Source organism: Dendropsophus ebraccatus, chromosome 6, assembly GCF_027789765.1.
Source record: "Dendropsophus ebraccatus isolate aDenEbr1 chromosome 6, aDenEbr1.pat, whole genome shotgun sequence".
NCBI classification, from domain to species: Eukaryota; Metazoa; Chordata; class Amphibia; order Anura; family Hylidae; genus Dendropsophus; species Dendropsophus ebraccatus.
Window position 1 is genome coordinate 8,583,058 of NC_091459.1, and position 72,089 is coordinate 8,655,146.

Genomic DNA, 72,089 nt, shown 5'->3' on the forward strand with positions numbered 1-72,089 from the left:
CCGGTTCCAGCACCGGGTCCTGGATCGTGCCGCCCCGTTCTTCCATCTGCCTGCCGCTTCCTGGTCTGAGCTGCCTTGAGATGTCGTCTCATGCCACTGCTCAGACCAGGAAGCGGCGGGAGGACGGGGCGGCACAATAGAGGACCCGGTGCTGGAACCAGGGAGGTAAGTGACTGGCAGTTTGTATCGCACTAGAAGTAACGTCCCGATTCTTCAGAGCCTCTTCTTTCTACAATCCTTTTTAATTCCAGAAGTCCGAGTCTCCAATGCATCTCTGAGAGCGCTATTATAGAGATGCATTGAACACCCTGACTTCCAGCCTCCTTTGCTGTCTTTTGCTTGTGTCCTAATGCAGGAAGCGCCCTCTACTGGCAATAGCTCCCACATTACACTGTGCAAAGATACTATATTTGTATCTAAAAATTAGAGGCTGCATCTAGAAGGGATTGGTAGGTTTCAAGTCTCAGATATACTATGACCAAAAGACTAGACCCTTTACTATTGGGGTATATGGGGTAGCTGTTGAGAATTCTGGGTGTAATAAAGTAGTCGTATCTTTGGTCACAAACCAAGAACACATAAGCACAAAATGTTTCAGTATAAAAGAGAGTGTCACCAGTTCTATCAGCCTCGCCCAGACCTTAGTTTCCTATTGCTGGCCTGGCAGTCTCACTATAGAACGCAGGTCCTCCAGCTGTTACAAAACTACAATTCCCATCATGCTAAAGCTTTGGCTGTCCAGGCATGATGGGAATTGTAGTCTTGTAACAGCTGGAAGCCCGAGTAATAGCATATAAGCTGTCTGGGGCCCGTGCGCTTACCAACCCTGTATCACTTACTATAAATAATGTGCAGCATATCCCATACATTCCGTCCCTAATTTGATTCTCTATGATCTTACGTCTCACGTTACAATAAAAACTGCAACTATATAAAGAATTAATCTTGATGTGTCTGACAAGTGACTGGATCAGAAGCCTCCACCCTTGACCCTGTCTGCCGTAGGACACAATGGTGCTCAGCCCGCCCCCTGGGCTAAGCCTTGTCCCCTCAGACGATCCCCAGCCAAAAATGGAACGGATCAGCAGGAGATTAACCATTGTGTTCTTTGCGAGATTTCTACCAGTGTTTAAGCAACAGCCCTAATCACACTGAAATACGCCACTCTTTTTGCTTTAACTAACGAGAGATTCCACGCGGGATCCATTGGGAGAAACGTTTTTCCTGAAAAATAGTACAAACTAAGCTCAAAGCTTCATGTGCCCAAGTGTCCTGACACGACTATTAGGGTCATTATTGCTCTATGCGTTGTTAGGGCCGCACATACTGTATCTAGCCAGCTCTATAAAAAAAAAAATTAAAAAAAAAAAAATTAAAAACAAATTGGAGATGGGAATAGGGCCGCATTTGGTAAAATCACCATCACTGACAAATTAGCACCAAAAATTAGATGTGATGTTTAACTTAACTTATCACATGACCTAGCTGCTCCACCACAAAAGGTGGCAAAAACGCCAAACGCACAGCAATGATGTTTTTGACACATCCAGAACAATTCCATTAAAATCTATGGGAGAAAAAAAACACCACCCCCTCAGCATGCTGCGGTTTGGAAAAACTGCCAAAGAACCTCAAAAACGCCAGACAGGAGAGAAGAACACTACCCCAAAAAAAACACCATGGAAGAGATTTATCAAACTGGTGTAAAGTGAGACTGGCTCAGTTGCCCCTAGCAACCAATCAGATTCCACCTTTCATTCCTCACAGACTCTGGAAAATGAAAGGTGGAATCTGATTGGTTGCTAGGGGCGACTGAGCCAGTCTCACTTTACACCATGTTTGATAAATCTCCCCCCATGTGTGTAAGGCCGATCATAAACTTCCATCGACCTCCAGCTAAAGGGTAAAGAGGGGTAGGGTGTGTGGGGGGATGGGGGCAGTAGGGGTAGTGTGTGTGGGTGAGGTCAGGTGGAGTAGTGTGTGTGGGGGGGGGGTCAGGTGGGGTAATGTATGTGCAGGGGTCAGGTTGGGGTGTGTGTGTGGGATTGGAGGTCAGGTAGGGTAATGTGTGGGGTGTCAGGTGGGGTAGTGTGTGTGTGGAGGGGTCAGGTGGAGTAGTGTGTGTGTGGGGGGGGGTCAGGTGGTTCAGTGTGTTATATTCAGATTGTACGGCTCTCACGGAATTAATTTTAAAAAATTTGACGTTCATGGCTCTCTCAGCCAAAAAGGTTTCCTACCTCTGATATAGAGGCTCGTAACTTTGTACCCCAAGACCTCAGTGCCATGCTTTAGTAAACAATAAGCCGCCTTGTGAACAGCAGGGTATGTCGTTGTCAAGCTGTAACTGGTGCTCAAGGGCACAAGTTATTAAAGGGGAACTCCAGGTAGAGGTTTAAAAAAAATAAACTTCTGCAAAAGCATAACGCATTACTTACCTGTCTATCCCAGTTTTGAAACTACCACAAATCCATTTGTTTGGGGGGGGGTTGTTCTGTATTGTGTTTCTATACTTCCTGGTTAAGCAGTTCCCAGAATGCGGTACTGGTTCCAGAATGCACTGCTTTCCCTCAGCTGTTCATCACAGTCCTAGAGAAGTTGCTGCTCCTGCTTCTGGCCAATCAGAGATGGTGGATCACTCAGGGTATTGGGGGATCCAGCCACACCTCCTGTGACATCACACCCTGCCCCCTGTCTGCATCATCAGCCTGTGCTCAGCAAACACACGCAATGTTAGACAGAGGCATGGAATATTTGGGAATAAGGTGGAGAGGAGAAGGAGCAGGAGACAATGTGGATTGACACTGAAGCCAGTTTTCTTCACTTCCTGTTTTTTTATCAGCTACCAGTGTGACAGAACCGTACAGATACAGTAATTCATTGTATAGACACATCTATATAACTTTTAATGTACTTTAAATAGAAAACACATTTTTCTTATGTGGAGTTCCCCTTTAAGACCTTGACATTATTTGTTGGGGTGTACCAACCACTGATGTTGGCTTATGTTTCTGCGATGCCCTGGCCCCTAGGGGCCACTCCGCAGTGTAGATGGTGCTAACAGGCAGGAATCGGTGCAGCTGCAGAGTATAGCATTGTCACGGTGTAGGCACGAGGGTGATACAGCTGGAAGCCGGGCTCCTGACCATGCGGGAATACTGGGCATGCAATTCTTCATTGTCCTTAGTCAGGGCACCAATTATCACACCAATGCCAAGGTTCAGAAACAACGGTAGTTGTATATTTATTGTAACGGTGGTAACTAGTAGCAACAGTCTCTCCGGATGCAACCGGGAATAAGGCAATCTTGAATAAAGCAGAGTAATGGGTGATGCTGCAATAGGCTGTGAGAGTAGCATGCTGAATGATGGGAGTAGTAGTGAAACTGAAGTTGAGATGCTGGGTGAAATGAGACTTGAATGAAATACTTGCTGTTGATGATTAGAGAAGATGATGATGAGAGGAACGACTGAAGAATCGACACCCATATGAGAATCTTGAGACTTGAGACAGGAACACAGCCAGAGGACTGGAGCAGCAGAGCACATGCAGGCCTCTCTCTTAGCAGGGAGAGAGGTCTAACACACTCTATCCCCTATGTGGTAGGGAATAGACTCCGACAGAACAGGAAGTCACATGGCAACCCCAGCCAAAGCTCGATGACCATTGGAGTTACCATGGAAGCAGGGCACAGTCATGTGACATCCAGCCATTGCATCATCACACCATTAGGCACATACAGAGAAATATACATGAGAAGTACCACACTTGAACACTGGGGGGCGACACAACACCACTAGGCACTGACACCCGAATATATATATACAAGAAATGAATGGAACAACAGACCCGAACACTGAGAAGGGCAACACAACACACGCAGTTTGCAGTGGGCCACAGCTCTCCAGAACAGAACTGGTTATAATACAAGTGCGAGCATGAGAAGGGCTGTTCTGGGACACTGCATTTCAATAAAATTCCATTAATTTCAAGCCAAATATCCCTAACTTTTTGTGAGCAGTATATATGCAAAGTTCATTGAAACGGCAGTGACCATTTAAGCTGATGACAGGCTGCAAAACAACTAGGACTCAAAGGAATCAGTGACTTTATACAGAGAGATTTAGCTGACAGATTTTTGAAGCCAAAGCTAGGAACAGACTATAAACAGAGAACAGGTCATAAAGGAAAGACTGAGATTTCTCCTCTTTTCAAATTATTCCTGGCTTTGGCTTCAAATCTCTCAGTGTAAACTCACCATAACCCGACAGCAAGTGTCTAATTCTCCTGCAGCACAAAATGCAGTGTAAAATAGCAGCCATAAAAATCAGTGAGCCGCGTAACGTGCAGACTTCTGTAGCTTGTCTGGCTAATTGATAAGGAATCTTCCCTAGGAACCTAGGAACTCATAATTCTCCAATAGAGTGTGGAAAAATTACTTACTTTAAGCACTAAACAGGTTACCCTTTATGTTCTCTAGGATTCGGGAAGAGTCTTAAGGGGTACTCCAGTGAAAATCTTTTTCCTTCAAGTTAACTGGTTTCAGAAAATTATATAGATTTGTAATTTACTTCTATTTAAAGATCTCAAGTCTTTCCATACTTATCAGCTGCTGTTTGTCCTGCAGGAAGTGGTATACTCTCTCCAGTCTGACACAGTGCTCTCTGCTTCCACCTCTGTCCATGTCAGGAACTGTCCAGAGCAGCAGCAAATCCCCATAAAAAACCTCTCCTGCTCTGGACAGTTCCTGACACGGACAGAGGTGGCAGCAGAGAGCAATGTGTCAGACTGGAAAGAATACACCACTTCCTGCAGGACATACAGCAGCTTATAAGTACAGGAAGATTGGAAATTTTGACATAGAACTCATTTACAAATCTGTATAACTTTCTGACACCAGTTGAGTACCCCTTTAATCATTCCTCCTTAAAATTTCAAAATGGTACATTATAGATCACGGGAGGAATTAATAAAACTTTACTTCTAGCGCAGAGCATCAAAAAATCCAAAACTTGTCCGCAAGCCTTGGGTTTACAAAAAATGTTTTACTACTTTTTGGTGCTCTGTGTCTATGGTTCCTATTAGACGAGCCGATGGCGGCCTGATCGATAATGTAACTGAGTGCCAATCTGCTAGATCGGGGCTCGTTTACTGAGCCTATTACAGGGATCAATAATCATTTAGCAAGGGCTGTATATATATATATATATATATATATATATGTATAATTAGTGATGTAGTCTTTGCCCTAAACTGTTATACATCACCTCTCCGCACTCCTTCCCTTTGCTTTCACTCCCGGTCTTCTCCTGCCCTCTTTATGCTTCCCTTCACCGCAGCTGCAGCTTTAGAGCGGTCTCTGGGCTGGCAGGTCGCTCAGCCAATCACTGACCGGGACCACCATGTCCAGTGATTGGCTGAGCAGCCTGTCAGTTCAGAGAAGCCGCAGTGCCAGGAAGCAATCAGAGGGCAGGAGAAGACCTGGAGTGTGGAGAGGTGATGTATAACAGTTTATTCAATGTAGTCGTGCGCAGTCAGCAGCCGATGATTTTAGGTCCGGATCTAAAGACATGATCAGCCGATGATCGTTGTCTCTATTACACGGAGCGATCATCGGCTGCATTGCTCTGATTCGTCTCTAGGGCCCTAACTTACAGCTAAGTGCAGGGGGACTGCAGTTTTGCCTGATGGGGCATGGCCTCCCCTTCTGAATGAATTTATTACTATTCTCCCCAAAGTGAACTCCAAAATCACGCCACTGAAAAATACAACTAGTCCTGCAAAAAAAAAAAAAAAAAAAAAACCCCTAATGCAAAAACAAAAAGTTATGGCTTTTGTAATGTGATGAATAAACAAGTGAAAGGAAATTGCCTAATTATTAATGCCGGGACTAGGCCGCTCCCACAATGGATACTGTCAGGTCGTCCCATATTGTACATTTATCATTTTTGGCTAGGTTCCCACTACATTTTTGAAAAGTCCAATAAATTTAATAGTAAAAACAGTGAATGGACGGTGAAAAAAGAAAAACTGTGCGTGAACAATTAAAAAATAACGTCCAGTGTTTGCAAAAGACGTCCGAAAATAGTTGTCATGATCATTATTCTGACGTCCGCGCAGACAACGTCCGTTATTTTATACACTGCGTGCATTGGACGTCCGTCATTCCGTTGACTTTAATGCATCACAGTCAGTTAAATCGCAGCAATAACGGACGTCTTTTTAAATAGAAAAAAGCGGATGCCTTTTCTCTTTTTTTTTTTTTAACGTTGTGGGAACATAGCCGTTCTCTGAAAAAATTGATAAATGTCTGCTGTGTGACCGCCCCTTTGTGTCTTATAGAACAGTGATTTTCAACCTTTTTTGAGCCGCGGCACACTTTTTATACTTAAAAAATCCCGGGGCACACCACCAATCCGCCACTGATCGCTGCACACCCGACCATGTGTTTCGGCACACTAGTGTGCCGTGGCACACTGGTTGAAAATCACTGTTATAGACAGACAATGTCATGTGATGGAAACTTAGTGGAAACGATTGTAAAACAGCTGATATCTTAGAACTCAAATTTTTGCTGCATCTTCTCAAATTATTCAACAAGTTCGGCCAAGCTGGTTTCATTTTCAAAAGGTAATAAGTAAGCCCAGTGGTACATCGGTTTAAGATTAACTTTAAGAGCGGTCGGTTTAAGAGCGTTTTGCAAGAAGAGCTCACAGTTTTTCAAAATTGTGACTTGGTGTAAGAGCATTGCTTTGGTTTAAGAGCTCCGTGTACTAGGTGGGAGGGGGAGTGGGGGAGGGGCTTGGTCTGCATAGCGGGGTCTACAGCCCTGTACTCTGACCCAGGAAGTCTCCCTCACCTTCCAAATCATAGCAGATCCACTTCTTTCCTACTTCATGCTCCCTGTGGTCTATATCAGCCCTTGTGTTCCCCATCCTCTCCATTCCTGCTATAATGTGCCTGCACTTACACTCAGCTATACACACTGCTGCAATAATGTGCCTGCACTTACACTCAGCTATACACACTGCTGCAATAATGTGCCTGCACTTACACTCAGCTATACACACTGCTGCTATAATGTGTCTGCACTCACACTCAGCTATACTGTACAGTTATAATAATATAAAATATTCAGCTGTTTCATCTGTTCTACATGTAATTCAGAATAAAAAAAATCATTATTTTTGGGGTGCGGAACCAATTGTCGGCATATCAGTGATTTCTTATGGGAAAATTTGCTTTGGTTAAAGATCATGATTTTGGTTAATTTAACTTATTTTACTTTTTTACATTGAGGGGTCATGTTTAGATAAGAACCAGTTGATGGGTTTATCTTTGTTTTTTTAATATATACTGTATGTAACCGTGATCGGTCAGTCCGCGACAGCTGCCATTACTGCGACAATTCATCTCATGCAGTTTTAGGGTCCTATTAGATAAAGCGATTTCTAACGGTTAACGATCACAATCAAGATTTGAACCTGAAATTGTTCACCACGTTACGCAGAACGATAGTCGTTACCGTTAGTTACAATTGTTACTATGATCGTTTACTCCATCTGATCCCAGTAAAAGAAGGAACGATGTGCAAAAATGCTGCGTTTACACGGAACGATTATCGTGCGAATTTGCACGATAACGATCGAATTCGAACGATAATTGGACGTGTAAACACAGCGAACGATCAAACGACGAGAGAGAAATCATTCATTTTGATCTTTCAACAAGTTCTTAAATCGTCGTTGATCGTTCGCAAAAAATTCGCAGATCGTTCCGTGAGAACAGTCGATATATCGTACCGTCTAAACGCTGACTGTTATGAAAAAAAAATCGTTACTCCGACATCGTTAATCGTACGATCGGGCCAATTATCGTTTCGTGTAAATGTAGCATTACACTGACCAATTAGCGATGATTTTTAGTGTCGGCACCAAACCAATGATGAACAATTTTTCAATGGTCGTTTGATCGTTGATGAAACGATTATTGTTTGGTTGTTGATGAAACGATTATTGTTTGGTTGTTGATGAAACGATTATTGTTTAAATTTGAACGCTATAACGATAATTCGCACAATAATCTTCGGTTTAATAGGGCCCTTAAAACTATAATGATCGATCGCTAGAGAAAACTAAAAATTTAGTAGCGAACGATTCTGATGTTATTACATTTACCGATTGCTGTTATTAACGATATAAACGATTATTTTTATGGTCGTTAATGGTTCCTCAGGACAACCCACACGAACTACCGACGATAATTTTTTGAGAACGTTTAACAATTTTTCATCGTTTGATCGTTGGGTGTTATTACACGGAGAGATAATCGTTACTTTTTGGTTTTTATGCCGAATTTTTAAACGATAATCGCTCTGTGTAATAGGGCCTTTAGTCTTCCTTTAAGTGTTATTCAGCTGCACCAGTGACAAAGGGGCAGGAAAGTTGTCGCCAAGGTCAGAACCATACGAACAGTATTGATAATTTATAATTACCATCATACGTTATGGGAGATCTTATAGAACGTTTCATACACGTGGATATGGATCTTAGAGAAGGCCGCGCTGGAAGAAACCTTTCCCATTGTCAAATTATTTTTCAAGAATGTGAAGCATGTGGGGCAGGTACATGACAAAGCTTGTCTCCCCTCAGTCCCTGATAGTCAGCGCAGTTATGGCGGGATAAGAGAGCGGAGGGACACTGATACTTACACTCTGCTCCTTGGAATCAGGGGACGTCTGTCATTAGGACAGGGACTTCATTAATAATAATAATAATAATAATAATAATATTAAAACTTTTGTGAATGTAAAAACTTAATTGGCCCAAATAGTAAAGAAAAAACGATCTGTAATGTTTTAAATATCCGAATGACGCAAATGACACGCTATAAATGCCCCCTCAGTGTAAGGCCGTGTTCACACTGCAATCTGTTTTTTTCATCTGGCTTATGCAGAAAACAGATGCAAATTTGTGTGCATCTGTTTTTCTATTGAATTCTATTATAAAAAAAAGTACCCAAACGCATCCGGTTATTTCTATCATACACATAAATGTGGTCGGCCACGTTTTTGCATATACTAAAAAAATGGATGTATTTTGATCCGTTTTTTTTTTTTTTTTTATACCGGAAGTCAATGGAAAAACAGATGCACACAAATGCATCATTTTTTTTGCATAAAACTGAGGGGGGAAAAAAAACATTGCAAAAACGCAGTTTGAACCCAGCCTTAAAAAAATTAGTGTGAAGCACATTGGCTTTCTTCCCGTTGACTTAAAAATGTCAATGGAAGGGAGGAGGGTAAAAACTTAAATAGGTCACAATAGGTGAGCTGGAAGAACGAACACCGAGGGTCTACACCTGGCAGAGAGAGCAGGGGTCCGCACACTGCACTCTGAACATTACATTTTGGGTTCCCTATGAATCCAGCTTATCAATCTAATGTGGACTGGTCAGAGCTAGTTAAAGGGCCGGATGCCATACAATGGCCGGGTCTGTTCCATGTGATATGTATCACAATTGAAAGGGGCACTCCCGCAAAAATCTTTTTCTTTCAAATAAACTGGTTTCAAAAAATTATATAGACGTGTAATTTACTTCTATTTAAAAATCTCCAGTCTTCTTATACTTATCAGCTGCTGTATGTCCTGCAGGAAGTGGTGTTTATTTTCCAGTTTAATACAGTGCTCTCTGCTGCCACCTTTGTCCATGTCAGGAAGTGTCCAGAGCAGCAGCAAATTCCCATAGAAAACCTCTCCTGCTCCCTAGATGGAAAGAATACCACTTCCTGTAGGACATACAGCAGTTGATAAGTACTGGAAGACTGGAGATTTTTTTTTAATAGAAGTAAATTACAAATATCTGCCACTTTCTGGCACCAGTTGATTTGAAAGAAGAAAATATTTGCTGAATAATCCCATTAAACAGAGTGGGAAGAGGCCCTACTCATTCTCCTGATCATTACAGGTGTGAACACTCCGACCTGGACTGATCAAAACTTACGACATGTCAAATATATTTTTTAAAACTTTCAAAACTGCAATAGCCAACAATAACGCTATACAAAGCATCTTCTTTTGTCATGTCTTATTCATATATTGTTGTACATCGCCACCTGGTGGACAACAGTCTGATATTCACTTCCATCACCCATAACAATTTGCGCAGTATGTACTATTAACCTAAATCCTACTTCTGTATGAAAATATAAAGCAAATACAAATGTGGAATATGGAGAATTATTTTTTACCTTTTGTTCCACCCTTGCTTCTTTGACTTCTATGGGATAAAACTTGGACCACTATGGGATCTATTGGAACATGCTACATATTGAAATACTGTGTGTACACAACTTGCATGTATAAAAAGTGCAAATGTGAATAAAAGGATGGAAATGTATTGGCAGAATTTGTTCAGTGAATTAAAAAAAAACATTCAAAGTTTAGATGTGTGAATGAGCTCTAATTCTGGTTTCCTGCAAACAAATGGCCATAGGTTGTGCCGACTCCTGCTCCGTGACATAGATTTGCAATGGAGTTAATGGCCACGTGGCTTTTATGAGTGAAACGCGTTTATTTGGCATGTTTTATTTGATCTACTGTGTGATCTATAACCCCATTACAAAACTCTGTCAGTTCCCTGTAACCCGCCTGCAGTGCCATCACATGGATTCTGTCTGTGTACGCTATCAGATAGGTGGCCTGTAGCTGTAGGACAATCCCATCATACTGTAGGGAGGAGGGCCCAAACATTTTAAAGTTCTTAAGCCGCCCTTAAATATTTAAAAGGGTATTCCACTCAAACATAACTTTTGATATGTTGCTGCCGATGGCGAGACTATCAATTCCTTCAATGCTTGTTATTATCTATGCAGTCTCCTTCCCCCAGTTCTGAGCTGCTGCTTTCTGCTGAAGAAACAAAAATCTGTGTGTGAGCCTTTCTCTCTGTCTCCCCCTCCTCCCTTCTGAGACGGCTGATGTAAACAAGTCCCTAGCAGGCTTTATCTGCAACATTGTAGCTTCTTTGTAATGCTGGGAGGGTTATTCGGAGCAGGGCTGGCTCCACGCTTTTGTGGGTCCTTGGGCAACAGAGCCTCAGCAGGCCCCTTTGTATAGCAAATCATGTGGCATCATTGTTAGCAGGCCCCTACTACTAAAAAAGATGCTAGGAAAGCTGGGTGACCTACATTATACAAGATGCTGGGAAAGCTGGGTGACCTCCATTATACAAGATGCTGGGAAAGCTGGGTGACCTCCATTATACAAGATGCTGGGAAAGCTGGGTGACCTCCATTATACAAGATGCCAGGGAAAGCTGAGTGACCTCCAACTGGCAGTAATAGAGTTTCCATCCTCCCTGCTATACAGTCCCTCTCTCCTCCTCTGGCCCTGGGTGCTCAAGCTAATCCTCCACCCGCGGTTGGCGTCCGGGGGCAGGGCTTACGGGACATAACTAGGGCATGAATTTGCCAGTGCAAATTGACTGCGGCATCATTCCATGGGTGTCTGGTGGCCCTGCATTCCGGGGGAAGCAAGTGTCAGGGTGGGGGCCCTCTGAGGTGTTGTGGGCCTTGGCAAGCCGGATGCTGACATTGGCCCTGATTCTGAGGTCAAGTTGCTAATGAACTCACTGTTATTAAAGCCGTCAGCTGGCAGGTGCAGGGGGGAAATTGATTACAAGTAACAACTTACCTCACCCTGTGCCCGCAGTGAGTGTCAGTTGTGGCCGTGAGACCCCCACCAGGCTCTGCGATCTCCTGGGTCTTCACGTCATGATCCCTCTGATGGACTGGCCGCTCAGCCAGTCAGTGAATGGGGCGAGATGCCGCTGTAGTCACTGTAACATAATCACAAATCGGGGGAAAATTACTTCTGGTGGGGGTCCCGGGGCTGCTTCAGACGCTTACCAGGGGTACAGGGAGAGATAAGTTTCTTCTTGTAATCAATTCCCCCCGCCAGCTTTTCAAAATCCCTGGACTTTTCTTTTACTCCTCCCAGCATTAGAAAGGAGCTACAAAGTTTATGCATATGCAACTCTTTACAAACCTACCTATGACTATTTGATAAATTAGCACCTAGGAACCACCTGCAGGGCTCAGTCCCTTGTTACATAAGAGGCAGCTAGTAAATTGTTCCCAACGTGTTTTATTAGCAGGATAAGTCAGTGGGTAGTTCTTCTCTCTTACATATCATGGGGTTTAGCTGAGATTGCTACCTCTGCCCCTGTATAAGTATTCTACTATCAATTATAATATTGTTTCACTTATGTATTCTTTTGTTTCGAATGAATCTTTACAAAATCTTTAAAAAAAAAAAGTAAAACAACATGTAACATCACGTTTTTTACAATGTTAGTTTTTATCTATACAGCACTTACCTACTATCGCCACCTAGTGCCTATCAGAGGAAATACAGCTTATCTTTAGCCTAGCAGTCTGCATCTTCCCTCATTGTTACTGAGTATAACATCCTAATACCACACTAACAGCATGCTGCCATTTATAAAAAAAAACTGTCAAAAGTTTATTTAATATTGCAACTTGTAAAACAGAAATGACAAAAGTCTGGGCCACGGCTATGTGCTAAAAGACAAAATACATTCATCCATTTTATATAGCTGTCACCTAAACAAGTGTCTGGCCACTGGAGGAACATCTCCCTAATTTTCACGGCCACTTGGCCCACTGTATGGAGCTTTAGTGAGAGCACATCTGCAATACTGTGTCCAGTTCTGGAGACCTCACCTCCAAAAAGATATGAATAAAATAGAAAGAATCCAAAGACGGCTCATTAGGAAAGATTTAAAGTGTCACTTTGGACATAGAGACATCACAGAGACATCATAGAGACATGTCAAAAGTTTTGATCGGTCCGGGTCTGAGTGTCCCTACCTGTACCGATCGGGTGAAGGAGCAGCTGCAGCACGTCCTCTCACGATCCTTAAAGTGTCACTGTGATTACAAAAAGTCAGACATATGAAGGAGATCTTTGGAGCCTGACTCTTTTTTCTAACTCAGGGTATGTGCACACTACAGAATTCTCATGGCTAACTTTCCACCAGTTGCGCCGCTTGCCCCCGCATGCTCCCGTTTGACTCTCCACCTGTCCCATAGACTCCATTCTATGCTCAGGTGGATTCTTCAATCTGCCAAATCTGCTGTGGATCCGCAAAAGAAAATCAGCTGCGATGCGGTACGTGTGAAGCTACCCTATAAAAGATTTATTTGTAACAACAGTGACACTTTAAGGATCTAAATCTGTGTAGTCTGGAGCAGGGGTAGGGAGCCTTGGCTCTTCAGCTCTAGCAAAACTACAACTCCCATCATACCAAGACATATTTTGCTCTTTCCATTGCTCCATGGGAACGAATTGAGCTGCAGGTCACGTGCTGTACCTGCGGCTCTATTTGTAAGCCAGGGATCGGCTTTATCAGGACCCCCCTTGACCTCCTACTTTTCCCCTACCTTGTGGATAGGGGAAAAGTTAATTTTTCCTGGACAACCTCTTTAACCCTTTGAGGACCAAAAATGCCCCAGTGGACTGCGCAAATTTTCATTTTTGTGTTTTCCTTTTTCCCTCCTCCCCTTCTAAGAGCTCTAGCACTCTCAGTTTTCTATCTACAGGCCATGTAAGGGCTTATTTGTTACAGGAATAGTTGTACTGTGTAATGGCGTCATTCATTTTACCATAACATGTATGATGGAATTCCAAATATATTATTTATGAAGATATAAATAGGTGAAATCGTAAAAAAGAATGCAATATGGTAACATTTGGGGGGTTCCTGTGTTAGTAATGCACTATATGGTAACAGCGACATGACACTATTATTCTATAGGTCGATCCGAACACAACCATATGCAGGTTTACACAGATTCTCTAATGTTATATATATTTTTTTAATGAAATCCTTTTTTTTGCAGTTAATTATTAATAAAACGGGCCTATTGTGACGCTTATAACGGTTTTATTTTTCCACCTACGGAGCTGTATGTGGTGTCATTTTTTCTGCCAAGATCGGACGTTTTGATCACTTTTTTATAAAAATTTTTTTATATATAATGTAACAAATATCGGTAATCCTGGTACTTTTTCCCTCTTTTCGTCTACGCCGTTTGCTGTTAGTGATGACGCTTGTTAAATTTTAATAGATCGGACACTTACGCACGTTACAGTATATTATGTTTATTTATTTTTATGTTTTATTGATATAATGGGAAAGGGGGGTGATTTAAACTTTTATTGGGGGAGGGGCTTTGGGGTATTTATAAAAGACAATTTTACTTTTTTTTTAACACATTTTAAGTCCCTTTGGGGGACTTTTACATACATTTATTAGATTTTTCACACTGATCATTGCTATGCCATAGGCATAGCGTTGACCAGTGTGATAGGCACTCTGCTGATAAAGCCTGCCTGTGGCACCGGATAATTTGGGACACTTAGCTACACTTAGGTAACCAAGACTGGGGCTTGTGTCACCATGGTAGGACGGGTACCCTGACACTGCAGGGCAGAAGGTGGTCTAGCGACAATGAGGTTAAAACAAGTATCTCTCTCAAGTATTCTTCTCTTCAAAGTTCCGGCAGAGCACATTACTACCCTGGGTCGGGACCCTCACAACAAACTCCTCTTCTCTTCACTGCTCAACACTAAGCTACACAAGCACCACTTATATCTACTGCTATCCTATATCAGCATTTTCAACTATCTCCCAGCACATATGAAGTGAAACTCAGTCTGTACCAAAAGAAGTTATTCACTACCAGAGTGTTTTGTATTGCAAAAGACTGTTTAGTAAAGCCATTATATTTATTCCACTGGGTCATGTCAATCCCGCTGCATGTATTCTCATTGAAAATTACAGGCAAGGGATCTGAAGCGGATTTCACTGCAAATTCGCAGCGTGAGATCCACTGCTGATCCGGTGTGTGTTTTTCTACCCTTACAAGTGGAATAGAAACTTAGTGGCACATCTGTACTGGGACACTACATAATAATGTTCTCTATGTAAACCGAGTAGCAGTTCTACTGAGAAAATATGAAATGCTGCCCCCTCGGTACATCTATTGGGCTTCTCCCCTCTTCATAGCCCGACTGAGTTTCCCATACACAACCCCCTGACCGGCCGCGGTGACCCACCAGGAGTGAGGGAGCACTGCACAGGAGAAACGTCAGCTGGGTGAGTTGTGGCCCTGCCGTCCGTGCTGACTACTACTCCCTGCGGTGGCACTCATAGCTGGAGGTCTGCCTACCCTAAAACTCTGAGCATCGGACTGTCCAGATGGTTATACTGCCATTCTTCCCCCCGTGTCACTGGCAGTGCCCACTGAGCACCAATTACCTAGCTAACGCCCATACTATCCTACCCCCACTGCCCATGTGGCGGGTGGTGGCAGCCATTACAACTGACAAGACAGGACTGCACCCTCCCTGCTCCTCCTGCCTGAATCCCTACCCACGTTGGTCTGTTGCTGTCCGGCTGGTGTCTGCCCTCTGACCCCCCTAGTCTGTGCAGGACACGCCGGCCTGCCCGCTTAGGACTACTTGTGGCACTCTCCATAGGGTGCTGCATATAACATGCAATGACATGCCGCTAGGAAGAAGTTAATCAACTTCACCCCTTCACCCCTCCCCTTTTTCCCTGTAATGCAGTTTAAGCCAATTAGTGTGTTACCCGGGTTTTGGTGGCCAATGGCTGCATAGGTCACGTGCTAGCAGGAGGTTATAGATTACCTGATGTTCCCGGGCTTTTCCTCAGTCCACTTTGCTCTGCATAGCGAGTTTTCCCGCCCTCCCTCCCCCTTTTTGTTGTATTTAAAAAAATAATAAAATGAAGAAAAGAACCTGTTATAACTACAATTAGACAAAGTTTTTCTTGCTTGACACTCGTTGGTCGTGTCATAAGTGATTTTTCTTAAAGTGACACTGTCACCCCCATTATTCACTTTTCAATCTTTAAAGATGTGTGTAACCCGCAAATAGCTCTCTGCATACTTTTTTGTAGTTTTTTTTTTCATGAGGCGGGTTGCTGAGAAATTATAACTTTGCTGAGTGTCTTCTAGCGCCACTGGGCGGGGCTTAGTCCCTGAAGCGCCACATAGCCCCGCCCAGTACATCGCCGTTGACCCCGCCCACTTTGGTACGTCATATCTCCCGGCCGACGCTCACAGTCTTGAGTACTCCAGGACGTCGGTGACGTGCGCGTCCACATCACCCTGCGTCCGTCAAGTGCCGCGCAGGCGCAGAAAGTGACCACCGGGTCACCCACATCCTGCGGATTATACCAGCCGCACAGTCCCTCGCCGTTCCGAACGCTCCTGAGCCCTCGCTGCGGCTGTGAATCTCCTCACAGCCAGCAGCGAGGTGCAGAGATAGTTCGCAGACGCACTGCGGCGTCCACCTTGCACTGCGCATGCGCCGAAAAGAACCTCCGCATCTCCGCGCCTCGCTGCTGGCTGTGAGGAGATTCACAGCCACAGCGAGGGCTCAGGAGCGTTCGGAACAGCGAGGGACTGTGCGGCTGGTATAATCCGCAGGATGTGGGTGACCCGGTGGTCACCTTCTGCGCCTGCGCATCACTTGACGGACGCAGGGGGATGTGGACGCACACGTCACCGACGTCCTGGAGTACTCAGGACTGTGAGCGTCGGCCGGGAGATATGACGTGCCAAAGGGGGCGGGGTCAACGGCGATGTACTGGGCGGGGCTATGTGGCGCTTCAGGGACTAAGCCCCGCCCAGTGGCGCTAGAAGACACTCAGCAAAGTTATAATTTCTCAGCAACCCGCCTCATGAAAAAAAAAAATACAAAAAGGTATGCAAAGAGCTATTTGCGGGTTACACACATCTTTAAAGATTGAAAAATGAATAATGGGGGTGACAGTGTCACTTTAAGTCACAGCTGGCTGGAATTATAACTGCCTGGGTAGTGTTGTCGGACGTGTACGGCGGGAGTCCGCCCGCGGCACACCGTTTTATCCCAGATGAAGAGTTCGGCACCGTCTGTGCCTGTTGGTTTACGTGAAAAAGTTGGAAATAAAAGCTGTGGCCGGCCATCACCCAGCAAAGATATCTACTGTGTCTGTGTTTATTCCTAGCGGCATGGGTTATTGTAAAAGATCGGTATGGAGCCTATGAGTAGTCCTGCTCATGCACTATACTCCTGTATGTGTTGCTCCATATAGCTGTACAGATAGAGGGGAGTGAGGAGATTTGCCAGTTTCCACCTCTGACAGATGCACATTGGAGCTGCCAGCAAGTGTTCGAGACCTACAAGACAACTTCCAGCTACAGTTTTTCTCTATATTCTACAGTGCTGTTTCCCCTACTCTCTGGCACCACCTGCTGGTTTCTCAATTCAAATGCATTCTTCTGCTGCGTGCAGAACTCACAGTCAGAACTCGCTGTTCCTGGTTGCTGCCTCAGTCTACTCTCTGGATGGCGGAAAAAATCCGGCCACAGACAGCCATGAACAGGCTGACCTTCATAATATGAATACTAAGACTGAATATTGCTCACGGCAGATCGGAGGAGGGTGCTGGATCCTCGAATGTCTCTCACAACTCAGGGCTAGAGCTGCGGAGCAATTGGGGAAATGTTCACAGGTCACACTCTCCAGAAAGAGCGCCCTTACCACCGCTTTCCCTGTTTACTAGGTCTCCATGTCCATCTCCTCCTATGTGGTCCAGAGGTCCCCTTTCTAGAGCCTCCCAAATGGACATAAAGTTTACCAAGCTTCACACGGCCATCAACGTCTGCCAAACTACCCTGACGTCCAAAGTGAACGAGTTGAAACTAGATTTCACAATCATCAAATATGACCTACAGAAGCTCCAGAATTGCACTTTTGAAGTGGAAAGGCAAACCTCTAACTTAGAGGACCCCTGGCAGGTCTCCCTCTCAGTCGACCATGCAGACAATTTAAAAAACAGACTAAGAAGGAACAACATTTCGCTAGTCGGCCTTCCTGAACGAGCTGAAGGGGCGGATGCTGTTGCTTTTCTAGAAGGACTTGCTGGAACCATCCACTTTCTCTCCTTTTTTTGCTATAGAACTGGCTCATAGGGGCCCTACAAGACCCCACCCTCCTGAAGCCGGACCCCAGACATCTTCTATACAACCATTGAGAGTCTCATTTTATCCAGATTTTTCTGTGAACAAAGGGCCAACTTCACTGAAGCCCGCAAGATGCTCCATGATAAAGGCTATCCCTATGCCTTGATCTTCTCGGCTCATCTGTGTGGTTGACGGCACCACCACCCTCTTCTTCAGTTCCCTGGTAGAGGCTCTGGCCTGGGCGAGAGAGAGGCCAGGCGTGCTGCACCTAGAAGCCCAAGACCGTCTGACTGAAGACTCTTCTTCTGCTCTCTCTCTCTGCTGCTCTTGAGTCGTATCCATACAGTGCTTTTGTTTACTTCAATGGTTGTTTTGGCTAGTCTTACTACTCAGGTTCGGCGAGAGCCAATTTGTTTGATGGTTCTGGACTTCCTCAGTTTGACTATCTAGTCTACCTTTCTATAGCATTGGTTAGGGTATAGATCTACACAAGTTGGGTTTGGTGTTAGACATGGTCCAGGAATTTCCTGGGTTGTTACTTAGTTAGGAGGTTGTTTTGTCCTTAGTTTTTAATGTATAACTTCTTATCTATCCTTTTTTTCAGGTTGCCAAGGTTGCCTGTGACTGTGTGTTGTGTGTTTGATCTGCCGCATCCGGTCCTTCTCTCTTGCTTGTGTGTTTTGGGGCTCCGATCTCCGAAGTGGTCCGCTCTCCTACCTCTATGTCATGGCGTCCATTAAGGTACTAGCTTGGAATGTCTGGGGTCTAAATTCTACAGAACTAGATTTTGTAAAAAAAAAAAAAAAAGTATAGCCCTAACCTTATTTAGTTTTTTACAAGAAACTCACCGGATTGGTCAAAAAGTCCAGCTTCAGAGCGGCCTGTCTGAGCTTACAGGCCGCTCAGCCAATCACTGTCCGGCGGCCAGTGATTGGCTGAGCGGCCTGTCAACTTAGACAGGCCACTCTGAAGCTGGAGCACGTGGGACCCGGGGAGAAGAAGACCGTAAGAGGAGCCCTGCAGCCTGGACAGGTAATGTATAAAGTTAAGAAAGGGCTGCATGGACTTCGGTAACGATGTCCCAGCAGCCCTTGTTAAACGATAATCGAGCCGTGTAATAGGCCCAGTAAACGAGCGCCGATCTAGCAGATCGGCCCTTGTTTACAGTTATTATCGGGCCTTCATCGGTCCGTGTAATAACACCCTAAATCTAAGTGTAACTAACTTTCTACCCTGGCATTTTTATTTTATTTTCGGTACAAAAATTTTATTTGGGTACAAAAGTAGGAAACTCTTGGCTCATTTGGCCCACTCTGAGCGGCCCTGCACATCTGTACCGTAAGTTTTCCCCAGCTCTGACCTTCGGGTCTGTAATCCTTTTAGTATTAATCACATTTTCCGTGACTGTTTTGCTGACCTTTATGACATCCTGACCTTCTTGGATTCCCTCCCTCTCTGGAAATTATCAGCTCTTTTGAAGCACAGATATTCCCAGAAGAGGTTGCCACTGCTGTTATGTCCCTTCCCTTAGGGAGAACCCCGGGTCTTGACGGCCTTGTGAATGATTGGTATAAAAAGCAAGTGAAGCACTAGAGTCTGATCATGGTGGATCTCTTTAATGGAGCTGTTGGAAAGGCGTCCCTCCCTGCCAGTAGGAGAGAAGCTCTTATTGTAGTCATTCCCAAGCCTGGAAAAGATCCCTCTCTCTCCAACTCCTATCTAAGATAGGCTAAGATTCTAACTAACTGGCTTAAGGAAGTTATCTCTCATTTGGTTCACCCAGATCAGACTGGCTTTATGCCTGACAAAGCCACAGACATTAATGTCAAAAGATCGTGTCTTAATATAGATGCTTGTAGACTTGGGCTTCAGTCTGGTTTCGTCCTGTCCCCAGACTCTCGTAAAGCCTTCTAATGGCCCTACCTCTTCTCTGTAGATGCAATATTGGGCCAACGTTTTTAGCTTACATTGAGCTGCTCTATGCTAACAACTCTGCTCGGGTCAAGACGAACTTGAAAGTCTCTGCCCCATTTCTGCCCCGCCACGGTACTAGACAAGGCTGCCCCCATCCCTATTCCTGTTCGCCTTACCCATAGAGTCTCTAGTCACTTTCAATCCACTAGACTGACTCTATCGTTGGTATACCACTAGGCTCTATAATTGACAAAATCTCCCTCTATACAGATGAATGTGTATACTTGGCTCATGACGGTCCATCCTTAGATTCCCTGCCAGACACCATTAGTCACCAGTGCTTGTTCAGGGCTGTGTGTGAACTCTGGACAAGTCGGTTTTATTTCCCCATCCCCAGGCAGTAGCATCTCCCCAGCAGTACTTGGTCCCTATATACGTAGTCACGCAGCTTAACTATCGGGGTACCCTTGTTTCCCCTGAGGTCTCTCACTATCAGAAACTTAACCTTGACCCTCTGTTGGTGGCCACCAAATCTAAACTGAAAACCTGGGCTTCTCTTCCCTTATCTCTTATAGGTTGGATAAATATCGTGAAGATAATCCACCTTTGCCTTTCCTAGGATTTTTTCTCGCCAAGTTTGTTTACTCACGGACCCTGTTGTGTTTGGCACCTACTAAGGTCTGTTCTTTCGTAAACTATTGTTCTGTGCCAGAAAGGTAGTGATTATGGTATAGAAGTCCCTTGACACAACTACACTAAGGCCCCTACTACACGGAACAATAATGTCCATGCAGCCCTTACTGCCGATTATCGGGCTGACTAGGGGGTGTATAATAGGTTCAGTAAACGAGTGCTGATCTAGCAGAATGGCGCTTGTTTTCTAAAATGTTTTGGCCGTATACAGCCTATGTAATAGTACCCTTACACAGTGGAAAGTTCTGGTGAATTCATATATTCCTCTGTATAAGGTGCTATATCAGAAGAGATATTGCCCCCAGAAGATATGGTCCCAGTGAGGGGAAGGAGTGGCGGTGTAGGAGTGAGGTGTGTGTGCGGCAGGGTACAGATTTGTCAGTTGCTTCTTGGGTTCCCTCAATGGTAGCCCTTGGTTTCAGGCAACAATTTATTATCCTTCCGATTCTTATTACCGGTTTCATACAGGACGTGAATCGTGACCTGGTCTTATGGAAGTTGAAATTGGTCCGCCTTGGCTCCATTGGACCTTGCTATTTCTTCAGCCTTGTGTATATAACGACTGACTGTGTTAAAGAAGAAGTCCGGGGAAAGTTTTTATTAACGTATTGTATTGTCCCCCAAAAGTTATACAAATCCCCAATAAACATTTATTATGGGAAATGCTTATAAAGTGATTTTTTCCTTTCACTTACTACTGCATCAAGGTTTCACTTCCTGGATAACATTGTGATGTCACTTCCTGGATAACATGATGATGTCACTTCCTGGATAACATGGTGATGTCTGTTCCTGGATAACATGGTGATGTCTCTTCCTGGATAACATGGTGATGTCACTTCCTGGATAACATGGTGATGTCACGACCCAACTCCCAGAGCTGTGCGGGCTGTGGCTGCTGGAGAGGATAATAGCAGGGGGACGCTGAGGGACACAGGGCACTGGAGGGACACTGAGCATCCCTATGCCATCATCCTCTCCAGCAGCCACAGCCCGCATAGCTCTGGGAGTTGGGTCGTGACATCACCATGTTATCCAGGAAGTGACATCACCATGTTATCCAGGAAGTGACATCACCATGTTATCCAGGAAGTGACATCTCCATGTTATCCAGGAAGTGACATCACCATGTTATCAAGGAAGTGAAGCCTTGATGCAGTAGTAAGTGCTGGGAAAAAAAGCACTTTATAAGCAAGTGTATATTGGGGATTTGTATAACTTTTAGGGGGACAATACAATACTTAACTAAAAATTTTCCCCGGACTTCTCCTTTAAGGTGGCATCTGTGTTTATTTTTGTTTTTACTCTTTACTTTTTTTTTTAAATTAATTTTGCTAGCAGAATGGTGATCTCCTCTCTAGCTTTAAAAGGGTTATCCAGGGTTAGAAAAAGCACATCTCATTATCTCCAAGGTGTGTGTGGTATTGCAGATAGGCTCTATTCACTTCTGTGGAAATGAGCTGAAAACCATACCCAAACTGGAGACAAGCGTTATGCATTTTCTGCAAGAAAGGGGCCATGTTTTTCTTAGCCTGGATAACCTCTTTAAGTGTTTCTTTATAGTCTAGGAGTCCATTACAAATCCAAGCAACCTCTTTGTTAATCAGCCAATATTAAGATTCTAGAAACACTTTGGTTCTTCTTACATCTTGAGCTTCAATGGGGAGCCGGCTTTTAGAAGCCAGTGGTTGGAAATAGTGGAGCAGGTATATGCCTTCCTGTCTCTAGATCGCTGCTACTTACTGCAGTCACAACTTTTGTAGCTGGTCTGTGAGTTCATGTGGTTATACACAGAAGCCCATGGAAACTGGAAATGTATAAGCTTTCTATTCATCTGAAGAAACTGGCGAAGATCCAGGTGACTCAAAATGTGGAATTACAGGTTTTTTAGGTTTTATGTTGCCTTATATTTATTGTCTTCCAAGAACTCATCCACTTATATTACAACCTTTATGCAAAAGGATTAACTAACAAAGAATTTAAAGGGATTATCCCAGGGCCGTTTTAATACGTTGGTGGGCCCCCCCTTCCCTTTTTGCTTCCACCCCCACCACAGCGTTATCAGAATTTGAGCTCCACACACAGTATAATGCCCTGAAAGTGCCCCCACACTGTATTGAGAGCCCTAATACATATGGTAGTTACCTTATAACCTTATAAAGATTACATACCATTACATACCGCCACACCATGAGCACTATCACTACAGACCGTATAACAGAGTGCAGTTACATCCATTTACTTACAGGGGGCGTCTTCTCTGATCAGAGTCTGAGTCACCTTTTCTTTCACTCCATCCAGCGTGGGCCATCTTGAAATCTTCCCCAGGCTGTGAATCCTCTCTCCAGAATCTGCCAGAGAAAAGTTTTAGGCTCCAACACATACAGTAGTTTCTTCCCTCTGTGCCCCTATATAGTAGTTACCCCCCTCCCCGTGCCCCTATATAGTAGTTACACCCCTCTGTGCCCCCCCCCATTTAATAATTAGATATGCTCTACTATAGTAGTTAGGTCCCTATATAATATAGGCCCCTCTACGTTGCACCAATGTAGTATATAGACCCAGGGGCGGTCTTGGCATTTCTGGGGCCCCAAGCGAAGTTATGTCTGGCCCCCCCCCTCGACACGCGTTCCAAAACAATAGACCGCTGTGTGTTGCCCCCAGTAGTATATACCCCTTGTGCGCTACCGCCAGTAATATATACTCCTTGTGTGCTTCCCCCAATAGTATATACCCCTTGTGTCCTGCCCCCAGTAGTATATACCCCTTGTTTGCTTCCCCCAGTAGTATATAGACACCTGTGTGTTCCCCCAATTATATATAGCCCCCCCGTGTGCTCCCCCAGAAGTATATAGACCTCCTGTATGCTGCCCCAGTTGTATATAGACCCCCTGTGTGCTCCCCCACTAGTATATAGGCCCCCTGTGTGCTCCCTCAGGGGTATTTAGCCCCCCTGTGTTTTCCCCTACTTGGATATAGACCTCCTGTGTGCTCCCCCATTTGGATATAGACCCCCGATGTGCGCTCCCCCAGTTAAACAGACCCCTGTGTGCTCCCCCTCCCATATAGTATATAACACAATAAAACAAACACTTATACTCACCTGGGTCCGGGCGTCTCCTCTTCACTCTTGTGGCTGCAGGAAGGGTTTTCCCTGCAATCACAAGAGGCCGCACTCCCCTTGTCCTGGCACCGATGCTCCAGTGATGTGACTGGAGCGCCAGCACCACAAGGACAAAGCTGCCACTTGTGACCGCAGGGAAAACCCTTCCTGCGGCCACAAGAGTGACTGACAGGAAGGGGGCCAATGTCTCCCGCCCAGTCAGTGCCGTCTTACCCATTGGGCAAGGTAGGCGGCTGCCCGGGGGCCCTTGCGTCCGAGGGGGCCCCGAAAGTCTTTTTGATCCCGCCAGCGCTGAAATAACAGCAGCCGAGGCCTGTGAAAGATCACTATCAGAGGCCCCATGCTGCTGTTTCTTCGGCGCTGGCGGGCCGCGGAAGCGGGATCAGCCGGCATCACTTAGTGCCGTCGTATCACCCCGCTCTTCATTGGACGGAGGGCCACAGTGGACGGCCGCACGCTCCGACCCCGCCTCTCGCCTGTCCACAAGTAGCTGTAGCGGCATCAGGCTTCTCCCCTGCCGCGCTCCTTTACCTCAGGCTGCTGCACGGCCACGGGGGTGTGTATTGTAACCCCCGGAGGATAAATGTGTGTGTTTGGGGCGGGGGATGGCGGTCTGCAGGGATAGTGTGTGGGGAATAGTGTTGGCGGCCGGGGGAGTTGGCAGTGTGTGTGTGTGTGTAGGAGGAGGAGGATGGGGGTAGTAGTGTGTGTAGGAGGACGGGGGTAATGTGTGTGTGTTAGAGGAGGAGGATGGGGGTAATGTGTGTGGGTAGGAGGAGGAGGATGGGGGTAGTAGTGTGTGTTTAGGAGGAGGAGGATGGGGGTAGTAGTGTGTGTGTGTAGGAGGAGGAGGATGGGGGTAGTGTGTGTGTGTAGGAGGAGGAGGATGGGGGTAATAGTGTGTGTGTAGGAGGAGGAGGATGGGGGTAGTGTGTGTGTGTGTAGGAGGAGGAGGATGGGGGTAGTAGTGTGTGTGTAGGAGGAGGAGGATGGGGGTAGTAGTGTGTGTGTAGGAGGAGGAGGATGGGGGTAGTAGTGTGTGTTTAGGAGGAGGAGGATGGGGGTAGTAGTGTGTGTGTGTAGGAGGAGGAGGATGGGGGTAGTGTGTGTGTGTAGGAGGAGGAGGATGGGGGTAATAGTGTGTGTGTAGGAGGAGGAGGATGGGGGTAGTGTGTGTGTGTGTAGGAGGAGGAGGATGGGGGTAGTAGTGTGTGTGTAGGAGGAGGAGGATGGGGGTAATAGTGTGTGTGTAGGAGGAGGAGGATGGGGGTAGTGTGTGTAGGAGGATGGGGGTATTGTGTGGAGGAGGAGGAGGATGGGGGTAGTGTGTGTAGGAGGAGGAGGATGGGGGTAATGTGTGGAGGAGGAGGAGGATGGGGGTAGTGTGTGTAGGAGGAGGAGGAGGATGGGGTAATGTGTGGAGGAGGAGGAGGAGGATGGGGGTAGTGTGTGTAGGAGGAGGAGGATGGGGGTAGTGTGTGTAGGAGGAGGATGGGGGTAGTGTGTGTGTGTAGGGGGAGGAGGGGGGGGGCAGATGGGGGTAGTGTGTGTGTGTTGGGGGGGTCAGAAGTAATTGTACAGGCTAGGGGCGGGGTTGCAAAGATGGGGGGGTTGATGGCGGTGGCCGTGGGGGGCCCAATTCGCACCTTTGCCCAGGGGCCCATAATGCTGTTAAGACGGCCCTGCCCGCCCGGTCAGTGCTGCTGCATGTAACTATGAGCGCTCATTACGAGTGCTCATAGTTACAGTTCAGATGGCAGCAGTGAGCGGCGCAGCGGCCCTGTCCAGCAGTCCTGAGCACAAGAGCGGGGCGTGGGGGCCCCCCTGGATGTTGGGGGCCCCAAGCGATCGCTTGGGGTGCTTGGTGCCAAAGACCGCCACTGTATAGACCCCCCCAGTAGTATAGACAGTTGTGTGCTGCCCCCAGTAGTATAGACCTCTGTGTGCTGCCCCACAGTACTATAGACCCCTGTGTGCTCCCCCAGTAGTATATACCCCTTGTGTGCTGCCCCCAGTACTATAGACCATTATGTGCTGCCCCCTTGTGCGCTCCCCTCAGTAGTATATAGACCCCATTGTGCTGCCCCCAGTAGTATATAGACCCCATTGTGCTTCTCCCAGTAGTGTATAGCTCCCTGTGTGCTTCCCCAGTAGTATATAGCCCCCTGTGTGCTCCCCCAGTAGTATATAGCTCCCCTGTGTGCTGCACCCAGTAGTATATAGACCCCTGTGTGCTGCACCCAGTAGTATATAGACCCCTGTGTGCTCCCTCAATAGTATATAGCTCCTCTGTGCACTCCCACAGTAGTATATAGCCCCTATGTGCTCCCCCAGTAGTATATAGCCTCTGTGTCCTCCCTCAGTGGTATATAGCCCCCCGTGTACTCCCCCAGTAGTATATAGCCCCCTTTGTGCTCCCCCAGTAGTATATAGTTCCTGTGTGCTCCCCCAGTAGTATATAGCCCCTGTGTGCACCCCCAGTGGTATATAACCCCTTTGTGTGCTCCCCCAGTATTATAGAGCCTCCCTTTGTGCTCCCCCAGTAGTATATAGCCCCTGTGTGCTCCCCCACTGGTATATAGCCCCCTTTGTGCTCCCCCACTTGTATATAGCCCCCCTGTGCGCTCCCCCACTTGTATGCAGCACCCCTATGCTCCCCCCATTATAAAGACCCCCTGTTCTCCCCCTCCCATATAGCATATAACACACAAAAAACAAACACTTAAAACTCACCTTGGTCTGGGCACCTCCTCTACTCCTCACTCTTGTGGCCGCAGGCAGTGCTTTGCCTGCGGTCACAAGAGGCCGCCCTCTCCATGCAGTTCCGGCGCTGGCGCTTGACTGACGTCACTTGGGCACCACAAGGAGAGCGCGGCCTCTTGTGACCGCAGGCAAAGCACTGCCTGTGACCACAAGAGTCACTGACAGGGAGGGAGCCAATGGCTCTCGCTCTGTCAGTGCTGCTGCAGGTAACTCCTTGAGAGCGCTCATAGTTACATTGCAGAGCGCACTGGTGGGCGGGAGGCCGTGCAGGGGGCGCCATCGGGATGGGAAAGTAGATTACCTACTTACCCATCCCAATGTCATCCCCCTGACAGGCTGTCGGCCAGCACCCTGTGCGACCGCTGTGGTCGCACATTGCAACGGCCGGCCTGCTCGGGGGGCCCTTTAACCAGTGGGACCGGTGCACAGGCACCATTTACCCTATGGTTAAAGCGGCCCTGGGTTATTCAATGCTACAAAAACATGGCCACTTTCTTCCAGAGACAGCCCCACTCTTGTCTCCAATTTGGGTGCAGGTTTTGTAACTCAGTTCAATTAAAGTAAATGGAGCTTAATTACAAAGCACACCTGAACTGGAGACAAGAGCAGTGCTGTCTCTGGAAGAAAGTGACCATGTTTTTGTAACACTGAATAACCCCTTTAAAGGGGAACTATCAGCAGGTTAGACTTATCTAAATTGCAGATAGCCCCTTAATGCGCACGGGGGGTAAAGGAGGACGGTATGTCTCTACCAATGCAGTTAAAAGTTTAATCCACAGCCTGGAGCACCGTTAAGAGCACTTCCCGTCCCCATTGCCCCGATCCCACCCAGCCACTCTATTGATTATCATTAGAAGGAGCAGGCCGGCTCGGCGTGATGGGCGGGCAGTGCTCCTAACGGTGCTCCAGGCTGTGGATTCAACTACTAACAGCACGGAAACAGCGCAGAGGAGGAAGGTAAGAGACATACTATAAGACACATACCTTCCTCCTCGGCGTCTCCTGTACAATAAGGACATATCAGCAGGTTAGATTCGTCAAACCTGCTGAAAGTTCCCCTTTAAGGCTCTGTTCAAACTGGTGGAATGTCCATTCTTCAGTGCGGAGAGAGGAGGCGCACGAGCCTCCCATAGACTGCCAGTATGACACGGAGGCTGGTGGGATTCCGCGGCAGAGAATTCTGCCAGTTTTACTCTGTGTGAATGGAGCCTTCGAAGCAAAGGGACACTATAGGTCTTAAAGCACCTTCTTTCTTGGTGATCACAAATACCCTGACATACAGACCTATGAATTTATGATCCTCCTGTTATTCTTCTATGATTTGTACAGTCACAGAGTCCAAAGAGCAGAAGAATAAGGTCATTACCCAATTAGAAATGTTAGGGGCTTCCCCGAAAATTGAAATGTTTTACAACCATTAGAGTCATAAGGTCACTTCTCTCTCTCTCCAAATATATATATATATATATATATATATATATATATATATTGTTATAATGCTAACACCATTTGTTGTAATGCTAACTAGCATGTCAATATTGTATACAAGCCTATGGTAGCACATGATATCCCAAGTATATTACAATGTAAAAGTAAAAAAAACAAAAACATTTCTTTCATAATTTGAAAATGATTTCGCATTGGACTCCTGACACTAAGGCCGGGCTCAGCACCGTGTCAGAAGCTCCTTTCAGAGTCTATTAGAAATTATGGTACAGAAACTATAACGGACATGAGCGGAAGCTGGAACAGTGCCCCTGGTAGATAGATTTTCCCCCCAAGTTGGCAGAGTGTCCACCCTGTAAGTAGGGTAACCCGCTCAGGACCTTTGGTTTCTAAATCTGCAATTAAAAAAAAAACTGAATGTGTAAAAAACTACGATTTACATCATAAAGCTTTGGCTGTCCAGGCGTGATGGGAAATGTAGTTTATGAACATCTGGATACCTGTAGTATAGCTGATTGCCAGCAGAGGGCAGCATCACACTCTTTGTACAGTACAGGATTAAAGGAAAGAGTCAGCATGTGCATATACAATGTAATCTGTTGCTTGTTCTGCAGTGAAGGTTTTTGTAAAAGGGTGTATGCACTGCAGGCTGTATATGCTGTGGGCTGTATGCACTACGGGCTGTATGCACTGCGGGCTGTATATGCTGCGGGCTGTATATGCTGCGGGCTGTATGCACTGAGGGCTGTTTGGACTGTGGGCTGTATATGCTGCGGGCTGGGCTGGATGCACTGCGGGCTGTATTCACTGAGGGCTGTGAGCGCGGCAGGCTGTATGTGCTGCGGGTCGTACGCGCTGCAGGCTGTATATGCTGTGGGCTGTATATTTTGCGGGCTGTATATGCTGCAGGCTGTATTCACTGCGGGCTGTATGCACTGTGGGCTGTATGCACTGTGGGCTGCATGCGCTGCGGGCTGTAGGCACTGTGGGCTGTATGTGGGCTGTATGCACTGCGGGTTGTATGCACTGTGGGTTGTATGCACTGTGGGCTGTATGCACTGCGGGTTGTATATACTGCGGGCTGTATGCACTGTGGGCTGTATGCACTGCAGGTTGTATATACTGCGGGCTGTATGCACTGCGGGCTGTATGCACTGCGTGCTGTATGCACTGTGGGCTGTATGCACTGCAGGTTGTATATACTGCGGGCTGTATGCACTGTGGGCTGTATGCACTGCGGGCTGTATGCACTGCGGGCTGTATGCACTGCAGGTTGTATAAACTGTGGGTTGTATATACTGTGGGTTGTATGCACTGTGGGCTGTATGCACTGCGGGCTGTATGCACTGCGGGCTGTATGCACTGTGGGCTGTATGCACTGCGGGTTGTATGCACTGTGGGCTGTATGCACTGCGGGCTGTATGCACTGCGGGCTGTATGCACTGTGGGCTGTATGCACTGTGGGCTGTGTGCACTGCGGGTTGTATGCTCTGTGGGCTGTATGCATTGCGGGCTGTATATACTAGGGGCTGTATGTGCTGCCGGCTGTATAAGCTGTGGGCTGTATATTCTGCGGGCTGTATGCACTGTGGGCTGTATGCATTGCGGGCTGTATATACTAGGGGCTGTATGCACTGTGGGCTGTATGCACTGCGGGTTGTATGCACTATGGGCTGTATGCACTGTGGGCTGTATGCATTGCGGGTTGTATGCACTGTGGGCTGTATGCGCTGCGGGCTGTATGCACTGCGGGCTGTATGCACTGTGGGCTGTATGCACTGCAGGCTGTATGCACTGTGGGCTGTATGCACTGCAGGTTGCATGCACTGTGGGCTGTATGCACTGCAGGTTGTATGCACTGCGGGCTGTATGCACTGCGGGTTGTATGCACTGTCACAGAGACATGTCAAAAGTTATGATCAGTCCAGGTCTGAGTGTTCACACCTGTACCGATGGGGAGAACAGGAGTCAGGAGAAGCACAGTCAGCTCAACGCTCTGTGGGGCTCCACAGACATGCATTAGGAGCCTGACTCGTCAAATGACACATGAGTCAGGAGAGGACAGTGTTTAGCACCGTCTTCTCCCGCCTCGTTCTCACGATTGGTATGCGTTCCAAACCGATCAAAACTTTTGTCATCTCTCTATGACATGTCAAAAGTTTTTTTATGATGACAGATCTTCGTTAAAGGGGTACGCCAGCGAAAATCTTTTTCTTTTAAATCTACTGGTTTTAGAAAGTTATATAGATTTGTAATGTACTTCTATTTAAAAATCTCAAGTCTTCCAGTACTTATCAGCTGCTGTATGTCCTGCAGGAAGTGGTGTAATCTCTCCAGTCTGACACAGTGCTCTCTGCTGCCACCTCTGTCCAGAGCAGGAACTGTCCAGAGCAGGAGAGGTTTCTATGGGGATAATCTTTCTGTAACCGGTTTGAAAGACAAAGATTTCAAATGGAGTGCCCCTTTTAAGTAATCCCCTGCCAGGGCATGCTGATTTTATGTAGAGCTGCACCTGCTATATAAATTCAGACACACATGAGCTGCCTATGGGCCGTTACTGACATGCTGCCTTATTGCAGGTGTAAATAGAAGGAAATTTAACACAGAGGGAGGCTGTGGCCCCTTTGCACTATGCTGTGTCCCTGTTGCCTTTTAACTTTATGAGACCCCACAAAACATTGCTTCATTTCTTGCAGATGTGTTGCCTGTGCATTTTTTTAAAACTTTTTGAAGTGACTGAGCCTGGTGCACCCATAATAGAGCTGGCCATTATGTATCCTGAGACAAGTTGCAAAGTTTGAAAATTTCTGCTGCAAAGACACAAAATGTCCACTAGGTGTCAGTGTTTAGTAACAACAATATTTCGTAAGACCATTCCTTGAGGAAACCCAACAGGTCGTGTGTCGGGGATTTTCTTAAATGGCACAAATTGAATTAGTTTCAGTACATTAGTAATTAGGTTTTCTCTATAGGAAATCCTGAAAACAGGAGCTATCTGCATTCCTTGTTGCCCGGATTTAAAAAAAAAAAAAATGTACAAAAAAAAAGCAAGTAAATTAAATAAGATGACAACAACCATAAGTTATTGTACCTAGAAAATGATACCGGAAAGAGTAATGCAGCTGATATCATTATCATGTATCATTGACATAGATACAGAAGGATTACGGATAAGGATATACAGAGCATGGCCAAACTGCAGTGCAGGCAAAGACTGGGTTTACACACAGTAAGACGCCGGCCATGTAGCGGGCTCAGGAGCTTAGCCCGCCCCATAGCGGGTGAGGACCGGCTGCTATCTGCAGCCAGGCCCTCACCCTCAATGGCGAGCCGCCGCGATCGCCCGCCATTAACCCCTTAAACGCCACGATCGCGCCGCGACCGCACCGCACTGGCATAGCAGAGATCAGTGTATGTAATCCAATGTATGTAACTCATAGTTCCCTAAGGGGACTATAAAAGTGAAAATAAATAAATAAATAAATGTTTTTACAAAGTGCCCCAAAGCCCCTCCCCCAATAAAAGTGTAAATCACCCCCCTTCCCATTTCATAAATAAAACACATAAAAAGTAATAAAGTTAATTAACATATAATACACTGTAGCGTGCGTAATCGCCCGATCTATTAAAATAAAGCAATATTATTGCCGCACGGTAAACGGCGTGAAAAAAAGTGGTAAAAATACGCAGAGATTGCTTTTTTTTAATGACATTTTATGTATAAAAAAAGTTTGATCTAGAAAAAAATGTTACTAATAAAAACTAGAGATCGTGACGCAAAAAATGACACCCCATACGACCCCGTAGGTGAAAAAATAAATGCGCTATAGGAGTCACAATAGGGCCATTTTAAATATGCCTATTTGCAAAAAAAAAAAAAAGTTTTACTGCTAATAAAAATAGTAAAACATGAGAAAACCTAGTAAACCTGCATATCGCCGTGTTCAGACCGAGCTATAGAATAAAGAAAAAAATGTCAGTTTTACCGCAAAGTGGATTACGTAAACATGGAAGCCCCCCAAAATTTGCGGAATCACATTTTTTGATCCAAGTTCACCCCATAAATTATATTTTGGGGGTTCCGTCATTCATTTTATGGCAGATTGAAAGATGCTATTACAAAGTACAACTGCTCCTGAAAAAAACAAGCCCTCACATGGCCCAGTAGGTGGGAAAATGAAAGAGTTATGGGTCTTAGCGAGGAAGGAAAAAACAAAAACACAAAAGTGACAATTGGCCCGGTCCTTAAGGGGCTAAATACACCCCATTAGGGCGATTCCAAAAAAGTCAGATTTTTATGCATGCAGAATTGTCACAAATGTTTAGCAAAAATCACATTAGATTTGTTCGGATTTGGGGTATGTTCACACAAGGTACGGACACTGAATGTTTTTTGGCACTCAAAAACAAAATTGTATTCAATTAATGCACCCGTCCCGGAAATAAGGGATGTCCGTGGCAGTAGCAAACAACGGCCTTTGTGCGATACACCGTGTGAACAACGGCGGTTGTTTGCATTGACCTCAATGCAACATCTTTCTCTATGACTGGGGCAGGGGCGACATTTCAGGTTTCGCCACAGGCAGCAGAAAACCTAGAATCGGCCCTGGATACAGTTGTTTATAAGAATAAACCTCTATACCTTTGTAAGCATTGAAAAGGGTGTGGTGCCTTTAAGAGCATTGTGTTCATTAAGAGGTTCAAAGAATTGGCAGTCACTGTTTAGGTCGTGGAAACTACGTTATTTCTTTTCACTTTTTCTGCTTGTTTTTTATACGCATATTTGTAGATCTACTATTTGTAGATGCAGAAAGTGTGCATTTGTATTAGTAACTTGACCTCAGAATAACCCTCCCAGCATTATAAAGAAGCTACAATGTTACAGATAATGCATGCCAGGGACTTGTTTACATCAGCTGACTCAGAAGGGAGGGGGTAGGAGGAGAAGGAGACAGAGCAAAAGGTTCACACACAGTCTTTTGTGTCTTCAGCAGAAAGCAGCAGCTGAGAACTGGGGGAAGAAGATAGAATAGATAATAAGTATGGAAGGAATTGTTAGTCTCACCATGGGCAGCAACATATCAGAAGTTATATTTGAGTGGAGTACCCCTTTAATCTGAAATAATTGTAAGCAGTAGTATCTAATGAAAATTAAACAAGCTTTAAATGTCAATAAAATGGAAAATTTTCCATGTTATGTGCCAGTAAGGATTGACACAATTCTACAGATTTATGAGGCTTGGGAGACTGCATAGGACGTTATTAATAAAGAAAATACAACCATTCTGACCAGTAGACTCTGAATATAAGGGTGATGAGAAAAACCAAAGAACCAAAGAAGAACTCAAGCAAGAACTCAAATAATACTGCCCTATATACACTCCACTATAAATAAAGAGGTTTCATCTGTCTTCTTTACTAGGAAAGCTTTGTTATACTGTGTGGCAGTGCGGAGACAATGGTATTATTTATATACTATGTAATTGTGCTGATTGCAGCAGGACAATGATGTATTGTTTTCCTTCTGGTTTCCATCTGATAAAAACGCAAGAAGAAATTGACTGGAATATTTTTTTTTTTATTCTACTGTATAATAGAAATCAGGTAATGAATGAATGTCCAATAATACGTAAGGTGCCTTAGTTTTATATTCTGTTCTAAGGGCTCAAACCCACCGCCATATTACAGCTTCTTTTTATACAGAGCTATAATGGTAGTGGCAACCATAACTGGGCCAGGAGGGAAACAAGGTGTGCCCTTGGATTTCCATTGCTTTAATGTCTTGGAATTACAAGGCCTGTATAGGACAACGAACTGGAGGCAGCAGGAAAAAGACCCCACTACATGTCATGGGAATGGCCAGTGGCGTAGCTACCATGAATGCAGACCATGCGACTGCTACGGGTCCTATGTGGCACTGTCTGCCTTAATGGTGGCAGCCAATCAGAGGGTTCAACGGGACACCACACTAATTGGCTAAGCGGGACCTCAGGATGTCGGGAGCCCCAGAAGCAAGCCGGAGTGCGGATAAGAGAAGAGATATATTAAACATTTAGTGAACTTCAGAATTTCAGGTTGGGGCCAGTTCACACTGAGTAAGAACGTTGGAATTCCGTGGCGGAGCTCTCCGCCGCGCTCAGTCTGCTGCTGTAAGTGAATGGGAGAGCGCGCGCTCGCCCGCTGCCGCCGCTCTCCACTCTAATGTATTAATGTAAACTCTTTTAAAAATGAGTTTCTTTCCCTCCAGAGATCCTTAAGTCCCAATTCCCGGGTTAAAACAGCCAGAGGGGTCTGACCCAGTCTGCGAGAGAGCTCCTTAGCCCTTAGCCTATCTATATCCTCCTCAATCACACCATTAAGGTCCCCAGAGACCACTAGAGGGCAGTCTTTCCCCTTTCAAAAGAGGCACAAAGCTTCATATCTCCCCTCTCTATCCACTTTCTGATCATATAGCTGCCATTTTAATCTCTTGTGGATCATAACAGACTCCCCCCTAGAATAGCTGGAAAAACAAGCATGATACTGCTGACCCCGCCAAAGTTTGTGAATTTTACAGATAGTATCCTTAACCAGATGTGTCTCTAACAGACAGATGATTCCGGGCAAATGGTTTCTAACAACATTCACAACCGCAAGTCTCTTTCTCCGCTCCCCCAAACCTCTGACATTCCAAATTAATATCCTTACCATTTTCGACTGTTAATCAGAAGGCGAGCCAAATGTCCAGGAAAAGGGGATCACGAAAAAGTGGAAGGAAGAGAGAGAGAAGGGAGAGGAAGGAACAAAAGAAAGGGAAAAGAAGCAGGAGAAGAAAAGAAAGAGAGAAAAAAAAATTCCCTGTGTTGCCACACCAAATCCACCCCTCCCCACCCCCACAAACACCACTCCCCCTCCCCCCCCTCCTTGCAGTCCGAAGCAATCTTGCCTGGGCCCCTTTACCTGAGCATAACACCCCCCCCTGGACCTCAACTACTTAACCATCATTACCATCTCCCATGGTGCTCATCTCAAAGACCCTCCAGATCTAACCAGCTGACAGTGTCTTCTGGGGAGTCAAAAAAGAAAGTTTTATCCTCATATATGATTCTCATCCTGTCTGGGGACAATAGACCATATTTAATTTATTTGGCCTGCAATCTCTTTTTCACCTGTGAGTATGCCATTCTCCTTCTCAGGGTATCACCAGCATAGTCCGGAAATAACCTAATTTTACAATTATTAACCTTAATATCCCCCAATTCACGTGCTCTTCTAATTATTAGGTCCCGATCCCAAGAGTTAAACAATTTCAGCACAATAGCTCTTGGGTGGCTCCCTGGGGGATGAGGTTTGATGGGTACTCTGTGGGCCCTTTCCACCCCAAATTGGGGGATAGATAGTCCCGACCGATTGCATTAATAAGCCTTTCCTGTACATATTTTTCTACCTCTCTCCCTTCTGGTTCTTCCGGTAGGCCCACTGAGGTTTCCTCTCCTAGACCTATCCTCCAGATCTGTAACTTTCTGTTTAGGATCACCATTTTCTTGCACCACCCTATCCACATTCTTTTTAAGGGATTTCATATTGTCTTTGAGATCACTGATTCTTTGTTCGGCTTCAGTAAACCGTTCCCGGAATTTATTAAGATCATTTCTTATAATACAGATTTCCATCCTGATTGTACCGACTTGACTTGATAATCCTGAGATGAAAGCATTACATTTTTGATAGCTTCAAGAACCATGCCCAGCCAGCCCGGTTGCTCGGTGTTAGCTTTGCCCGCACTCCCAAAGGTTTCCCTCCCTTCTTTTGTAGTAGAGCTCTTCCCACTTTTAGCCTTGCTACTCATATTGGGGGAACCAAAAAATTTATCTATACTCATGGCCGTTTTCCCTGGAGTGCTGACCTTATTAACCTTTGGGCCCATAGAAAAAGCCCACTTCACCAAAGGCCACCAACTATACCAACTGATGAAGTTTTACACCAGGGTGACTCAGAGTATAACGCCCAGATGCCCACAAGCTGTACAGATAGCCACTGAACCAGGATCTACCTGATCCAGTAGTAAAAGTCTTGTGACTCTACAGTAGGAATCTGGTCCAACACAATGTCCCCCTTTGCAAACATATGTGATAGAAGATCTGCTGCACCACACGGCATATGATCACTGACAACAGCCAAGGGCGAATTTTCCTCTAGGCATGCAGTATGTCAAGTTATGGAACCAAGGGTTTACCAGGTGCCCAATATAAATCCCTTAATTTAACAGTAAGGATATTGCAGAAACATCAAAGCATTAAAGAAAATATGTAATGAATAATTCATGTTCTGAGAATGTTCATGCCTCACAGTTCATTAGCGCCACACAGTGACCACTAATATTACCGCCATACTTTTACTGACCAAATCCTGCCATTATTGGTAGTAATCCTTATATATTAGCCTATTGGTCAGTCCCACATATAACAAGGCTGTTCTGGAAGGAATTCAGTAGTGTTGAGGCACATTAGGTATAAGGTAATTGGTGCGTGAGTGTACATTAAAATACTCGACCCTGGATTGCAGGATTATAGATCTCTCTCATACTGGTAGATATAGAAGCGTCCTGAAACAACCAAAATAAGTATCAGTGTGGTGAAAAAATGGAAATGCCAGAATAGCAGTTAACTGTTAATTTCCCTTACTAAAAAGAGCCTTGAAATTGCACAAAAACACAAATAATAATCATTGGGGGAGATCTATCAACCATGGTGTAAAGTGAAACTGGCTCAGTTGCCCCTAGCAACCAATCAGATTCCACCTTTCATTCCTCACAGACTCTTTGGAAAATGAAAGGTGGAATCTGATTGGTTGCTAGGGGCAACTGGGCCAGTTTCACCTTACACCATGTTTGATAAATCTCCCCCGATATGTTTAAAGTGTAAAATGAGTAAAAAGTATAAATCCAATTTGATATAGCTGTAATAAATGTAAAACCAAGCACTAAATATATCTTTTTATTTTTTTAAGAAGTCAATGACAAATCTCTGTCACTTTCTGGCACCAGTTAATTTGAAACAACATTTTGTTGCTGACCTATGTGGTGGTCTCATTTGGCCTTCATATAGAGTTGATCCCAGTGTACCAGATATAGTCAGTAACCGTATGATAACACTGTGAATAGGATATTACATGCTTGTATTGTTGGCGCGCTCACACACATACATATACAGGATATATATACAGTATATATATATATATATATGTATATATATATATATATATATACACACACAGACACATATATGTTCATAGTGGGAGAGTTGGGCCGTAGTTATGACTTTCACACCTTTGCTAAGTGTCTCCATTGACTCACAAATCAAAGTGCTGCATTATCTGACAAAAGAGAAATGATGAGGAAAGGATGTAGAATAGCAATGAGGTTGTTTTTCACTAAACGTTGTCATTAATTGACCTATTAATAGCTCCACAAAATGTCAGGATTTCTGCATTATCATTTGAATTTCTTTGCAGATCATCTAATGTTAACCATTTCATTCGGGATCACCAGGCTACTGCCCGGCTGTGCTGTTGTTTTGAAATCTGTTAACTTATCTTTTCCTAAGATTTTAATTACCTACGGTAAACAAGGGAGCAGGGGGAAGTTGTGATGAATCTGTAAAAGTCACATTTTTTATAAGAAACAATTAAATTAAGTTACATCATCCAATGGGATATTTAAAGGGGTACTCTTTTTCCTTCAAATCAACTGGTTTCAGAAAGTTACATAGATTGGTAATTTACTTCTATTTTAAAAATCTCCAGTCTTCCAGGGCGGTGGTCGAGTACTCAGTGGTCACCGGATGGTATTGCATCGCGGGGTTGTTTAGGGGCACTTGGGCACTTGTCACGGTAGCCTGGAGTTGTATTAGACCCACCCCGGACTGTTGGTACTGCCACACACACGGAAGAAGGAATAGCCCAAGTGTACAGAGACGTGTAGGTGCAGGTGCTTAAAGAGTAGACCAGAGTCCCGTGCATTTTGATAAAAATAAAATACTTGGATACTGTGTGGTATACTACTCCTTGACTGGTGACGTGCTGTAATGCCACTTCTGTGGTGGTTTGTTGGTGTAGTGGTACAGTTCAGCCAGTGATGTTAGTGTTGTGACGCCAGTGCTAGTCTTTGTAAAGGATGGCTGGCTGTACTCCCTTGAATTGGTCGGTGACCTGCCAGGTTGTTATGGGTTCCTTGGGCTCTTGTCACAGTAGTCCTGACTGGCAATTGACCCACCCGAACAATCGGTACCGCCATCCACAGAAATGGTAGAAAATAACTCTAGGTGTGTAGTGGATGTGTATAAGTGCTGGTGCAGAGGAAGAGATGACTTAAAGTGGTAGTCCACCAAAAAAATTTTTCTTTCAAATCAACTGGTGCCATAAAGTGCCAGAGATTTGTAATTCACTTCTATTAAAAAATCTTAAGTCTTCCAGTACTTATCAGCTGTTGTGTGTCCAGCAGGAAGTGGTGTTTTCTTTCCTGTCTGACCCAGTGCTCTCTGTTGCCTCCTCTGTCCATGTCAGGAACTGTCCAGAGAAGGAGCAAATCCCCATAGAAAACCTCTCCTGCTCTCCAGACTGGAAATAATACAACTTCCTGTTGGGCATACAGCAGCTGATAAGTACTGGAAGGCTTGAGATTTTTTAATAGAAGTAAATTACAAATCTCTGGCACTTCATGGTAGCAGTTGATTTGAAAGAAAAATTTTTTGGGTGGACTACCCCTTTAAGTCCCAGTGAATAAACAGAACAGCTTTACTGAGCAATCTCTGGATAATACAGAACATTTTGACAGTAGATAAACAATCTTTGTACAGGTAATAGTGCTTAACTGGGTCTGTGCTGCAGAGATACTTGAAAGTGCTGAATATAGTAGAAGTAGCTGTAACGATGCTTGTAGAGTTGAGAGTAGAGTGGAGCGAAGTAGAGGAGAGGAGTTTATCAAGGGAGTCCTAACCCAAAGTAGTACTATTCTGTAATGGGAAGAATACTTTAGAGATACTTGAAAGTGAGAAGTTTACTTGTGCCTGTGTTTATACTGTTGTCTGACCACCTTCTGCCCTACAGTGTCAAGTTACTCGTCCTAAAAGGGTGACAAGCCCCAGTCGTGGTTACCTGGGCGAAGCTAAGTGTCCGAGCCTTCCTGGTTTCACTTGCACTGCGAGATAGGATACGTAGACCCTCTGGTTGCTTTGTCCTATCCAGGCTAGTTCCTATGTAGATCAGGATACTGCCCTGCACTTTGTAGAATGGTTCTCGATGTGGGCTGTGTTTATCCCCGACTTGTCCTCCTTGTAGTGTCTAGCACTGCATTGTAGAAATAAGTAGACTGTAAGAACTGAGTGTCTCTGGTTGCTTCATACACATGTGTCTCAGACTCACTAACACAATTGGACTGTCCCGGACAGGGGTCCTGACAAGGCCAGGCCCTGGCTCGACTACAGCAGGGACGTCTGTTCTGTGTGTCCTCCTCCCATGAGAATCTAAGTAAGACTACCCATTGACGCTACACTTCATTCTACCAAGTGACTACTTTCTACATGGATGTGTAAGGGGCTTATGAGTGGTGGAAAGGAAAGTGTGCAAAGAAGAGAAGGATAGTGATAGGCTAGTAAAAAAGAGTATCTCTATTGGACAATAAAAGTATATAATACATAAGGAGCAGTAACCCTTTGCTTAACTACAGACGTGTAATAGAAAAAGGGCATACATAAAAAACACTGACATCTAGTGGTGAAATAACAAACTACCTTCATCACCACCTGACTTTGAGTAACAGGGCTTTTGTGTCAGGTGTGACATAAGAAACACCTGTGGTGGGACACCGCATCTGCACATTCAATATATACCTGTACAACATTTCTATGTGTCTTCTTTCTGCTCTAAAATTGCTTCATTTTTAGGCGGGGCTTCAAAACAGTTAGGCCCCCTCTCCTATATGGACAGTATCACCTAGGAGGACTTCACAGCAGTTGGGCTTCCTCTGCTCTATGGACAGTGTCACCTAGAAGGGGCTTCACGGCCATTGGGTCCCCTCTCCTATATGGACAGTGTTACCTAGGTGGGATTAAATGTCATTTGGGAACTCTACCCACCCGGGAGATGGAGCCAAACTGCCTTGAAGCCCCGCCTAGGTGACACTGTGAAATATAGGAGAGATGACCCAACTGCCGTGGAGTCCCAATATAGGAGAGATGACCCAACCGCTGTGGAGTCCCACCTAGGTGACACTGTCCATCAATAAAATTATGCAATTGTACAGCAGAAAGGAGACACAGACAAGTGTTATTCAGCATCTAAACTTCTGGATAGTGCGGAGAACCGCACATAGAGTAAGGGACCTTTTCGCCGATTTGGCTGATTATCACTCTGTGTAATACAGACATGATCAGCCGATGACAACACTCATCAGCCGATTGTGTCAAATGGCCTGATACCAAAATCATTGGCCGATGGCTAATGATTGAATTAACTGTTATACATTACCTCTCCACACTCCCAGTCTTCTCCTGCCCTTTGCTTGCTTCTTGGCACCATGGCTGCAGCTTCAGAGCGGACTCTGAACTGACAGGCTGCTCAGCCAATCACTATCCGGGACTGCCGGGACGCCAGGAAGGAAACAGAGGAGTATGGAGAGGTAATGTATGGCAGTTTAGGGCAAGGGCTGCACGGACATCACTAATGATATATATGTGTATATACATGTAAAAACATACTTTGCACCCAGTGTGAACAGGGTCACACATTTGAGAGTTGCTCGGTTTCAACAATAGTAACAATAGTGGTGGGACGCACCTCTCTCTCTCTCTCTCTCTCTCTCTCTCTCTCTCTCTCTCTCTATATATATATATATATACATATTTATTTATTTATTTACAGCCCCTGCTAACTATCATGGAGCTGTGTAATAGGCTCAGTAAACAAGCGCTCGTTTACATTATTGATCAGGCCGCCATCAGTCCATCTAATAAGACCCTAATGGTACTTTTACACAGAACGATTTATCGTTTGAATTTGCACGATAACGATCGAATTCGAACGATAATCGTACGTGTAAACGCAGCAAACGATCAAACGAGAAATCGTTTATTTTGATCTTTCAACATGTTCTCAAATTATCGTCGGTCGGTCGTTCGCAAAAAATTTGCAGATCGTTCAGTGTAAACAGTCTTTCAACGATTTCACCTATGTGTGAGATAGGCTTAAACAATCGCAAAACGATTGCGTAATGATTTTTCCGTACGATATATCGTTCCGTCTAAACGCTGATCGTTATAAAAAAAAACGTTCATTTAAAATCGTTAATCGTGCGAATTATTGCTCCATGTAAAAGTACCATAAGGGGGTGCCAATATCACTAAACAGCTAGAGGTTGTGTTATTGGTGGGTAAGGGGTCAGCTCAGGTCCTACATGAATGAATTATAGGGGACTGATTGGATTTTATGGCAAACCAATGTCAGGTAAAATAAATGGTGTTCAGTTGGTTTCGTAAAAAAAAAAAATTAAAATTGGCGCAGTCCTTAAGGGGTTAATGTATTTAGGGTGATTTATCAACAATGTCTAAAAGTCAAGCTGTGCTCTGATCGGTTGTTATAGGCAACAAGGCTATCTTTCAGAAAGTATTGATATATACGCCCCATCATATAAGTCAGCAGCATTTGAGGTAAATGGCTGCTGCTCCATAGCTGTAACCATGGTAACAGTCAATATACTCTGCAATGTGCGGCCATAATTACAGCTATGGAGATGTTGCTTTGCTGTATTCCTGTGAAACGGCAACAACAACTATGATGCATCTGGGTAAATGGTCTCCTCAGGTATCAGAGGATTCTCCAGTATGGTCTGTCCTGAAAAAAAATGTCACCTTCCCTTACAATTTGTACTAGGCCAAGGAATGTGACCTGCAATAAGCTTGTTTTATAGTTCCCTCTATAGATGTATTTAAGGCTGCGTTCACACCTAATGGATCCGCAGCGGGTTTCTCGGTGCAAATTCGCAGCGAGACCCGTTGCGGATCCCTGCCCAGTACACCCTATGGGCAGACAAACTCGCAGCAGGATGCACATGGCGCTGTGAGTATGTCCGCAGCCCGCCCCCTTAACCAACCGGAGCGCATACTTCACCTGCTCCCTGCTCCGACTTGCTTCGGGCTCCCGGTGTCTTCACGTCGCGCTCAGCCAATCAGTGCACTGCGGCGGGGCAGTGCACTGATTGGCCGAGCGCGACGTGCCGGAAACCCCCGAAGCAAGCTGGAGCGGGGAGCAGGTGAAGTATACGTTTCGGCGGCCGGGGAGTTAACGGTGCGGGCTGCGGACATACTCGCAGCGGCATGTGCATCCTGCTGCTAGTTTGTCTGCCCATAGGGTGTACTGGGTAGGGATCTGCAGCGGGTCTCGAGAAACCCGCTGCGGATCTGTTACGTGTGAATGCAGCCTAAAAGGGAGTCAGCTGCAATTCACGTTCCAAACTGCCAACATTATTACATAGCTGTTAGGTCAGGGAGACATGTGGTACCCTTTAAATATCTGTCTGAGATAATCTGGCTCAGTTGCCCCTAGCAACCAATCAGATTCCACCTTTCATTTTCCAAAGAGTCTCTGAGGAATAAAAGGTGGAATCTCATTGGTTGCTAGGGGCAACTGAGCCAGTCTCACTTTACGTCATGTTTGATAAATCTCCCCCATAGGCTGCAGGCACCACAGGTTGCTTTTATGGTAAGTTTTTGTTTTTATCAGCCTCATATTGCCTTCCCTCACTTGCATTAACACATATAGAGATTTCCCACAAACTGCTAACATATGCAAATTCAACACCTGAAATCAACTTTAAACCTTTTATCTCTTTAATTTTTCATGAAATAATGAGGTTTCCGGCCCCACTGGACAAGGAAATTGCTTATCAGTCAAATGTGCGTTTACTTTTAAGCCAGGTATTAAAAATAATCCCTTTATTTATAATGATCCTGGTTCGTTCAATTACTTTTTAGCCTGTGAAAATAAAGGGGGCTTTGGAAAAAATTGCTGTAATTCCCAAATGGTTAATGCAATATTTTTTGGTAAACCCCTTAAATAAAAGAAGTCTAAACGTCAGTCAGAAATTTGTGGCCTTATTCATATCTGTTCTGGTGCTATACAAAGGCTAAATTATGAAAAAAATTCCAGTGTCCAAACATCTCTTTATCCGACTGTAAAATTTTAAGAATTGTTTCCCTGTCCAAACATTTCCAGATCTAACTGTAATTTGTTAATATTTTATTTATTCAGCTCAGAAAGGGAGAACCTGGATAAGGTCAAAAATTTAACTAACTTCCAACAATGGAAATCATTTACAGGACATGTTATGTCCATGTCTGTTCAGACCTCGCCTGTAAAGTACAGCCAAGACTGCGTTTTGGCCGTGATTCAGTGTGATTCACTTGCTGTGCTGTGATTTACAGGTTCTCCACCACACCCGTCTGGTTTCTTCCGATAGCCCTAATGCTGGGTTGCAGGTGGTTTAGAACAGTGCTTCTCAATTCCAGTCCGCAGGCCTCACCAACAGCTCATGTTTTGAGGATTTCCTTAGTATTTCACAGGTGATCTAATTATACTCAGTGCATCAGGTAATATCACAGCTGCTCTTTGTATGGGAAATCCTCAAAACATGACCTGTTGGTGAGGCCTGAGGACCGGAATTGAGAAGCACTGGTTTAGACTGAGTGGTGATGGACAGTTGACTTCACCAGTTATCTTCCATCTCTGCCAGTCTGTGTTCTGTGTGGTCTGGATGCCCTAGGACCAGGACTGGGACTCTGACGTCACATAGGAGGTCCACTTGTGCTCTTGGACGTTGCTTGTGGCAGCCTCTTGTAGCTAGAGCTTGCTTTTCATATTGAATTATATTGCTTGTGTGCTGGGGCTAACCCGCTGAGAGTAGTAGTAGGTGGTAGTACTGGGTAGGACCCAGGCAGCCAGTCACCAGATGTTATGAACATGCGGAGGCCGAGCAATTCTTCGTTGTCCTTAGTCAAGGCACCAATAACTAGACCAATGCCATGGCTCAGAAACAATTTATTGCAGCGGTGGTAACCAATAGCAACAGTCTCTCTGGATGCAACCAGGAAAAATGCAGACTTGGATATAACTTGAGTATAACGGAGTAATGGGTGATGCTGCAATAGGCTGTGATGATAGCGTTACTTGTAGTAAGGAGATTGAATGGTGGGAGTAGTAGTGCCGGAGATATGATACTGGGCGGAATGAGTTGAAATGAATACTTGCTGTTAATGATAATGAATGATGACGAGAATAGTGACTGAAGAACGACACCCAGATATTTGTTAGAGATGAGAATCTTGAGAAGGAGAAACAGGTCCCGACTGGACCGGAGCACTGTTGGTCAGTGCAGGAGCAGGTACCGCAGGGTGGCGGCCTTGTGACACAGGAGCAGCAACAACACACACTTCTCCCCTGAAGGTGGAGAGAAGACTGAGGTAGACAGGAAGTGACATAGCATTCCCCAGCCAAAGCTCGACAGCTATTGGGGTTACTATGGCAGCCGGGGAACAGTCACGTGACTCACCAAGCCATTGCATCATCACACCATTAGGCACTGATAACTGAATATGCATGAGAAATAAGTGAAATAACAGACCTGAATACTAAGAGGGGTGACATAACATACACAGTTTGCAGTGGGACTATGTGTTCAGAACAGAACTGACTATAATAAAGATGCAGACATAAAGTTACAGAAAAATACTCTGTTCTAGGACACTGCACTTGGAATTATGATCTCTTCATCTCTCCGTGTTTGCCAGCAGTTCTTGTCCTTTTCTGCTATCTCTGGTTTGACTTGTGTCTGTCAGACCTTTCATTATTGTGTTTTTATGCCTTGTCTTTCTTTGCTTTACTTATCTAGTGAAGGAAAGGTTACCCAGTTGTCGCCGACTGCCTTTCTGTATCAAGGTCCAGTCTCCTGAAGGCTGCTGTATAACAGCTATACTTACTTGTATCCAGGTCCTGTCTCATGAAGGCTGCTATATAACCGCTAAACTTCCTGTATCCAGGTCCAGTCTCCTGAAGGCTGCTATATAACAGCTATACTTACTGTATCCAGGTCCAGTCTCCTGAAGGCTGCTATATAACAGCTATACTTACTGTATCCAGGTCCATTCTCCTGAAGACTGCTATATAAGAGTTATACTTACTGTATTCGGGTCCAGACTCCTGAAGGCAGCTATATAACAGCTATACTTACTGTATCCAGGTCAAGTCTCCTGAAGGCAGCTATATAACAGCTATACTTCCTGTATGCAGGCCCAGTCTCCTGAAGGCAGCTATATAACAGCTATACTTACTGTATCCAGGTCCAGTCTCATAAAGGCAGCTATATAACAGCTATACTTACTGTATCAAGGTCCAGTCTCCTGAAGGCAGCTATATAACAGCTATACTTACTGTATCCAGGTCCAGTCTCCTGAAGGCTGCTATATAACAGCTATACTTCCTGTATCCAGGTCCAGTCTCCTGAAGGCTGCTATATAACAGCTATACTTACTTGTATCCAGGTCCAGTCTCCTGAAGGCAGCTATATAACAGCTATACTTACTGTATCCAGGTCCAGTCTCCTGAAGGCTGCTATATAACAGCTATACTTACTGTATCCAGGTCCAGTCTCCGGAAGGCAGCTATATAACAGCTATACTTACTGTATCCAGGTCCAGTCTCCGGAAGGCAGATTTTCTGACTTGTGCTGGTTGAAAGAAACAGACAAAACACAGGAATTCCAGCCAGTACAAAACACATTTTAGATGACAGCTTTTACAAATAATCAGGTAAAAGTCAAATTTTATTTGATTGAGAATGCTTTGGACAAATCACTGGATTTAAAACTGGTATGAATCCCCTTATATTTACATACACTCCATCTGGTTGCATTACAAGGCTGAGAGCCTCCAATTTCGTTTCCCATGTATACCTTACTAGGTTTTAAGTCCCTAAGTAGACTTGTTATCCACAACTTCCTAGCGATCATCTAGCTATTTGGATATCAGTCCATTCTCAGTTCCAGCTCAGCTTCAGTCTGAACTAGGTCTTAACGTTCCCTCCTGCACTTCCACCACAGAGGAAGAGCACCTAGTCTGGGCCTCCAGCTTTCCTTCCGTTCTGCAGTCAGTGGTCACCGAGATCCTTCTCTGAGGGTAGCGACCTGGAAGTTTCCCCCAGTGTTACCTTTTTTACTGTAATGCCCTACAGCAGTCTCATCCTTATTATTACAGTCAAATCAGGAAGTCTCGGCTTAGTGATGAGAACAAAAACTGCAAGATTTCAGCATTATTTTAAATATTAAATATTAATTTATATAGTCAAATAGGAAAATTAGGAAAAAACGCCAAAAATTCTTAAAAAAGTGTTAAACATAAAAACTTGATTTAAACAACAGAACATTTTCTAAGGACGCGTTCCCTTTAAACGTGGGTAGCTGTGTAGCTTTGTATATAGTAACGCAGTTATTTTTTTCCCTAATTGTTCACGTTACTTCCACTTTGCAGCAGGAGATGGCGACGTTGAGATGTAACTGGTGTAATAATGTTATTACCCACATCACCGACCATTTGTTCATTTCTTCCTCTAAGAATCATTATTATTTTCCCTTCAACTTGTTTGTTTTTTACAGCTATGCTTCCCCCTTTTTACACTGAGCTTTTAACCCTTTGATGATCGGGCCAATTTTTATTTTTATGCTTTCGTTTTTTTCCTCCTTGTGTTTTTCACCTGCAGACCCACATAAGCCCTTATTTTTTTGCGTCACCAATTATACTTTGCAATGATACACTTAATTTTTTCCATAAAGCATGCAGCAAAACTGGGGAAAAAAATATTTATGCAGTGAATAAAAAAAACAAAAACCTTTTTTTTTTTCATTTTAGTGGGTTTTGTGTTTACGCTGTTCACTTTATGGTAAAACTGACAAGTTATCTAATCTATGTTTCTTAAGTCGGTACGATTACAACCATACGTAACTCACATAACTTTTATTTATTTGATGGCTTTTAAAAAATTAAAACCTTTTTTTTAAAAAAAACTAAATGTTTTTTTAAATTGCTCTTCTTACCAGACTTATAACGCTTTTATCCTTTGGTTTATGGGGCTGTGTGAGGTGTAACTTTTTGCACCATGATCTGTACTTTCTATTAATGTCTCGCTTGCTTATATGCAACTTTTTGATCACTGTTTATTACATTTTTTCTGGATTTTATGTGATGGAAAATCTGTAATTATGCGGTTTGGCATTTTTCTTTTTGCGCTTACACTATTTACAGTGCGAGATTAGGAATGATGTGGTAATTTAATAGTTTGGGAGATTACGCACGCGGTAATATCAAATATGTTTTTTTTTATTTATTAAACTGAGATCAGTGTTCCATTACTCTGGGCTGCTGGAGTAGTGTAGAGTAGAGTAATGGAGTACCGAGTCGGGAACAGTTTCATTGCAAAGCTGAGGCCAGGTCTGGGAAGAACAAAGGATCAGCCCTCCATGATCGCATCGCAGGGGGGTGATCCATCCACTAGACACCAGGAATGGGGGGAAAGAGCCATTTAAATGCAGCTGTCAGTTTTGACAGCTGCATTTAAATGGCAGATCAGCCTGGCACGGCGATCGGCAATGCCCACTAGTAGCTGCTATCAGCAGCCGGGCACCGCGCGGTTCAGAGCAGTGTCAAGCCCCAGGAAGTACAGGTACATTCCGTGTCCTCAAGGTTAAAGACTGAGGCCCCTAGTAGCTATGATGTTCCCTTCCTGTGCCCCCCAGTAGTGATGATCTGCCCCTTCCTCCTTCTGCAAAACCTCTACTAGGTCTTATTTTCGGGTATGTACTGGGGAGGCATAGTTATCACTAAGCTCAGGAGATAGACAATGATCGTCCATACAGCAAATCAGTGAAGATCCCTGTAATTTTCATTTTCATGTTCATATATTTACCTGTTCTTTTCCTGTAAGCCGCAGGTTCTCATTTATTGCTTCCTGTGAATTATAATGATTATAATAAGGAAGGTTATAATTAAAGTTAGGTTTAATTTTTGTTCAGTGCATTAAAACCCAGGGGTCAACATAGTGGGCAAGTTTCTACCGACTCTCTCAAAGATCTATACACCTATGCTTTTAGTGAAGAGATATGCTGTTATGACCTGTAGTACATGGACAGATAACATGACGAACGCTTTCTTTTCTGTTACCAAATTTTGCAATTTTTTGTGCTGCAATATTATTAAAGAGAATCTGTTACTAGGTTTAATAAATGAGGGTAGTGACAGAAATGCTGAACAGATCGGTGTATTACTTACTGTACATCATTCTGTTCAGCCGTTCTCCTAATATGCAGGAGAATAGGATTGTTGCCACACCCCTCCCCCCGCCCTCAAGCTACTGATTGACAGTTGACTGCCTATACACAACATGGATAGATAACTGCCAATCAGCAGCTGGTGGGCGGAGTTTTCTGCTTCTCATGAATATCCAGGACTCCTGAGCTCATGCACATAATGGAGAGGACTACTTATTGTCCATGTTATTCAGGAGGAGATCTGTGGATCAGCTGCACAGAAAAAAATTAAGTGATACATCATTCTGCTCAGCTTCTCTGTTCCCTTAGATAGGACAGCAGTAACCTACTGACAGAGTCTCTTTAAAGAATACACTCTTATGCTAGTACACGCTTCTCTTCTTTCCTTGGCAGCTGTAATTTTAAACTATTCCAGAAGGGGGAGATGTTGAGAAACATGTCGGCAGGCCAGGATAACAAGTGATTCTGATGAAAATGTAAATGTCTTCCCTATAATTATCCCTTTTTATTAGGCTTTTAAAGTCTACGTAAAGTGGTCTTCTACATATCTGCCTTTTTGTTTTTACTTAACCAGCTCGGTGGAGGCGATGACAGATACAAAAAGGTTTCTCATTCTACATCCATTATCATCAGGGAGAAGACAAAGTATTAAACAAACTCTTCTCTCTGTAATCTCCCTTCATAAATGTCAGTAAAAAAATGTTCTCTTAAAGTAAGAATTCGTAGACATGAAAGCCCCCTCCACACTAATCGGCATAATCCGTAACTAAACCATAGATACGTTTTCGAGGCCATAAGCAGCGACCTAATAGTCAAATGGTCGCCAGATGTAAACGTTTCTGGAGGATTTATTGCCTATTTGCGGTTTATATCTCTTTTGCGGTCCATGGTGCTTCTCGGTAAGCTCGGTAAGAGGGCCGTGTGATATCTACTTTAGAGGGACCCAAACATTTTCCAAAAATATCCTCATGTCCGTTTATAAAATCTTAGCGTTTCCCCTAATATAACGACCACAGGACACGCACGCGGTGGCACGCATTTCCGCCCGTGCCATAGACACTATGCACGGGCGGATTCCGCGTTCCGTCGAAAGAATTGACATGTCACTTCTTTTGACGGAACGTGGAATCCGCCCGTGCACAGAAAAGTGTCTATGGCACGGACGGAAATGCGCGCCGCCGCGTGCGGGGACGAGCGGCGGAATACGCCGCGGGTTATACGCGGCAATTCCGTAGTGTGCACGCACCCTTACTGGACAGTGGAGGAACTCACCATGTTTTTAAGGGGAATAAAAGCTGTTCAACTGTAATTATTATTCAAAGGGAATTTTTTACAACCACTATATAGATTTAAAGGGGTACTCCATCCATTATATTTCTTTTAAATCAACTAGTATCAGAAAGTTATATAGATTTTTAATTTACTTCTTTTTAAAAATCCTAAGTCTTCCAGTACTTATCAACTGCTGCATGTCCTGCAGGAAGTGGTGTTTTCTTTCCAGTCTGACACAGTGCTCTCTGCTGCCACCTCTGTCCCTGTCAGGAACTGTCCAGAGCAGCAGCAAATCCCCATAGAAAACCTCTCCTGCTCTGGACAGTTCCTGACCTGGACAGAGGTGGCAGCAGAGAGCACTGTGTCAGACTGAAAAAAAAAAACACCACTTCCTGCAGGACATACAGCAGCTGATAAGTACTGGAAGACTGGAGATTTTTAATTAGAAGTAAATTACAAATCTGTATAACTTTTTGACGCCAGTTGATTTGAAAGAAAAAAATACACTGGAGTACCCCTTTAAATTTACTTGTGTTCCTCACGCATGTTACAATTCTGGCGTCAAAGAAGAGACACATTACTTTAAGAAAAGGTCAGAGGGAGCCTATCAGGACTTCAGTTCAACTTGGCAGTCACCAACAGTATCTTTTCACCCTATAGGACTATATCAGGGCTGGCTCCATGTTTTTGGGGGCCCTGTGTCTTCTGATGTTCAGCCCCCCACCCTGCACTACAGTGAGCGGGCTGAACATCAGAACACTGGTATATTCCAGTCCTTCTCAATTCCAGTCCTCAGGCCTCACCAACAGGTCATGTTTTGAGGATATCCTGACACACTGAGTATAATGATATCTCCTGTGAAATACTAAGGAAATTCTCAAAACACGACCTGTTGGTGAGGCCTGAGGACTGGAATTGAGAAGCACTGCTGTATTCTCTTCAGTCTGACACAGTGCTCTCTGCTGCCACCTCTGTCCATGTCAGGAACTGTCCAGAGCAGGAGAGGTTTTCTATAGGGATTTGCTGCTGCTCTGGACAGTTCCTGACATGGACAGAGGTGGCAGCAGAGAGCACTGTGTCAGACTGGAGAGAATACACCACTTCCTGCAGGACACACAGCAGCTGATAAGTATAGGAAGAGTTGAAATTTTTAAAAAGATGTAAATTACAAATTTATATAACTTTGAAACCAGATGATTTGAAAGAAAAATATTTAGCTGGCATTCCTTTAAATGACAGTCACGAGAGTGTGAGAACATAGCCTTTCTGTGTTTTCAATCTACTCCTGGTTTGGGTTGAAAAATACTGATCAAAATATTGAGCAAAAATACTGTGTGTGAACATAGCCTAAAAAAGCAACCAGTGTGCAATGTTAAGAGCAGAATTTCCCATCTTATGATCTATCTGTGCAGCAGAGGTATATAGATAGTCTGTGGGGTTGGGGAGTCGGCAGGTTTAACCCCTTTCACTCCAAATACATTGATTTATTACTATTTCATTCCAGTTGCTTATAGATCACGGAATACCTTGGCAGGTGAAAGTAGTTTTCTGGGATTTGTATATCCAGTATCTGACTGTTATTTCTCCAAAGATTAATTTATCATAATTATCCTTGTAGATCTGAACCAGAAAAGCTCAGAAGTGAAGTTTTGGCTCAGTAAAAAGACAGAAACGTCCAAGAGAAGGCTCGAAAATGGAATTTGTATAAAATGGAAGATGTCCGAAGGGTATGTTACCGCAGAGTCATCCTTCAGGATTCCCAAAAAGAAGAAAACATTGGATTCCAGTAACACGGCCCGGCTATATATAACCTATTAAGTCACCAGGATGGAGACATGACATTAATCACAATGACAGTGTCCAGTCCCCAATCTCCACCATCGGCTACACTAAGCTAGGTACTTTAAAAAAAAAAAAAAAAAAAAAAATTTTTTTAAGAGATCTATACACTGTATATAGTGTTTTATACACATTGGTTGTTTATCACACTTGATACGACAGGCAGAAGAGCAGAGGAAGATCCCTGACCATATTTAGTGGAGAAGTTGCTTAGTATTTTGGTACCCAAGTACTGTTGTCTGAAATGGTAAATCCATCCTCCCCAAAATTTAAATAGACTCTGTCAGTAGTTATATGGCGTCCTCAGGGTAGGATGAACTAGTGACAGAGAAGCTGAACAGAATGATGTATCACTTACATTGTTCTGTGCAGCTGATCCAGAGATCTCCTCCTGAATAAAATGGACAATGAGTAGTCCTCTCCATTATGTGCATGAGCTCAGTAGTCCTGGATATTCATGAGAAGCAGAAAACTCCGCCCACCAGCTGCTGATTGGCAGTTATCTATCCATGTTTAGCCTGGCTGTGACGTTGCAGCTGGAAGAGCTGAGTGTGTGATGTCAATAGGAACAGGGCAATGGAGGCACAAGCAGCATGAGTTCCCTTGTTTATTATTTTCTCACACACCCCCTTCCTGTCTGCCATTTTTCATTTTCCTGGTACATCCTCTTTAAAGGGGCACTCCAGTGATTTTTTTTCTTTTGGATTAAGAAAGTTATATTTATTTGTAAATTTCTTCTATTTAAAAATCTCCAGTCTTCCAGTACTTATCAGCTTCTGTATGTCCTGCAGGAAGTGGTGTATTCTCGCCAGACTGACACACTGCTCTCTGCTGCCACCTCTGTTCAAAACAGGAACTATCCAGAGCAGTAGCTCTGGACAGTTCCTGACATGAACAGAGGTGGCAGCAGAGAGCACTGTGTCAAACTGGAAAGAATACACCACTTCCTGCAGGACATACAGAAGCTGATAAGTATGGGAAAACATGTTTGTTTTTTTTAAATAGAACTAAATAACAAATCTATATAACTTTCTGAAACCAGTTTATTTGAAAGAAAATGTTTTTTTTTTTTTTTTTACCAGAGTACCCCTTTAAGGAGATAACAGTTGAAGACCTCCGTTCTTGAGATCACTGGGATCCACACAATCAGAACACTAGTGATCCTACTACTATCATCTATCACCTGTCGTGTACATAAGTGACAAATGCTGTTTGGGGGCCAATTCATTTAAAGGGAATCTGTCATCTGTATTTTAGGTTCCAAACTGCTGACACTATTAGATGCTGTTAGATCAATAAGACACATGGTACCTTTCGTATATCCAACTGTGTCAAAGGGGGAGATTTAACAAACATGCTGTAAAGTGAAACTGGCTCAGTCGCCCCTAGCAACCAATCAGATTCCACCTCTCATTCCTCACAGACTCTTTGGAAAATGAAAGGTGGAATCTGATTGGTTGCTAGGGGCAACTGAAACAGTCTCACTTTACACCATGGTTGATAAATCTCCCCCAAAGAGGCTATTAAAAGCTCCTGAATGGCTCCAATCTGGGATGCCTCCTCTCTCTCCCTATCCCCAGGTGTTACAGCTCACTGCACTCCAGGAGCTCGGGAACGCCTCTTTGACTCGGATATATAGACGGATATATAAAAGCTCTTTTCTATGTTCTGGAAGCACAGACGGATATATAAAAGCCACCATCTGCCTCCTTGTGGTAACAGTTATCTAACAGTGTCAGCAGGTCAGGGAGCTAGAACATGAGGTGCAGCTGACAGCTTACAAATAATAGGAACGTTCTCAGGGTATATTCACACCTTCAGGTTTTTAATTGCAATTATTGGATACAAAGCCAGGAACAGATGATACATGGGAGAACAGTAAGGAAGAAAAGAATGAGACTTCTCCACTTTTCCGATCTATTCCTGGCTTTGTATGCAGTAATTGCAATTAAAAACCTGAAGGTGTGAACACACTCTATGAACTTTTCTTGTTTTTTACCAATTTAATTTTTTTTGGGGGGGGGGGGGGGGAGGGGGGTAGTAGCTCAGTAATGCAACTAATTTATCATAGGACACATGTCTTTTGTATAACTATTATATTTGCTATTGTCTGGTTTTTTTTTTTCTTTTTCGCACCATTCTGAAGATGTCATTTGTGCCTTTTTTTTGAGCAAGGTCCCGATGCAGTGCCACAAAAATCAGCGAGATCAGACAGATGTGCAAACATATCACTGATCTCAAGGAGACCTGACAATGAAGACACTGTCAGCTGCTGGTTACAGCGCTCAATGCAGTGATATCCTAGCTGGTGCATTGCCCCCTGGGAAACATCAATATGAAAAAAGGTCCGAGGAGCCTCACTAGCCAGATGTTCCTCTTCTTTTGGCAACTGAGACAGGTGAGCACTAGAGATAATGTTAGAAACTTACAGTTATATTGTCAATCGATTTAACTAATGTAAATTTTTCCCAATCTTTTTAGGCTTTGTTCACACGTGGCTTATTTTTTTGGCAGTTTTGATGCATTTTTGCTGTGATTTTTCTATTTTACCATAAATTGACTCGAATATCTAAATTTTTGCTAAATCTCTGCAGAAATGGCGCTATTTTACTGCTATTGCACCAGGTATTGTGGATGAGATGCTGTGTGCCCTGCAGTAAGTGGTGTGTTTTCTTCAGTCTGACACAGTGCTCTCTGCTGCCACCTCTGTCCATGTCAGGAACTTCCAGAGCAGGAGAGGTTTTCTATGGGGATTTGCTCCTGCTCTGGACAGTTCCTGACATGGACAGAGGTGGCAGCAGAGAGCACTGTGTCAGACTGGAAAGGATACATCACTTCCTGCAGGACATACATCAGCTGATAGGTACTGGAAGAGTTCAGATTTTTTTAATAGAAGTAAATTACAAGCACTTTCTGGCATCAGTTGATTTAAAAGAAAAGAATTTGAGGTGAACTATTTTGGGGACATGTTACATTACAATTTAATTATAATAAAAAAATATTAGTAAGCTTACATTTTAGCACAAGTGTAACTATAGCCCCGTGCAGCAGACTGGAATGTTCTCTGGTCACCAGAGGATAGCATCATCACACATTCAGATTAGAAATATGCTACTACGAGGTTCACATAATATCTTAATTTCCTGTATAGATCTATTTTTAATGTAACATCCGTTCTCATGTCCCGTCAGAGAATGAACGGCCACAGTATGCCTTTAGGGATGCAATATTCCCCGAAATCAATCCCTTGGTGGCACAGCCACCGTGCAGAACACCACATGTTACGTCTCAGTCCTAAAGCAGTAAACGGATCCGGTAATCTTTCTTATATTTAAATCCCATGTTTACATTTATTTTACAAACACTGCGAGGAATTCATCACTTGCCTCTATTATACAGCCCTTCTTATGTCCGTACTTACAGGCAAATGGTTGACAGTCACACCATGTTTAGGTAATTGGTTGTAAGTATGTGCTTAAAGGGGTACTCCGGCGAAAATCTTTTTCTTTCAAATCAACTGGTTTTAGAAATTTATATAGATTTGTAATTTACTTCTTTTTAAAAATCTCAAGTCTTCCCATACTTATCAGCTGCTGTATGTCCTGCAGGAAGTGGTGTTTTCTTTAGCAGTGCTCTCTTCTGCCACCTCTGTACATCAGAGCTAGAGTGGTTTTCTATGGGGATTTGCTGCTGCTCTGGACAGTTCCTGACATGAACACAGGGGGCAGCAGAGAGCACTGTGTCAGACTGGAGAGAATACACCACTTCCTGCAGGACATACAGCAGCTGATAAGTAGTAAACAAATTTAAATAGAAGTAAATTATGAATCTATATAACTTACTGAAACCAGTTGATTTGAAAGAAAAAGATTTTCACTGGACAACCCCTTTAAAGCAGTGAAAGCTGTGGAAAGGGGCTACTCTGAGCTACAATACTGGATGTAACCATTGATATTGATGGAGGAATTGGGTGAAATAGTTGGCCAAAGGCTATTACCAGTGTATGGAAGCTTGAGCCATGGTATGAATCCATGTACTGCGTGTAATGCACCACTGGGCCATGATAGTGATGGCTTATAGTCGTCTGTCTCAATGCCACTACTCCTGCTCTCTATATAGCAGCGTCTTTTCTCTCTCCACTCACTGTAGCTCTCTACCTCTGATACAGTCACACTGTCTCTTGCTCTCTATATAGCAGCGTCTTTTATCTTTCCTCGTACTGTAGCTCTCTACCTCTGATACAGTCACACTGTCTCTTGCTCTCTATATAGCAGCGTCTTCTCTCTCCTCTCACTATAGCTCTCTACCTCTGACACAGTGACGCCGTCTCTTGCTCTCTATATAGCAGCGTCTTTCATCTCTCCTCTCACTATAGCTCTCTACCTCTGACACAGTGACGCCGTCTCTTGCTCTCTATATAGCAGCGTCTTTCATCTCTCCTCTCACTATAGCTCTCTACCTCTGACACAGTGACGCCGTCTCTTGCTCTCTATATAGCAGCGTCTCTCTCCTCACTGTAGCTCTCTACCTCTGACACAGTGACGCCGTCTCTTGCTCTCTATATAGCAGCGTCTCTCTCCTCTCACTGTAGCTCTCTACCTCTGACACAGTGACGCCGTCTCTTGCTCTCTATATAGCAGCGTCTCTCTCCTCTCACTGTAGCTCTCTACCTCTGACACAGTGACGCCGTCTCTTGCTCTCTATATAGCAGCGTCTCTCTCCTCACTGTAGCTCTCTACCTCTGACACAGTGACGCCGTCTCTTGCTTCACTGCCCACAATTTGCCTTTTGGTTCTTGTCACAAACTTACAGTATTTCTCCATCTCTGGGGCGTAAAAACATGAATAATTATTTGCTGTGTGAGCGGGGAGGCCGGTCACATGCAATGTCTTATGTTTTATTAATTTAGAATTATTAGGTTTCCAGGATGATATAAAAAGATAAAAGATTGTATTACCCGTCATTCAGAAAAGTTCTCTCCTACCGTCTGCTTGCTGACAGCCATTAAATCCCCCATCTGAATAATTTTTATGGCTTAAAGGAGAAGTCCAGCCAGACCCATATTTTAGCAAGTGCTGGGGAGGATAAAAGAAATAACATGCTCTTACCTCCCCCGCTCCAGCCCGGACTATGACATGTGAGGTCCGATCAGCCAGTCAGTGGCCGTAGTGGGGTCCTGCCTCAGCCCCTGGCTAGGACCTCACGTGTCACAACCCGGCTCAGACCAGGAAGTGGTTGGGGACTGGAGCGGCGGTATGTGGCCACCAGGGCTGGAGCCGGGGAGGTACCATATTTTCCATAAGGCGCCTGGGCGTATAAGACGACTACTGACTCTTAAGAAGATTGTCAGGGGTTTGCCGGAAAATGTTAACTCCTGCCTGACTGCAACCCTGTTGCGGTCAGGCAGGGGTTGTATGCGGCTAAATGAAAAAAATAAAAACTCACCTGGGGCCCGTTCCCGGCCTCTGCGCGCCTCCCGTACCATTCCTGGTGCAGGCAGTGTGACGTACACTACCTGCGCCGGAGATCGCCGAACCTCTCCCGGGCAGTCAAGTGTCTCATCGGAGAGGCTTGGAGACGATCGGCTGCCTCTCTCATTCTCCCGAAGCTCTCCCAGCAGCCGTGCGTCTCTGAGCCCCTCCGATGAGACACTTGGCTGCCCGAAAGAGGTTCGGCGATCTCCGTTTTTGGCAGGTACGTCACACTGCCTGCGCCGGGAGCGGTACAAGAGGTACGCAGTGGCCGTGAACGGGCCCCAGGTGAGTTAAATGTTTTTTTTTCATGGTGGTCGCCACATACGGTGCGGATGCGGCCATTTTTATGCCCCCCCCACCGTATTAGGCGACCATACCCAGCGTATAAGACTTTCCCCGACTTCTAAGAAGATTTTTCGGGGTTAAAGAGTCGTCTTATACACCGGAAAATACGGTAAGAGCACGTTATTTCTTTTATCCTCCCCCTAACCAGCACTTACTAAAAATATGGGTCTAGCCGGATTTCTCCTTTACTCCATCATACTGTGAATGTATGAATATACCAAAAACACATAAAATTAAATCCACCCAGCTAATATTGGGTCAAGTCATGGCTTAAACAAGACCACAAAACTGGGACTCAGCAGTCAGGTAGAGCGAAAACGACAGCGATAGCAGCGGCAGACTGCTGCTATCTCCTATGGGCCAAAGATCGTCAGGTCAGCCCCTCCCGCAGCTCTCCATCCCCCCCCCCCCTTCCTTTGCTCCTCCCTGTTCCATGTGTGTAATAGCACTGACAGCGAGCGGGGTCACGGAGGAAGGGAGCGCTGACCTGACAGGTTGGCACTCGCTTCCTCCTCATAGTGCTATGAATGCGGAAAGTGTGCTGTGTGAGATAGGATGGGAAAAGGTGTGGTAGGAAGGAGGAGAAGAGGATTGGTGCTATGGGAAAGAGTGAGAGATGTAGTTCTCCGGTGCGAAAAAAAAGGGTTGCAAGAGGTTTGTTCATTACAATAATAACAGAGATGCTGCAGCGGTGGAGAAAGTAGATGCCACGTAGGTGATGTTGCTGGTTGCATTTGCTAAAGGAGGTGTATGCCATTCGATTTTTGCAGAACACTGGAACTCTGGACAAGTTCACAAATGTTTTGACCACAGGGCCAGGGCTGTATTTGCCATTGGGCACCCGAGGTTCTGTGCCTAGGGCAGCGCTTCAGTGAGAAATAAAAATAAATACAAATTACATAAGTACTTTTAGTATTAATGGTTCTGCTATGCTCTCGGCTGTGGAAAAAAACCTCACTCACTGTATGATTTTTAAACAATTAATTATCATTTTATTACATAAGTATAAATAAGTATTTGATCACCGACCAATCAGCAAGAATTCTGCCTCTCACAGACCTGTTCGTTTTTCTTGAAGAAGCTCCTCCCACTCTGACCTCATTACCTGTGTTAATTGCACCTGTTTGAACTTGTTACCTGTATGAAAGAAATAAACCTGTCACATTCAATCAATAAAACTCCAACTTCTCCACCAAGGCCACGATGAACGATGAAAGACCTGTTTAAGGACACCAGGGGGGGGATTGTAAACCTGCTCAAGGCTGGGATGGGCTACAGGACAATAGGCAAGCAACTTGGTTAGAAGGCAACAACTGTGCAACTATTAGAAACTGGAAGAAGACTGTCAATCTTCCTCAGTCTGGCACTCTATGCCTCGTGGGGTAAGCATGATTCTGAAAAAGGTCAGGAATCAGCAAGTACACGGGAGAGGCCAATGGCCGTTTTTAAAAAAAATAGTAGGTCGTTTAAAGAGAATCTGTCTGCACAGAGAAGTTGTTAGCATTTCTTCTGGTGATCTGCTCTAAGCTCCTTTAAACCCACCTAGGTGCAGTAGTAATGGGTTAATCATGCGTGTTTATGTTAATGCCAAATGCCAGGCTTTGTATGAAAGAGGACAGATAACGTGACAGCGCATGAAACTGTACAGATTTACAGGGATAATAGTGAAACAGATGTTCCCATGGCAGCACATTTCTTCACTCTTTACCATACGAGACCTCAGGCTCGCTGTCTTAATGAGGATCTTCAAGACACATAACGATGTAAGGGAGGCGGAGGGATAGAACACACACGGCTCTAAGATGTAACTGTAGAGAACTGTATGTATCCATGTGTACAGATTGGATGGTGGCACAGCAGCTATAACACCCTGGGGGGGGATTTATAATTGTTGCGCCTGAGGCGTACGCAAGTGAGAAGGCACAGATTTGTCCCCTCTCCGTGGCGTATGCCAGCCGTATATCCTGCTCGCCTGAATGGGGCCTGGGGTTTATGGTATGTTGCCGCAGGGATTTACTAAAAGGCGTTTGGTCGGGAAAGGGGATGGCGCTTAATTTAACACGGCGTACGAGTCTTAACATATGCCCCCCGTTTTGGAAAATACACCATGTGAGCTATGGTGCAAGATAAATACAGGCACTAGAGCAAATTATATAGTTCACAGTCTGAACCCAAAGAGGGAATGCTAGTGTAGTGCAGCGTCCATTTAAAAGCAAAGGAAACTTTCTACACATCTTACAGGAACAACTTGGAGACATCCCCTAGGTGTAACAGAACAAGACTAAACTACAGACTAAATCAGGAGGCAAACACATAGTCAGGGACACAAGCCAAAGCCAGAAAAACCAACAAATCAGGACAGCTATCACAGGGTAGGAAGTGAGTATAGGCTACACGCCGAGATGAGTAAAGATTGTATCGCTTTGTGACTGTCTTGGATTCATAATAAAGAAGAAGCTTTTAGGACAGTATCCTAAAAACAAGAGGAACTGATCTGAATAGAGCAAAGTTGCTAGAAGCCTACGTACTCTATCTCGCAGAGCAGGTGTAACCAGGAAACCTTGGCTGAACTATACTCCGACCAACCACCACAGTAGTGGCGCCGCACATCACCATCTGGCAAGTGACCGGTCGAGCCTCACAGCAGAGCACCACAGATGCAGCTGACCACTTGCTCTATATGGCTGAAACCACCTCGGTACTTTGTCGGCTACAAGAGTTCAGTGAACTTGGAAGGAAAGAAAACCTATTGAATAGCAGTTCTGTCCTGTGATATTGTGATTGCTCCACTGTCACTTGTAAACTATAAACTTTCCTTGACGGCTTTTCTGCCAAGACTGGAGATGGAAGGGAAGTAGGTTATTACCACTGGGCGGTCGCATGTTGACATTGGCATAAAATCACCAGAAGTTCTTTATAGACAAAATAACAGCTAAAATAAATGTGTCACTTTATCATATATCAGCGGTAAGATATTGTTGCGGTGCGTTTAGATTGGTTTTTGTGCGCCTGTTTGTTACTTGAACCATAAACCTATATTAACCCCATCCCACTCCAAGATGTACATATACATCCTAGGAGCCATTTTGTTTGCCCTCCAGGGTTGTACATCCACACCCTGATTGCCAGTGGGTGCTGGTTTCTGCAATTTAACCCTGTAGAGGCTAATGTCAATAACAATTGCAGCACTGACAGGGTTAACAAGGGTGGAACTCTGCCTGTAGCCTGTTGGCAACCTTGGGATCACATAATGGGGTTGACAAAGGGCTACTGGAAGAGTCCCACCTTTGTTAACCCCGTAAAATCTGATGGCGCAGATTTGAAGTTGCAGATTCAAAGCCATTCAGATCCTGTATGTGTGAATGCACCCTTAAAGAGACTCTGTCAGTAGGTTTATGCCCAGGGTAGCATAAACTAGTGACAGAGAAGCTGAACAGAATGATGGATCACTTACATTGTTCTGTGCAGCTGATCCAGAGATCTCCTCCTGAATAACATGGACAATAAGTAGTCCTCTCCATTATGTGCATGAGCTCAGTAGTCCTGGATATTCATGAGAAGCAGAAAACTCCACCCACCAGCTGCTGATTGGCAGTTGTCTATCTATGCTGTGTATAGGCAGTCACCTGTCATTTAGCAGCTGGAGGGTGGGGGGAGGGGTGTGGCAAGAATCCTATTCTCCTGCATATTAGGAGAACGGCTGAACAGAATGATGTAAGTAATACACCGTTTCTGTCTTTAGTTTATGTCATCCTCATTTAAGGTGGCATAAGCTTAGTGACAGATTCCCTTTAAGAATAAGGACACTTCCCAAAACAAAATTTCCCCCATATTGCTTCAGCGTGCTAAAATGTGTGACCTGAAACCATAGATATGGGATGATTCCTCACAAGCCACAAAACAGTCCAGTAGATAAGATCAGATCAGTTAACAACACTTGTTTCCTCTAATATATTCATGCTGTAGCTTTTTGCTTCCATTATCCGTTTTAGTAAAGAAGGCTAACAACGTCCACGTGCAAAAACGCACGGACCCCCAGGTTAGAAACAGAATCACAAACAGCAACACAACAAACAGCAAAACCCAGAAGGACAAATAGGAAACACAAACTCCAGCGTCATAAATCTGTCAGCTCTTCTCCTGAATCAGGAGCGGGTGGCAGATTACTGGCAGAGGGCCTCAGATTTGTTCCAAGTAGACACTGTGATTAATATAATACTATCAAAGACATCAATTATCAGATCACTTACTATTAAAAGACATTTCTTCACCGGTGGTGCGGCATCTACAAGATCCAGTGATGTAATATCACCATCGTACTGACACTGGACAAATAGATCCTTGTCAGACACCTAAAGAACATGTCACCTTGGTACATCTTAAAGGGGAACTATCAGCTGGTTAGAGGAATCTAACCACCTGCTAGCCTCCTATTGCACGCTGGTGGCTTATCTCTCTGAGAACAAAAGGGTCAGGCAGTTTAAACCCACTATTAGAAAGACTGTTGGCGCCATCAGAATTGGCCTGGTCAGCTAACTTCTCACCTCTATGCTGACATTGAATATCTGTCACTGGATGATAGGGGATGGATTGGAGTCCTTCAAAAATTTTTTTAATTTTTTAATCAATTATACATATTTAAATGCATTGAAAAAAAAAATCATGGCTTTGGTATGTGTTGTTTAAAGGTCATCCAACAAACAGGCTGCCGCTGCCATGCGATGCTTGCTTTTAATCTCATTGTAATATGAATTATAATTAAGAATGAATGTTCCTTGAAGATCAGCGATCGCACGGTTATTATCCACATTCAGCCATCGGAAAAAAAACGGAATGACATTGTTGGCATATAAAAGATAAAAGAAAGTAGGTTAAATGATACAAAATAGCTACAAGAATGGATACCTCACATGCACAGAAGAGGGAGAGAGGTCAGACAGGCCGGGGCAACATCAGAAAGACAAGGAAAATCGCAAGACGGGTGGAAAAAAACATAGAAACAAATGGAGAAATCAGGTTAGACAGGCTGGGTCAATACCAGGAGATAAACATCAGGTCCAAATTGTCAGGCAAAAGCATGGGCAAACACAGGAGTGAAAGCCGGATAACAAGCTGGATACTTGGAAGTGAGGTTCAGACAGACCAGTCATAGGTTCCTGTGGCTCAGTACTCCTGCTTCTGTATTGATCACCTGTCCATAGTGTGTGAACATTTTGCCCGACGTTGTCGTTGCCGCTCGGTTCACACTGCGTTTTTTCAATCTGTTTTTTTTTCATCTGTTTTATGCAAAAAAAAAACTGATGAAAAAACGGATGCATTTGTGTGTATGCATTTTGATTTGTTTTTCCATTGACTTCCAGAGATATCCATCTGAATAACATGGACAATAAGTAGTCCTCTCCATTATGTGCATGAGCTCAGTAGTCCTGGATATTCATGAGAAGCAGAAAACTCTGCCCACCAGCTGCTGATTGGCAGGTATCTATCCATGCTGTGTATAGGCAGTCACCTGTCAATCAGCAGCTGGAGGGCGGGGAGAGGGGTGTGGCAAGAATCCTATTCTCCTGCATATTAGGAGAACGGATGACAGAATGATGTAAGTAATACACCGATCTGTTCAGTATTTCAGTCATTAGTTTATGCTGCCCTCATTTAAGGCAGAACAAACCTAGTGACAGATTCCCTTTAAGAGGTGACTTCCTCAAATCCAAGATGAACTACTGTTATCACTCTTTGATAGCCCTCCGGCTAATAGAGCCATGTCCCAGTTGTCTGACTCTCTCTATATACATATATATATATATATATATATATATATATATATATATACATAGAATAGGACATAAGGAAAGCGGGTGTATTGATGACACTAGATCTTTCAAGGTTGATGACAAGATGTTGTTAGTTATTGGAAAAGGCTCAGACAACTTATAAATGTTTGAAATATGTCTCCCTGTATCCTCTATAAATCATGATTTCTTTCCAATCCTGCACAAAACATTGTTTGCCTGACAATATTTCCAAGTATGGAAATTCTCGGTTAAAAACGATTTGTCTTAAGAAATGTTTGGTTTGTCCTTCAAGAGATTTTCCATTGAAGAATTAGAACATGTTGCTTATGATAAAGGATACAAACAATCCGAGGTATAATATTATCGCTCTCTACAACTACTCCCATTATTTATAGGAAAATCTTCAGATCCCAAGTGATACGACAGGCAAGTGGAATGGGGAATAATCCAGGAAGTATTTTAAACTATTTAAACCTATTATAAAAGATACTGTATCTTCTCCAGATAAAAAGACATAAAGGCAAAGTAGAAAGTAATTAAAGGGGTTGTTAAGCAAAAAAAAAATTCTTTCAAATTAACTGGTGCCAGAAAGTGCTAGAGATTTATAATTCAATTCTATTAAAAACTCTCCAGTCTTCCAGTACTTATCAGCTGCTGTATGTCCTGCAGGAAGTTGTGTATTTTTTCCAGTCTGACAAAGTGCTCTCTGCTGCCACCTCTGTCCATGTCAGGAACTATCCAGATCATCAGCAAATCCCCATAGAAAACCTCTCCTGCTCTCCAGACTTGGCAGAATACACCACTTCCTGCAGGACATACAGCAGCTGATAAGTAGTGGAAGACTTGAGTTTTGTTTTGTTTTTTTTTAAATAGAAGTAAATTACAAATCTCTGGCACTTTACGGCATCAGTTGATTTGATCAAATTTTTTTTTAGATGAACAAACCCTTTAAAAGGGTACTCTGGACAGAAACTTTTTAATACATCAATTTAATAAAGTTATATTATTTTGTAATATAACTTATAAAGTTGTATATAATATATTATGGATATGCACAAAATATTTGTGTATGTGCATACAAACCATAAAGTGGTCACAGGAAGATGAGTGCGCCCAGTTGTGGTATTACCCTTTTTGTACATTTGGTTTGATTCACTGGCATAGTTACCATAGGGGCAGACCATGCAGCTGCTACGGGGCCCATGCAGCAAAGGTCTATATCTATGGGACTGCTAACACTAGAATCCCCCCTGGACACAGGCCCCTGGGCACACACCTGAATAACCGCCACCCTCCCATCCCACCCCCTGACAGCCACGGGCTCACACCACAGGCACCCTGCCCAGACAGCAGTGTAAGATTCCTACATCACTATTGATAAATGTCTTTACTACATATTAGCAGCAGATGAAGGATGTATAGCCCTGATCTGAGCCATATCTGAGTAGTGGCTCCTTGCCGCCTATTTATGAGCAGGAGATGAGAGATGAATATACCAGATATTCCGTTATCAGTCATTAACGTCCAGATGTCGGCCAGAAAATGAGGCTGTAATTTACCTATGATAGTCCTACTATTACAATAAACACAGCTGTAAATTTCAGGTAATGAACACTTTGCAAACTGATTTGTCGTGTCTTGTAGAAACTAATCACGTTATAAGTCAGGAGTGACTCCTTCAGACTACATGCAGAAGATTCACTCTTCTATTCATCAAAAGTGGGAACATTTTAAAGGGGTACCCCGCCGACAATCTTTTTCTTTCAAATCAGCAGGTTTCAGAAAGTTATATAGATTTGGAATTTACTTCTATTTAAAAAAAATCTCCAGCCTTCCAGTACTTATCAGCTGCTGCTTGTCCTGCAGTAAGTGGTGTATTCTTTCCAGTCTGACACAGTGCTCTCTGCTGCCACCTCTGTCCATGTCAGGAACTGTCCAGAGCAGGAGAGGTTTTCTATGGGGATTTGCTGCTGCTCTGGACAGTAAGCCGCAGGGTTCCGCAAGGCTATCCCATAATGCCTTGGTAGGGGGCTACAAAGATGATGGTGTTTGCTGTGCAGCCTGGTGGAGGTTGAGCTGTTATTGGTGCAGAAAGCCAAAATATTAGAAGTCCATGAGAGATGGGAGGTGCAATGGATCCTTTTACACAGGCCAACTATCAGGCAAATAAAGACCGTATTACATGCCCCGACTCTGAGGAGCAAAAGAACGCTGTCAGCGCTCGTTTGCTCCTTGTTTCCTGCTTGCCGCTGCTATACCATGCGGCAGCAGCGAGCGGGTGAGTCCAGGGAGGGCTGGGAGGAGGTGCGGGGGGCTGCCCAGGTGATCGCTGATCGTCTGGGCAGCCCATAGGATATAGTAGCGGTCTGTTGCCGCAGCTCCTATTACACTTCTGTTGGACTTCTGCTAATAACCTACAGTTATACCTGCTGATAGTTATACCTGCTGACAGCCATTCCTGCTGATAGTTATACCTGCTGATAGCCATACCTGCTGATAGTTATACCTGCTGATAGTTATACCTGCTGATAGTCATACCTGCTGACAGTCATACCTGCTGACAGTCATACCTGCTGACAGTTATACCAGCTGACAGCCATTCCTGCTGATAGCCATACCTGCTGACAGCCATACCTGCTGACAGCCATACCTGCTGACAGCCATACCTGCTGATAGCCATACCGGCTGACAGCCATACCTGCTGACAGCCATACCTGCTGATAGGAATACCTGCTGACAGTCATACCTGCTGATAGCCATACCTGCTGGTAGTCATACTGCTGATAGTTATACCTGCTGATAGCCATACCTGCTGATATAGTCATACCTGCTGATATAGTCATACCTGCTGATATAGCCATACCTGCTGATAGCCATACCTGCTGATAGCCATACCTGCTGATAGTCATACCTGCTCATAGTTATACCTGCTCATAGTTATACCTGCTCATAGTTATACCTGCTGATAGTCATACCTGCTCATAGTTATACCTGCTCATAGTTATACCTGCTCATAGTTATACCTGCTCATAGTCATACCTGCTCATAGTTATACCTGCTCATAGTTATACCTGCTGACAGTCATACCTGCTGATAGCAATACCTGCTGACAGTCATACCTGCTGGTAGTCATACCTGCTGATAGTCATACCTGCTGATAGCAATACCTGCTGACAGTCATACCTGCTGATAGCAATACCTGCTGACAGTCATACCTGCTGATAGCAATACCTGCTGACAGTCATACCTGCTGATAGCAATACCTGCTGACAGTCATACCTGCTGGTAGTCATACCTGCTGATAGTTATACCTGCTCATAGTTATACCTGCTGACAGTCATACCTGCTGATTAATGTAACGTCTTGCAACACACACGGGGAGATTTATCAAACATGGTGTAAAGTGAGACTGGCTCAGTTGCCCCTAGCAACCAATCAGATTCCACCTTTCATTCCTCACAGACTCTTTGGAAAATGAAAGGTGGAATCTGATTGGTTGCTAGGGGAAACTGGGCCAGTCTTACTTTACACCATGTCTGATAAATCTCCCCCCATAATGTGTAAAACCATTTGCATTATAACTAGAGATGAGGGAAGTGAATCTGACAAATTCTGATTCGTAGCGATTTGTGAATTCGCCAGATTCGCTTTCGCAGATTCACTAAACATGGCGGCCGCACATGTTAGCTTACAGAACTCTCTTCGCTCATCTCTGATCATAACCCTTAAAGTAAATAGTTCTTTTTCCTACCAAAATTCAGAACTTCCCACTCCCGTTATCCGTTACCAGATTTCCCTACAATATGATTGATGGTTTTATTAATAATAAAGGTTAGCATTTTACTTGCAAAACAGATTTTTTTTACCCAGATCAATGATTTCATCTGATATAAGACGTTTGTTGATGTAACTCTTGGATTTTGCATATATCCTGGGGCTGCGGCGACTGCGCCGGTTCTGTGCCACCGCTATGAGCTGCAGCTAGATTAATGATACGCACAGTAGGATGGAGGCAATTGGATCCCAGTTATGGCAGCTTTCACAAACCCCAACATTTACATCGCTGTAATAAGAACCCGATGCTTGAGAAAAATGTCATAGTATAAATTACACCAATTATATAAAAAAAATGAAGAAAGTAAGTGGAATCTTAAGCTGGAAGTCATGACCTTCACGGTTATTATACAGAAAGGGATTGTTGCCCCCCCCCCCCCCCCCCCCAAAAAAAAAACAAAAAAAAAACTTTCATATCAACTGGTCCCAGCAAGTGCCAGAGATTTGTAATTTACTTCTATTAAAAAAAAAAATCCATTCTTCCAGTACTTATCAGCTGCTGTATGTCCTGCGGGCAGTGTTGTGTTCTTTCCAGTCTGACACAGTACTCTCTGCTGCCTCCTCTGTTCATGTCAGGAACTGTCCAGAGCAGCAGCAAACCCTCTCCTGTTCTGGACAGTTCATGACATGGACAGAGGTGGCAGCAGAGAGCACTGTGTCAGACTGGAAAGAACACAACACTGCCCGCGGGACATACAGCAGCTGATAAGTACTGGAAGACTGGAGATTTTTTTTTCTAGAAGTACATTACAAATCTATATAACTTTCTGACACCAGTTGATTTGAAAGAAAAAGATTTTTGCTGGAGTACCCCTTTAACTGTGTATTGCTATATGTGAGATACAGAAAGAGAATTGGACTGCTGTCCTGTGAGCTGCCACATATAACACCTGGTGTGCTAACAGACTGCTGTGTGCTCAGTATTGTGCAGCTTTTCAGGAATGATTATCCGACAAGGAGAGACGGTGACCATGTAAATATAATCCTGATAATATATCAGTATTATATGAATTCACGGACTGTAAGGGAGAGGAAGATTTCCTGCAGCCTCTTTGTTACATGTTGTATACGGGATGTGGTGCCTTGCAGCACCTGTGGAGTTAAAGGGGTACTCCGAAGAAAACATATGTTTTAAATAAAGGAGTTATCCGGCACTACAAAAACACAGCCACTTTCTTCCAGAGACAGCACCGCTCTTGTCTCCACTTTGGGTGCAGGTTTTGTAACTCAGTTTCATTGAAGTGAATGGAGCTTAATTGCAAACCGCACCTATAGACCTATAGACAAGAGCGATGCTGTCTCTGGAAGAAAGAGGCCATGTTTTTGTAGTGCCGGATAAACCCTTTAACTCTTGTCAGAATTTTATACAGATTTGTCAATTACTTCTATTTAAAAAACTCAAGTCTCCTAATACTTATCATCTGCTGTATGCCCTGCAGCATTGGGTGTATTTTTTCCAGTGACACGGTGCTCTCTGCTGCCACGGTGTCTATCTGTGACAGGAACTTCTCAGTGCAGTAACAAATCGCACATACATACACATACAGCAGCTGATAAGTACTGGAAGTCTTTTTTTTATTTTAAAGTGAATGTACCATCAGTATATTCGCTTTATAATTTTCACATGTATAAGAACCGTGGCCCGGTTCCTGCGTACGGCGCCGTTCTATTCCTGGGCACCGGCTAGGGGTGAAGCACTGGAGGCAGGCCGGCCCACCCCTCTGTGACACAGCTCTATTGATTCTCATGGAGCTGCATCATAGAGGGGTGGGGGTTTCCTGGCACTAGGGCAGGCCTGGCTCTAGTACTTCACCCCCAGCTGGTACTTAGGAATAGAACGGCGCCGTACACAGGAACCAGGCCACAGTTCAAAACAAGGACTGCGGCCTAGCCTCACTGCGTTGGTGCCGTTCTATCCATGTGAAAAACTTAAAGTGAATATACTGATGGTACATTTGCTTTAGGAAGGAGACAAAGAGGGAGAAGCAAACGGCAAAGATGTCAGAGGCTGACAGCAATAGTGAGTATGAGAGGTGTGGCTAGAGACGACTGACTGCCTAAGGGGGCCCGTGATCTGTGGTGGCTGTTCTATCCACTCCGCCCTCCCTGCTGTATGTGGCCCCTGCGGTGGTCCCTTGTGAGCTTGTAACCATGTATTACTAAAAGGGGCGCTCCAGAGAGTGATGATTTTTTTTTTTTTTATTTTTTTTTTTTGTTTAATATACTTTGTATTAGCGCTCTGGAATATTATAAATAATAATAATTATAATAAAATAAATTAAAATAAATGTATACTTGTTCTTCATATATCAATTCCTCTACAAAAACAAAAGAAAACAGTACCGGCACTGCTCTTCTGCACAGCTTCTATAGGATTGCAAGGCGAGGTTGCATATACCAAAAACACTGTACCGGGTACTCCTCATGAAATACAAAAAACTTCATGTGTATGTCCGTAAAGAAGAAAAAAGTTAGAGGGCACTCACCATACTGATGTGTAGACTTTATTTCATTTAAACTTTAAAATTCCAGCAGGTTCATCTGTAGCGGGCTCGGACACCAACCACTTATTAGCACAAGCTATCACACCAGTTTCGCGCGCATGTGCGCCTCGTCTGATGAAGCGCGCATGCGCGCGAAATGGCTGTGATAGCTTGCGCTAATTAGTGGTTGGTGTCCGAGCCCGCTACAGATGAACCTGCTGGAATTTTAAAGTTTATATGAAATAAAGTCTACACATCAGTACGGTGAGAGCCCTCTTATTTTTTTCTTCTTTACAGACATCAATTAATCTACACTGACTTGGTCAAACAATATCTTCTTCCTCTAGCTTGAGCGAAGAGCTTCTAAGGCTTTCTCAGTTTATACCAATGAGCAGTATAGAGTGCATAGCGCTTGTACTGTATATCGACAGTCTATAATAAGTAGATAAGTAGAGATTGACAGAGCAAATATCAAGTCGCTACACAAAGTGCATTTACAGTAGAATCGCATCTGACAATCAATGAACCACGCAGAAACCACGCAGTGGGACGCTGCATATGCATGGCTGCCATGGTAAGGATGTACTGAGGATTATGGGCTAATACACGGATCTATGACACACGTCTGCATGTGTGCACAGATGGCTGTTCTCCATAGGTTATAGCACATTATCTTATAAGAATAATGTGCTACATTACTTTTATTTACTGTATGTGAACTTCGCTTTAGGCCATGTTCACACAATATATTTTTTAATGAAAAGAACAACCTTTGTTTCAATTACTACAACAGCCTTTCTTTTTATATTGAACTGTGTTGCATTGTAGTGCATGCAATCAACAGCCATTGTTCACACAACGTATTCAGCGATGGCCGTTGTTTGCAACGGCAATGGAAATAATCACCATGTCAATTATTTTTGGCCACTCTGCATTGATTTTAATGCTATTTTCGAAGCAACAACGGACGTTGTCTGAGACTCAAAACAACGGCTGTTGTTTTTGAGTGCCAAACAATGTCCAATGTCCGTACCTTGTGTGAACATAGCCTTATAATGAGTGTAGCACTGGACGTCTGTACAAGTAGCCGAGAATAAACAACCGTGAACATAAAAATATCACAAGAAAGAAAGTTATTACTATAAGATCAGGAAGTGAATGATCCTTAAACCAGTTTAAGGGTATATGCACACGGAGTGATCTGTCGGAAAACTCTGTGCGGAATCCGCTGCTCGTCCTAGCGCGCTCCCGCTGCCCTCTCCACCGGCTCCATTATATGCTCCAAAGAATCGGTATGTCAATATTGGGGTGTATATATCATCAGTTCTGACCTTAAAGGGGTACTACGACCAAAGTCCACTTTCTGTACAGCTCTGACCGCTGGAAGTCCTGTACTTCTTGTAGGAATGCTGCGTTCTAGCACCACCATTTAGTGCCGTGATGTCAGCTTGCAGCTTCTTTCCTGGATGTGCCAGCCTTCTTTTTGGCTAGAGTACCCCTTTAATAGGGGTATCCTTTAATATTAATACAATATTGTCCCTAATGGACTTGTGTGCACACAATTATCTTAAATGGGCACTGTCATTGAATATTGTTTTTGAAATGTGAGATAAATCAAAAGTTTTGATTGGTCATTGAGTGTTCATACTAACAGACTTGCCTTTCTGGAGATGCACTGACCCTTGTAAATCCACTCTGATTGTTATGCTTTCTTATTTTTCCAACACATCACCTTTAGGCTATGTTCACACTGCGTATATGTCCGGCTGCGGCCGGACATATACGCGGTACACTCCGGCCGGAGATTTACGCTACTTGCGGCCGGCTACGTACGGACCGCGAACTTACGCCCGTAGTCTACTTACGCTTCCTGAGCGCCCTTCGTAGCGATCTGACAGCGGTCTTTTACTGGGATATCTTCGCCTAGCCCCGGACACCCCACAGAACCTTTTGAATCGGCACAAAAAGCTGCAAAAATGAAGAAATCACCACTATGTTACACTACGGGCGTAAGTTACAGCATTTTCGGCCGCAAACAATGGTCTGGTTCATTTTTTACGCCGCCGCGTACGATCCGGGCGTAAGGTCTTACGTAGTGTGAACTGTGCAGCCGTACATCGTATACTTTCCATTGTACGCAAACTACGTAAGTCTCCGGCCGCTTATTCACGGAACACGCTACGGCCGGAAACTTACGTAGTGTGAACATAGCCTTATGGTGCGTTCACACCTACAGGATCTGCAGCTGATTTCATTTAAATAACTGAACACGTCATCAAATCTGCACCATCAAATCTGCTGCAGATCTGCTGCAGATCCTGTAGGTGTGAACGCACCCTTAAAGGAGAAGTCCGGCCAAAATTAATTTTTGATATGTTGTTACTTATGAAAAGTTATACAAATTTCTAATGTACATTAATTATGGGAAATGCACATATACTGCTATTTCCCTTAATTTAGTAGATCAGGAAGTGTTAGAAATATCTCTGAAGAAGTGACGTCACGACCCAGGGTGTAATTCCTATGGAGTGTCCAGCAGGGGGCGCTCTCTATATAGAAGTCTATGGGACTTTATTGTTTCTATGGGTTTCTATGTAATGTAATGTAATGTAGTGTACAGTGCTTTATTGAATGAATACATCTATGGAATACTTTGGGGAGCAAGTGTCCTTGCTCCCCAAAGTATTGCATAAATGTATTCATTCAATACATAG